The sequence below is a fragment of the Triticum urartu genome, chromosome 1A, assembly GCF_056163025.1.
Source record: "Triticum urartu cultivar PI428250 chromosome 1A, HENAU_Tu73, whole genome shotgun sequence".
Taxonomy (NCBI): Eukaryota; Viridiplantae; Streptophyta; class Magnoliopsida; order Poales; family Poaceae; genus Triticum; species Triticum urartu.
Window position 1 is genome coordinate 20,663,137 of NC_141873.1, and position 72,089 is coordinate 20,735,225.

The 72,089-nt window shown below is 44.4% G+C and overlaps 2 protein-coding genes, 1 long non-coding RNA gene and 3 pseudogenes across 3 annotated transcripts; 5 read left to right on the top strand and 1 right to left on the bottom strand.

The window, feature by feature from the left end:
* Positions 1-18,671: 18,671 nt before the first annotated feature.
* On the top strand, positions 18,672-19,289 carry LOC147988548 (uncharacterized; annotated as a pseudogene).
* Positions 19,290-19,339: 50 nt separating this feature from the next.
* On the top strand, positions 19,340-19,996 carry LOC125527329 (subtilisin-chymotrypsin inhibitor WSCI pseudogene; annotated as a pseudogene).
* A 1,763-nt stretch (positions 19,997-21,759) lies between these two features.
* On the bottom strand, positions 21,760-22,065 carry LOC147988549 (subtilisin-chymotrypsin inhibitor CI-1A-like). The gene has a single exon (XM_087544609.1). The coding sequence runs from the start codon at positions 22,048-22,050 to the stop codon at positions 21,799-21,801; it is 252 nt and encodes an 83-aa protein (XP_087400735.1). The 5' UTR covers positions 22,051-22,065; the 3' UTR covers positions 21,760-21,798.
* A 671-nt stretch (positions 22,066-22,736) lies between these two features.
* LOC125543198 (subtilisin-chymotrypsin inhibitor-2B) lies at positions 22,737-23,163 on the top strand. Its single transcript, XM_048706467.2, has one exon. The coding sequence runs from the start codon at positions 22,752-22,754 to the stop codon at positions 22,986-22,988; it is 237 nt and encodes a 78-aa protein (XP_048562424.2). The 5' UTR covers positions 22,737-22,751; the 3' UTR covers positions 22,989-23,163.
* Positions 23,164-29,116: 5,953 nt separating this feature from the next.
* LOC147988550 (subtilisin-chymotrypsin inhibitor-2A pseudogene) lies at positions 29,117-29,730 on the top strand (annotated as a pseudogene).
* A 2,322-nt stretch (positions 29,731-32,052) lies between these two features.
* On the top strand, positions 32,053-33,394 carry LOC147988551 (uncharacterized). Its single transcript, XR_015615669.1, has 3 exons — positions 32,053-32,182; positions 32,341-32,439; positions 32,929-33,394. It is a non-coding gene; the product is annotated as an uncharacterized LOC147988551 (long non-coding RNA).
* Positions 33,395-72,089: the final 38,695 nt, after the last annotated feature.

Genomic DNA, 72,089 nt, shown 5'->3' on the forward strand with positions numbered 1-72,089 from the left:
ATAAAAATGCTATGTAAGCGGGCTTATAGCCTACTGTTATACTTGCTCTTATTTCACGGGAGTGCGAGGTCGCTTGCTGACCCTTAGCCTAGGGATGCAAGGGAACAGCGTCCGCGTGTCCACAAACATCCGCGACGGCCAAAAACTTACTAATCCACATTGCTTTAATTTTCATGCGTGCTTCATTTTGCTCCTGCGGACAGATACGGACGCGCGAACATCGTCTGCTTGCATGCCTACCTTGGTGAAAATAGCATTTATACGTTGCCTCGTTTGCTAGCATCGCCCGCTCGTCTAGACTCACTTGTTTTCTTGTATTTTATGCGGCTGGCCTGTTGTTTACAGATTTTAAAAAGTTCATGAATTTCAGAAAAGTCTTTTATTTAAGGAAAATCATGAATGCTATTTTTTCGTGAATTTTAAATAGTTTATGAATTTGAAAAATATGTGCTAATATAATTAAATTCATGAACTTTGTTATATTTCCATGAATATTAATAAAATTCATGTATTTGAAAAATGTTTACGATTTTTCAAATAAAGTTTACGGCTTTGAGTGTTCCAGGATTTTAAAAAGTTCACAAATTAAGAAATAAATCATGAACTTGAAAATATGTTCCTGAATTTCAAAAATGATTACTATTTATTTTAGGTGTTCATATATTAAAAAGTGAAAACCAGAAAAATGAAAACGAATAAAAGAAGATAAAAAACAAAACTGAATAGAAAATCAGCTAAAAACAATTGTTAAGTACCATAATGAGAACCAGAGCGGGTAATGTATAGTAGCGGTGTGTGTGGTACACGATTGTCTACGTCGAGTAGATTGTATTCTGTACCCGGATCTGCCCAATCACAAAATCAAAACTGGCTCAACTATCCAACTTAGAATTATGCAATAAGCATATGTTACTTTAGAAACATATCAATGAGAATTCTGAACTCCCACTAGTAGAAAACAGGGCTTTGGTCCAGGTTGGGTCAGCCCATTAGTCCCGGTTCAGTCCAGAACCGGGACCAATGAGGGCATTGGACCCGGTTCGTGAGACCAGGGGGCCGGTCGGGCCACGTTGGCCATTGGTTCCGGTTCATCTGGACCTTTTGGTCCCGGTTGATGGGACAAACCGGGACCAATGAGCCTCGCGCCTGGCCCACCACCATTGGTCCTGGTTGGTGGCTTGAACCGGAACCAAAGGCTCCCCTTTAGTCCCGGTTCATGCCACCAACCGGGACCAATGAGGTGCCTATATATACCCCCTCGCTTAAGAGCAGAGCACACTGCTCTGTTTTTTTCTGGCCGAGGGGGAGAGGGCTTGGTGGTGTTCTAGCTCACCTCCTATGCACACAAGGTGTTCGATGGAATGCCCGAGCCACACTACTTAAGTTTTCTCCTCTCCAAACTCGACCTCCAAGCTCCATTTTCCACAATATTTGTCTAGGTTTAGCGGTCCGTCACGCCCCGTCCCCATCTTCACCGCCGTCGATCACCCGCGCCGAGCTCATCGCCGGCACCACCGTGGTGAGCCTCTTGTTCTTATCTTCTTTCGGAAAGGAAAAATATTCTTACTTGTATGTTTACATAGATACTTGTATTATTTTCTTACTTTTATTATTGCATCTTATATAGTGCGATGGTTTTGGTATCCGCCCCCGTCGGCCCTCGCCCTGTCTATGATTCGGATGTGGTATATATATTATCTTTATAACTATTGGTTCATTTATTGTTTATGAAAATTATGCCGACCAACGTGACATAGATTTTATTTATGTAGGATGTATGTGAATCGGAAATGCCAACCGACCCTATTGTCGAGAGGTTAAATTTAGTTGAAGAAGAAAACAATTTGTTGAAGGAAAAAATAAAAAAAATTGAGGAGGAGAAGATGATATTGGAGTTGCATGTTGCGGATGTTGTCGATGATCACAAGATCAAGATGGATGCAATGCGCTTGAAGATTAGAAAGATTAGAAAATATGCCATTCATACCGAGGCTTGGTATCATTATGCCGTTGGATCAATTGTTACCTTGGTTGCGATTATGATCGCGTTTGTTTTCGCATTGAAATGTTTTACATAGTTTCAATGTATGGTTTAATTAATTAGATGCTGTGGAGAGCTATATGTTGTTAGATGAGAACTATGTATGCACTTTGGTTTTAATGTGATGATGAACTTCTATTAATTTGGACACTTAATTATATATAATGCACGCAGATGAACCGACAATGGATGTACGGTGACAGACACACCTGCGAGTACATTAAGGGCGTGCATTAGTTTCTCGATGCGGCTGAGGCAAACATGCAGAATGGTTTTATGTGTTGTCCATGCACTGAATGTGGGAATACGAGGTCTTACTCTAACCGGAAAATCCTTCACTCCCACCTGCTTTACAAGGGTTTCATGTCACACTATAATATTTGGATGAGGCACGGAGAAATAGGAGTTATGATGGAAGACGGCGAAGAAGAAGAGTACGATGACAACTATGTGCCCCCTAAATACGGTGATGCTGCAACGGGGGGAGCTGGTGAAGATCAAGAGGAACCAGACGATGTGCCCAATGATGCTGCAACGAGTGAAGCTGCTGAAGATCAAGAGGAACCAGACGATGTGCCCGATGATGATGATCTCCGCCGGGTCATTGTCGATGCAAGGACGCAATGCGAAAGTCAAAAGGAGAAGCTGAAGTTCGATCGCATGTTAGAGGATCACAAAAAAGGGTTGTACCCCAATTGCGAAGATGGCAACAGAAAGCTCGGTACCGTACTGGAATTGTTGCAGTGGAAGGCAGAGAATGCTGTGGCTGACAAAGGATTTGAGAAGCTACTGAAAATATTGAAGAAGAAGCTTCCAAAGAATAACGAATTGCCCGACAGTACATACGCAGCAAAGTAGGTCGTATGCCCTCTAGGATTGGAGGTGGAGAAGATACACGCATGCCCTAATGACTGCATCCTCTACCACGGTGCATACAAGGATCTGAACGCATGCCCGGTATGCGGTGCATTGCGGTATAAGATCAGACGAGATGACCCTGGTGATGTTGACGGCGAGCCCCCCAGGAAGAGGGTTTCTGCGAAGGTGATGTGGTATGCTCCTATAATACCATGGTTGAAACATCTGTTCAGAAACGAAGAGCATACCAAGTTGATGCGATGGCACAGTGAGAACCGAAAGAAAGATGGGAAGTTGAGAGCACCCGCTGACGGGTCGCAGTGGAGAAAAATCGAGGGAAAATACTGGGATGAGTTTGCAAAGGACCCAAGAAATGTATGGTTTGCTTTAAGCGCGGATGGCATTAATCCTTTCGGGGAGCAGAGCAGCAATCACAGCACCTGGCCCGTGACTCTATGTATGTATAACCTTCCTCCTTGGATGTGCATGAAGCGGAAGTTCATTATGATGCCAGTTCTCATCCAAGGCCCTAAGCAACCTGGCAACGACATTGATGTGTACCTAAGGCCATTAGTTGAAGAACTTTTACAGCTGCGGAATGGAAACGGTGTACGTACGTGGGATGAGCACAGACAGAAGGAATTTAACCTAAAGGCGTTGCTGTTCGTGACCATCAACGATTGGCCCGCTCTCAGTAACCTTTCAGGACAGACAAACAAAGGATACCACGCATGCACGCACTATTTAGATGACACTGAAAGTATATACCTGGACAAATGCAGGTAGAATGTGTACCTGGGCCATCGTTGATTTCTTCCGACCAACCATCAATGTCGAAAGAAAGACAAGCATTTGAAAGGCGAGGCAGATCACCGGAAGAAGCCCGCCATGCGTACCGGTGATCACGTACTTGCTATGGTCAATGATTTATACGTAATCTTTGGAAAGGGTCCTGGTGGACTAGTTGTTCCGAATGACGCTGAGGGACACGCACCCATGTGGAAGAAGAAATCTATATTTTGGGACCTACCCTACTGGAAAGACCTAGAGGTCCGCTCTTCAATCGACGTGATGCACGTGACGAAGAACATTTGCGTCAACCTGCTAGGCTTCTTGGGCGTGTATGGGAAGACAAAAGATACACCTGAGGCACGGGAGGACCTGCAATGTTTGCACGAAAAATACGGCATGCCTCCGAAGCAGTATAAAGGTCCTGCCAGCCACGCTCTTATGAAAGAAGAGAAAGAAATCTTCTTTGAATGCCGGCTCAGTACGAAGGCCACGACTGGCTTCTCGTCGAATATAACGGGAATAATAAATATGCCAGAGAAAAAGTTTCAGAACCTAAAGTCTCATGACTGCCACGTGATTATGACGCAACTGCTTCCGGTTGCATTGAGGGGGCTTCTACCGGAAAACGTCTGATTAGCCATTGTGAAGCTATGTCCATTCCTCAATGCAATCTCTCAAAAGGTGATCGATCCAGAAATCGTACCAAGGCTAAGGAGTGATGTGGCGCAATGTCTTGTCAGTTTCGAGCTGGTGTTCCCACCATCCTTCTTCAATATTATGACGCACGTCCTAGTTCATCTAGTCGACGAGATTGTCATCCCGGGGCCCATATTTGTACACAATATGTGCCCCTTTGAGAGGTTCATGGGAGTCCTAAAGAAATATGTCCGTAACCGCGCTAGGCCAGAAGGAAGCATCTCCATGGGCCATCAAACAGAGGATGTTATCGGGTTTTGTGTTGACTTCATTCCTGGCCTTAAGAAGATAGGTCTCCCTAAATCGCGGTATGAGGGAAGACTGACTGGAAAAGGCACTCTTGGAAGTGACTCAATAATATGCAGGGACGGATATTCTTGGTCTCAAGCACACTACACAGTTCTACAGAACTCTACCTTGGTGACCCCGTATGTCGATGAACACAAGAACAGTCTGCACTCCAAACACCCGGAGCACTGCGACGACTGGATTACATGTGAACACATCAGGACTTTCAGCAGTTGATTGGAAACACGTCTCAGAGGTGACAACATTGTTTGTGATGAGTTGTACTTGTTGTCCAGGGGACCATCTTTGACTGTATTGACTTACAAAGGATATGAGATAAATGGGAATACATTTTACACGATCGCCCAAGATCAAAAGAGCACCAACCAAAACAGCGGTGTCCTCTTTGATGCAGCAACCGAGAGCGGAAAGGACACATATTATGGTTACATAGTGGACATATGTGAACTTGACTACGGATCTGATTTTAAGGTCCCTTTGTTTAAGTGCAAATCGGTCAATCTGTCAGGCAGCGGGGTACAGGTAGACCCACAGTATGGAATGACAACAGTGGATCTGAAAAATCTTGGGTACACTGACGAACCGCCCGCCCTAGCCAATGATGTGGCACAGGTTATCTATGTGAAGGACATGTCTACCAAACCGAGAAAAAGAAAAGATAAGGAAGCGAATACATCATACGATGAGTCAAAGCGCCACATAGTTCTTTCAGGAAAAAGGGACATCCTGGGAGTGGACGGCAAGACAGACATGTTTGAAGATTATGAAAAGTTTTATGAAATTCCTCCCTTCAGTGTCAAGGCTGACCCAAGCATCCTGATAAACGATGAAGATTATCCATGGTTACGGCGCAATAAGCAAATGACACAAGCGAAGAAAAAGTGAAGACTTTCTCCCGCAACTATTATGATGATACCATGCCAACTTTGTGACACACGAGTATGTTATGCCAACTTTTTTAGAGTTCATTTGAAAACTATGAATTTAGGTCGAATTTTCTCTATAGGTGCATCTATGTTCATTTTTAGTAAAGTTAATCACAAACTTGTGATTCACACAAATTTCAAAGAATTCAAATTTTAACTATTCAAATTTGAAAACTAATGGCACTAACAAAAAGTTATATTTTTCTAGAACTAATGGCACTAACAAAAAGTTTATAATTTTCGTAGTTCATTTGGAATTCATTTGAAATGCTTTTCAATTTCAGGGTCTTATAGCTCAAAAAATCAGTAAATGCATGAAAAATAACAAATGAAGTCAGAAAGGGTTGAAAATTGATGATGTGGCTTTGAATGGTGCATTTTGAACACAGAAAAAATTTGGAGTTCAAATAAGTTCAAGAAAATGAAATCCCTTTGTAACAGATGATCTTTTGTCCGAAACCCTGATACTTTGAAAGAGATTGTCCGTTTTGTACACGAAGTGCATCCAGTTTTTGCCGTAACCATCTCAACTTTGTTGCACATGCTATGTGGGTGAAATGATGATACCATGCCAACTTTCAACCTTTTCGGAGTTCATTTGAAATGCTTTTCAATTTCAGGGTCTTATAGCTCAAAAAAGCAAAAGGAATAAACTAAAAAGTTTTTATAAACCTCTAGTATTTTTGAAACTAAACTTATATAAAATTTATGCAACTTAAATTCAGAAAGTATTTTTTGTTCAACACATTAATAGCAAAAGGAATTTAATAGCAAAAAAATAACAAAATTTCTTTTTGATTAAAATAGATATTAAAAATAACCTAAAATTACCAAATAGAGTATAATGATAAAACACTGTAATATTAAGTAGCAGGAAAAAGAATCACTCAAAAATCTAACTTCATAGTAAAGTTATTTATAAACTAGTGATTCACATACATTTTAAAACTATAAGTATTTAGTACAAATAAAAAATAAAAAGAAAAAATGAAAACAAAAGAAGAAAACAAAAAATTCAAATTTTAAAACTAATGGCACTAACAGTAAGTTTATAATTTTTGTGACCTAAAAGAAAAAATAAATCACTAAAAACTATAAGTATTTAGTACAAATAAAAAAATAGAAAGCAAAAAAGAAAACAAAAGAAGAAAACAAAAAAAATCAAATTTTAAAACTAATGGCACTAACAGAAAGTTTATAATTTTTGTGACCTAAAAGCAAAAAGAAATCACTAAAAAACTATAAGTATTTAGTACAAATAAAAAAAGAAAAATCAAAAAAGAAAACAAAAGAAGAAAAAAAAAATCAAATTCTAAAACTAATGGCACTAACAGAAAGTTTATAATTTTTGTGACCTAAAAGCAAAAAGAAATCACTAAAAAACTATAAGTATTTAGTACAAATAAAAAATAAAAAGCAAAAAAGAAAACAAAAAAATGCCACCTACTAGGCCTCCACGGCCTAAATACGACTAGAAACCCTTCCATGGGCCAGGATTCAGGCCCGCAGAAGGCCCAGCAGGCCCAACAGGCATAGCAGTGCACAGATTAGGCCCGTAAGCCTGCAGTTGAGAGGAGCTCGAGTGGGTGGGCGCAGCAGCGCTTATGAACCACTGCGAGCCCCTCTCAACTAGCGAGGTGGGACTAAACTTATGACCGCACAGCGCCAGCACAGGCCAGGCAGCTATGGTCCCGGTTCGTGGCATTAACCGGGACGAATGTCTACCTATGGTCCTGGTTCGAGCCACCGCCCGCTCGTCGTCGCTGCCGCCGCCCGCTCCTCGAGCCCGCGCCGCCCCCGAGCCCTTGCCGCCCTCGAGCCCTTGCCGCCCTCGAGCCCGCGCCGCCCCGGAGCTCGCCGTCATCCCCGAGCCCTCCTCCCCGAGCTCACGCCGCCCCTCGAGCTCGCCGTCGTCCCCAAGCCCGCGCCTCCCCGAGCCCGTGCCGCCCCCGATCTCGCCGTCGTCCCCGAGCCCTCCTCCCCGAGGCCGTGCCGCCCCGACGCCATCCGCCGCCCTCGCCGCCGCCCTCGCCGGTCAACCTCGCTGTGAGCCTCCGCGCGCCACCCCAGTTTAACATTTTTTTTTCATTTTTTTGTTCGTATATATAATGTATATATGTATGTGGCTATATGTATGTATAGATGTTCATATATGTGTATTCTTTTTTTGTTCAGAGCATTTTTTGTTCATATATGTATTTTTTTGTTTATGTGTATTATTTTTTTGTTCATAGCATTTTTTTGTTCATATTTTTTTCATAGCATTATTTCCATGTATATATGTATGTGGCTATGTATGTATAGATGGATAGCATTTTTTTTCATGTATGTATGTCATTGTCGATATACCCCCTCCCCGTTAACTTCGACAGGAGGGGGGTCGATATAACCCTTCGCGATAACTTCGACATGAGGGGGGGGGGGGTCGATATACCCCCTCCCTGATAACTTCGACATGAGGGGGGTCGAGAACTAGTTTAGGGGGTCGAGGGTTGAGGACTAGTTTAGGGGGTCAAGTGTCGAGAACGTCGGACATTCATGAGAGAGGCGAGGAAGAAGGGGAAGAAGAGGGAGAAGAAGAGGAGAGGAAGAAGAGGAAGTCTTCTCCTCTATTCTTTCTTCTTTTCTTTTTTCTTCTTCTTCCTATATGTATTAGCTTTTTTATTTAGGTTGTTAATTAGTAGATATTAATTTTGTTCATATATGTATGGATGCATGTGATATGTATGTATGTATGTATGTATGTATCGGGTATGTCGTTGTCGATATACCCCCTACCCGATAACTTCGACATGAGGGGGTCGAGATGGGGTCTAGGGTCGCCGAGGGGTCGAGGGTCGTCGAACATGAGAGGAAGAAGAGGATAAAAAAGAAGAGGAAGAAGAAAAAAAAAGAGGAGAAGAAAGAATAGAGGAGTTCTTCTCCTCTATTCTTTCTTCTCCTCTTTTTTTTCTTCTTCTTCCTCTTTTTTTATCGGGAACGAGGGTCGTCGAGAGTCACCGAGCGGTAGAGGAAACCCTGAATAGCAAGTATCGTCGGTGTGAGATACATGTGCCCGTCGGTGTCGGACACTACATCCACGTCCCACAAGTGACGCGGGCGTCGAAGCCCACGTCACTTGTGGAACGTGGATGTAGTGTCCGACACCGACGGCCACATGTATCTCACACCCACGATACTTGCTATTTAGGGTTTCCTCTACCGTTCGGCGACCCTCGACGACCCTCGTTTCCGATAAAAAAAGAGGAAGAAGAAGAAAAAAAAGAGGAGGAGAAAGATTTCTTCTTCTCTTTTTTTCTTCTTCTTCTTCCTCTTTATTTTATCGGGAACGAGGGTCGTCGAGGGTCAGGGTCGCCGAGCGGTAGAGGAAACCCTAAATAGCAATTATCGTCGATGTGAGATACATGTGGTCGTCGGTGTCGGACACTACATCCATGTCCCACAAGTGACGCGGGCTTCGACGCCCACGTCACTTGTGGGATGTGGATGTGGTGTCCGACACCGATGGCCACATGTATCTCACACCCACGATACTTGCTATTTAGGGTTTCCTCTACCGCTCGGTGACCCTCGACGACCCTCGTTCCCGATAAAAAAAAGAGGAAGAAGAAGGAAAAACGAGGAGAAGAAAGAATAGAGGAGTTATTACTCCTCTATTCTTTCTTCTCCTCTTTTTTTTCTTCTTCCTCTTCTTTTTTTATCCTTGAAGCGTTGTTGAGGCCACCCCAAACCCTAGAGAAGCAGCGTCAAGGCCACCCCAAACCCTAGAGAAGCAGCGTCGAGGCCACTAATTAATAGTTAAGCTTCTGCTGACTAGCTAATTGATGCATTCATTGTTTTGGTATGTACACATATTAATTAAGTCTTTGTTCTTTTTTTCTAGCCCTCCGGATCGAGCACAACTTCGGTAAAGAGACGAGGCTCGAAGAAAAAGTTGAGCTCGGATGAAAAGTTTGAGATCATAGCAATCGCGCCCGACGGCCAACCGATTGAACCCCTCCGGACAAAAAGTGCATTTGTTGCTCAGTGCGGGGTTTTGGTTAGGGACAAGATCCCGATCAGCATCCAGCAATGGTTAAAGCCGGCTACAGAAGACCCTGAGGTGTCTTATGTCAATGATATGCAGAAAAATGATCTTTGGACTGAGCTGAAGTCAAATTTCACCCTACCGCCAGAGGATGATCCGGAGAAGCCAGTTAAAGAGCAATTAATCAAGTCTTTTGCTCTTAAGAGGATGGCAGAACTATTCAGGAGGTGGAAGAAAGAGCTGAATAAGTTTGTCGAAAATAAAGAGACACCAGAATTCAAGGGAAGATATGAGAAGATCAAAGATCACTGGCTCGCACTTGTGGCCCACAAGACATCGGAAAAGAGTAAGAAGATGTCAGCGACAAACAAGCAAAATGCTGCGAAGAAGAAGCGTCACCATCGCATGGGGTCAGGTGGCTACCTCGTAGCCCGGCCTAAGTGGGCCAAGACTGAGAATGATCTGGTTGATAAAGGGATTGAACTAGAGACAATTAACTGGCCAGACCGTTGCCGGACTTGGTTCTTCGGGGCTGGCAGAACCTTAGACCCTGTATCAGGGAAGTGCATTTGGACGAACGATCAAATGGACATACCAGTCAAGAAGCTTCAGCAGTATATCAAAGCAGCGCAGCAAAGGACGTTCTTTTCAGACAGAGAGAACGACGAGCTTACAATGGCCCTCGAGAATCCTGAGCACCCTGGACGGACACGAGGCACGCCAGGCTCCATTCTGTGGAAGGTTGGGTTTCCGGACGTAGGCGGTTACAAATGCCAGGAGAGGAGGAAAAAAGTGGGGCGGACCCAAATGCAGGCGCTGCAAGCAAGGGTACAAGCGATAGAGGAACGAGAAGCAAGTCGCAGCAAACGAACCGCCGAAGCCTCCCCCGAAGCTACCCCGCCATCTCAGCGGAGAAGCAGCGTGGCTTCCACCGAGCTGCTTCAGCTGGAGCATGCCTTGACGGCTCCTGCCAGCTATCCCGTGGATGCTATCACGGAGTCTCAAAATTGCCACCTTATGACACAATGGATGAATTTGAAGGTTAAGGCGGCTGTTGGCTCTGTTTATCCTACTGAACCCGGCGCAACTTTTCACTGCCGGCCGATTCCAGAAGGATATGCTAGGGTGATGGTGGATGAAATAACGGAGGGATTTGAGGACCTCTAGCTTGACCACCCTACCGGTGAAGGGGAGACTAGGCTGGGTTCTGCTCTGAAGACTCCATGCCTATGGCGGAAGGAGCTCATCAACCTTCCGAACTAGACGCCTCCGCCTCCTCCTCCTCCTCCGGCAAGTCAGGGCACTCCGCCTCCTCCACCGCCTCCTCCTCCGGCGAGTCAGGGCACTCCACCTCCTCCACCGCCTCCTCCTCCGGCGAGTGACGATCAGGGCACTCGGCCGGCTCCTTCTTCGGCGCGTGGCGGCACTCCGCCTCCTTCTCCGCCTGCGCCGGCGCGCCCGAGCAGCCAGCCTCCTCCTTCTCCGCCTCGTCAGCAAGGGCGGAAGAGACCTGCCGCCGCTCCGGCTGCTCCGGCGCGTCGTAGTCCTTCTCCTCCGCCTCATAAGCAAGTAAAGAAGACAACCGCTCCGTCTGCTCTGCCGGCGTCTAGCAGTACATTCAGAGGCGGGAGGACATACAGATTTGGTCCTTCTCTGAAGACTCCAGAGAAGTTACCATACGAGAGGATCCTGGAGGAGAACGCCGAGATCGCGCGAGAAGAAGTGAGGAACTTCTTTGAAGGGGTGAAAGCAAAGAAACATCCACCTCCGGAGGAGAAGGTAGATCCGGTGAAAGCGAAGCGCACTCTGGCTGCCCTGACAAAACCACCCAAGTCTCCGCCGAAAGGAAACTATGAGCGCATTATTGGAAAGGAATTTGCCGAAGCAGAGCGGACGGGAAGTACTGTCAGTGATCAAAGGCTGAAAGAACGACGAGCTGGGAAACAAATTGCCCAGCTCAGCGAACAAGCGAAGCAATCGTGCCCCCCGCTCAAGGTGCCTAGCGACATCGTCGCTAATGATCCGAGGATGGTGCCCGGTTATAGCAATCTTGGCGATTACCTGCCCGACGATGTACATTATGATTTCATGGAGGTGCAGATACAAAGATACGAGTACGGGAAGCCTCTCGTCAAAGATGAAAGATCTCTATCAACGATGATGCGAAGATTGCATGATTGGTACTTGAAAATCTGCAGAGAGTCTGGGGGAGGAGTACTTTGTATGTGAGAGTTAAAAAGGAGCATGACCTCGTTGGAATTGAACTGTTGCATGTTCCATTTGAGTTCTTTCAGTTTTTCAATCAATTGGCCCTCGATAAAGCAACGGTCACCTGTTACTATCTGTAAGTAGTACTACTTTTGTCATTAAGTCTCTCTATATAGCTCAGCTCTTTCATTGCATGTATTTATAATCATCCTCACCATATTATGCAGATTGAAGATCACCGAATTGAAGAAAAGACAAGTCGGTGATATTGGGTTCATTAACACATATCTCATAGATGCAACTGAGGTTAAATTTCATGCCACAGATACCGAGGCCAACTTGCTACGATCGTTGGTAATAAATGAAAACAAAGATATAATACTCTTTCCTTACAACTTCAAGTGAGTGTTACTGTCTTGTGCGTATTCGGTTTCCCTTATATATTAGTCAAGGTTATAGTAATGTAATTGATGAGTTATGCATGCGTGTGCAGTTTCCACTATATTCTTTTAGAGATTAAGCTTGAGCAGGGACTAGTAACCGTCTTAGACTCAAGACGAAAAGATCCCCAGGACTATGCGGACATGACTCAAATGCTCGAGAAGTAAGTTAAATCGATCATTATCCACCATATCAGCAACTTTGTTCATTTCCTGATATATCAAGTAATTGTTTTCTTTGTCTGGCGGGGTTTGGAAAAAATTCACCAAAAAAGCTCCAGGACTCCCGAAGAAGCTGCAATTTAGACACCCGAAAGTAAGTACTATAGTAGCATGTTCCGCGCATCTCCTATTGATTCAAGCGCTAGTTTCATCAATACCATTTGGTATTCTTGCTTATCAGTTTGATTGACCTCTATTTATTGTAAAGTGGTTGTGGCAGGAACAAGGGAATGATTTCTGTGGATACTACGTTTGCGAGTCCATCCGCCACACGACCTGTGAGCGGGGCTACACTGACGAACAATATGAAGTACGTAAATAACAACATTCACAATTTTATTTTATTATCATCATTTGTGTTGAGTTTCATTCATTCATATATATATGTATTGACCCCCTTCTTCAAATTAGATGTTTCGGAAGCGGGATGAACTCCTAGCACCAGCTCGCATGCGAGCAATTCAAGAGGAATTGGCGGCATTCTTTCTTGACCACGTGATCGTTGAAGACGGAGAATACTATGTGGACCATGAGTCCGTATGGTTATATTTGTAAGAGATAATTATTGTATATATGTAGCCGGTAGTGTCGGATAGATATACGAGAACTTGTTGTTCGACCAATGTCTCGGAGAAGGAGAGGTGGTCGATATCACTTCTCTCTGTATGCATATATGTTCATGACGATCTTCTGTTTCCTTCGTTTGCTTACTAGCTAGCTAGCGTGTCTAGTCCTCTCTATACGTATGTATAGTACGTAGCGTCGACACAATATATGAAACACCTAAATTAACCCCCAACCCCCCCCCTTTCAAAAAAAAAACAAAAACCCCAGCCACAGAAATGCTGATGCGTGGATGCCTATTGGTCCCGGTTGGTGGCACCAACCGGGACCAAAGGCCCTCCTGCCTGGGCTCCGCGCACAGGCCACGTGGAGGCCCATCTGTCCCGGTTCTGGATTGAACCAGGACTAAAGGGACAGCGCATTAGTACCGACCCTTTAGTCCCGATTCAGGAACCGGGACAAAAGGCCCTTACGAGCCGGGACAACAGCCCCTTTTTCTACCAGTGTCCTTTGTCATTTTCAACATTTATTTATGTAAATTCTTTTTTACATTATTTACTTTTGCTCGCACTCCACTCAAAATCATTACAACCTTCCGCATTCATTTTACTTGGCATCTGCAACTAACTTGCAGCCACATTCTCACAAGTCTATGTAAGGGACAAAGTCAAATTCTTGTGCTCCATGTGGGATCGATACGCTTACTTCCAAAAGGCTACAACTAAACCCTATGGACTTATAGGCATGTTGGGATACGCTAAATGCATCGACTGCAATATAAAATTTTCCTACGTGCAGATCAAGTAGGAACATGCTAAGGGAGATAGTTCACCGATCATTACCACTAGACGTGCAGTGCCATAGAGCGGAAGAAACATTGGGGCAATGCCCCTCTGGATTCGTCTCATCTTCGTCAGCCGTCTCCCTTAAACAACCAGTAGCCAGATCCCACAAATAGGTTTGCCGGACCAGCACAAGTGTGTCGGCTCTAACATTATCCGCGCGTGCAAGAGGAACACCGTGTGGCGAACTGCTAGTTCTGATCACACGGCCGCTGGCGGGTTGACATGGCTAGTTGCAACACATGCAAAGCCCTAACAAGAAACACCGAAGCGATCAACCTCCTTAATGTGTGATGGACCTCCATGATATATAGGCATCCATTGCAGGCTCAATGCATGGGCCCATCGCGGATCTTAAAGCCCAAAAGTCTACACAGTAATGATCCAATATCAGCTCAGATCTCATCCGACCAGTCAAGTCAAAACCGACCTCGTAGGTTCCTTCCCTTAAGCGTGTGGTCCCTTAGGTTCAAGTCGGCTATGTCATGGTCGGATCACATCCGATCTTCTCGGTTGGTAGTGGCCTCTAGCAAAGAGTGCCAAGCACCGTTCATATAGTGAAACCAGTTTGGTGAACATGTACATCACACTTTTGTTCCTCTGTTCACCGAATTACAAAGTCTTCATGCTTCAGTTCTTCACTTTAATTTCTTCAAAGGGCTAACCAAATTCTTCAATGTAAACATACATTTTTAGGGGTTGTCTACGATAGTTAAATCAAATCTTCACATACTTTTCTCGTGTGTACACTCATAAACACATTAGTCCTTTAACCCATTTATCTTTAATACTCCAAAACCACCAAGGAGACACTACATGCACTTACACTTCCAAACGCCCAAACATCATCGCAACATGCTGGTGTTGTATGGAGTTGAAGCCACATGGATATCATGAACCCATCTATAGCAAGAAGTTTAAGTAGGTTCCTCTCTGGTGCGCGGGCAATTGAGCTTTGCGTTCATTGCATTTTGTGGATGGTACCATCACAATCCCGTTGTTCTCGTGCCCACGTCGTATGTCAGCTTTTGGTCGCCGATGTAGTGCACCCCCCCCCCCCCCTCCGGTACTACGCATGCGTGTATGTTGACCTGAATGAGATATAACCAAGGAAATACTACCCAACGCAAAGTAGCTGGCTGAATTGTCAAGAAAACACAATGATGCAAGAGGTGCATCGACATCTATGCCTCCAAGCTTCCAAGCTCTGTGGGCAAGGGTCGCGACAAGAATTTAAATTTTGCACCAAATTGCTTTTGTTTTTACAAAGCAAATCCTCCATGTGCATTGCATGTTCATAAATAATTAAATTTCAAAAACAATTTCATGACTTATGAAATTAAAAGAACAATGTTCCTACCGAGATAGTAAGTCATTTGCATCATGCCCTACTTACTGGCTAATTAGTTAGAAAAAGCCTTTCATGATTTGTAGCCGAGATTGTAGGTCAACCTCCAACAACGAGGACCTCCACATTTATGTATGCATCTCCTTGGTCTCCAAATCAAGAATTACGTATTCATGTCTATGATGTTCCTGTACCAGCACCACGGTGCCGCTCTTGTTGCTGGAGCCCCCAAACATAACTTGCACATCAGGGTCGTCGCCGGCAGGGCTGCATGGGAACAATGACCGTAGTCCCTCCCAGGGGCGGAGCAAGGAATTGGACATAAGGGGGGCGAGAGTCGAAACAAAAAATTTCGAAACCACTATACTACCTCTGTAAACAATTGTGATCTAAGATGTCTTATAGTTGTTTACAGAGGGTGTAGCTTTTAACAATTACCTATTAGATTGTATCGTATATAATACTTGTAACACGTCAAAAAAGAGAACATGATACTCGTAAAATTTGTAGGGGAGATAGATTGATCATACAACAAAGAAATCTAAGTAGGAAATTAGAGGGATATAGCAATTAGTAGCAATTTTAATTTATTTTGTTTTTCCAAAGAAACATCGATTTAGTAAACTAATCCATAGGAAAAGTACTACCAGATTTATTAGGTTAATTATGCTGCTAGGTTGTAATCCATTGGAGAAGTACTAGGAGTAGAGGAAGTGTATGTTTGTGTACCTTTAGACTTGAGCCCTAGATCACGCACAAATAACGGACTCAATGGCCTGGCTCCTTGGCAGAATTAACAGTATGGCAAAACACCGCGGAAGCAACCTCCTTCTCTTCATGATCTGTATAGATTCTTAGGGCCCGGCGGCTGGCAAACGGGGGCAGCGCCCGGCGGCTGGACTGCAGGAGCAACAAGACGACGAGCGGCGGCAGGAGCCCTAGCTGGTGGATCGATCTTGAAGATTAGATTTTTTTTTTAGAAGAATCTTGAAGATTAGATTAACGACACAAATATCATACTTGTAGGCTTTCAGGTCAAAGTGGGCAGATGGGCTACTACTTGGGCTTCGGTTAGTAGGCCACGCAAGTATTAACTTTGGGCTTAATTACTAATTAAGCAGCTATTATCTACGGCCATTAGCACATACAGCATACATTTCTAAAAAAAAAGCACATACTGTATACTACTACAGCACGTGCGACATTGAGGGTCCCTCAAAAAAAACGTGAGACATTGAGGGGGGCCGATCGTTGGGGGGTGTCTAGCCCCTGGTCCCTCCTCTATGCCTTCTAGTACCCAGCCACCACGACCTGTTGAGACTTTAGGGAGTTGTAACCACACATATATCCTAAAATTGTTTATAGCCAACAGTTTCAATAGGTTCCTGCCCGGCGACGTCGCCAAGTGGAGCTGGTTTGCCATGCAACTCGTAGCTGGGAGCTTGACGGGGTCGTTGTGTTTACTGGTCGACCAGCATGTGTAGTCTCGGTTGCTCGCAGAAGTGATAACACCCCAGCTACTAGAGGAGGATGTGGCAGTGTATACGTTGATGCTTGATCCGTAGAAAACGATGAAGATCAGCAGGAAGGAGCAGTCGATGCCATCAGCCGCGGTGAGCAAGACATATTTGTGAACATTGCAGATCCTAATCTGAGGTGGTTTTGAGAGGAAGGTAAGATGGCCCGTCATCGGGTCGTACACGCACAGGCCGGAGGAGCCATCTGACTCGCGGCGAAGGACGACGAGACCACCGCGGGACGTCACCGGATAGTACCGGTCAACGAGATTAGCGCCACGACGCGATATGAAGGGCGACAGGTGGTCATGGCAGAAGGACACCGCGGTAGTCGTAATTGGGTGGACCAGAGTGAGGCACCAGTTGTTGTTATAGGTGGAGAGGTCGGCGGGGATGGAGGGGGCCGCCTGCTGGGTGGCCCCGCGGATGAATGACGGGCTTAGAATGTCATGGCGGAGGTGCTTGCAGACCGCGGTGCATCGGATGAGCGTGATAAAGTCAGTCCACACCATGATCTCAAGGAGAAGATCAGCCGGGAGGGCTGTCCCCATCTCCGGAGCTGGTGTCGCCACACATATGTTGTTTTGTCGGCAGCGTTTCTGTGGTGCTATTGTCGACGGTGCTTGTTTGAGAGTATCTCCAACAGCCGCGCTAAACAAGCGCCGCGCCGCAAATTTTGTCATTTTAGCGCGCGCGCAACAGGTAGACAAGCTCCAGCAGGCGTGCAATAAGCGCGCGCGGCATATGGAGTTGGGCGCGTGGTCCGAATCGCCAACTCGCGCTGTGTATTTGGGGCGCCCACTTCCGCGCGCGGCACACACGAGCGCTCGCGCGCACTCTTTCCTCCCCGCCACCTTCGCCCCGCGCGCACTGGCGCCGGCGAACTTGACCCGATAGACGCACGCGCGGGCATCCCGCTCACCCCATCCTACAGCCGCGACCCCTCCACCGCCGTCGCCGCCGCCGCTGCCTTCCCATGAAGATGCCGTTGAAGATCTTGCCAACACTGTCCGAGCTTCACGTGATGCGGTGCGCGACAATGAGGAGGAGGAGGAAGAATCATCTTCGGAGGAGGAAGAATCGTCTTCCGAAGATGAGGACGAAAACGAGGACGAGGTTTGATGTGTCTTTCGTTTGTGTCATGAACTTGGTTTGCATTTTGAACTTGGTTGGATGAACTTGTGGGCATGATTTTGAACTTGTGGGCATGAACTTTTATTCATCAACTTGTTTGTGTGAAATTTATATGTCATGTTCATTGCATTTTGAATGTTTGAAATCCATTTTGTGTCCAAAATATAATATATGCAATACCCCGACGAGTCGCGCGCGTTGCATTTTTTACGCGCTGCTGAAACGGTGCGTGCGTTGTGCATTTTAGCGCGGTTGTTGAATCTAGTGCTGCTGGCCGCGCAAAAGTAGGCGAAGGACGCGTGGCAAAGTAGTTTTTAGTGCGTAGCGTGTTAGACGGCTGTTGGAGATGCTCTGAGTTGGAGGAAGGCCCGCATGTCTCATCCCCGGCACGGGAGTTAATATTGACACGGACCAATCGAAATTTCTACTTCTTCGAGCATGGCAGTTAATATTGGCATGAATGTCTCAACCCCGGCACGGGAGTTAATATTGACACGCACCTACCTCGTGTATCACATGCTCCCTAGGTGCATGCATGTGCCGGTATGCGAGCATCTTCTCTGCAGATATCATTTCTACTTCTTCCATACCCGTACTATCATAATTTCTTTTTTCTGCCCAAACTATTATTCATTTTTACTCTATATTCAAGGCTATGTACTTTCATAAATCATACTTATCTCTGCAGATAGAACAATAGCTTTATATAGCCAGAATAGATACCTAGACAAAAGGTATTTTCATCGGATGAGGGGCGACCATGGGGCCGACCGCGGGGGTCACCGCGGGACGGCGCACCGGCCGTCGACGCCCTCTCATCGCGGCGGCAATCGTTTCTGGGCCCTCGCTGGCTCGGACTCCGATGATGAGGAGGCCCGGGACGGCGGCGGATCCGGGGCGGCGGTGTACTCCCCAACGCCAAGTGACTACGTTTGCGAATCGCTCCGGGTTGGCTACTCGGAGGAGGAGGTGGCTGGTTTCATCGACGGGATCGTTCCGGTGAGCCATCGTGCTTGGGATGGGCTGGGCAAAGCGGATGCGGTGGAGGTTCTCCGGCGAGTGGTGCATCGCCGGACGGCTTCGACGGCGATTCGTCCTTGGAAGGGACCATTACCCAAGGTCATCTTCAGAGCTACCGCATGAATCCGTACGTGGTCCTTACTCACTCATATGGATTTCAGGGAGCCTTTGGTTACTGGGTGCAACCAGTGGAAGATGGTAGTACGGGTTATATTCAATCAATTCGGATGGCGGCCGCATAATAGGATAGGAGTCTCAGGAGCTTATCCTTTACATTGCCTTACCAGTTGCGTTTTTAAGCATGTACTTTTCTTTTCTTTGTTTCGCTCCGCTTGCGAGCTGTAATACTTTTACGACTATGTGCTACTTCGAGACCTTTTTAATAAGATGGTTGCATGCATCATTATGATGCAAAGGATGGGGGTACGCCTTCATTTCCAAAAAAAAGATACCTAGACAAAACACGCTCGATATATTTTTATGTGCTTCTGCATCTTATACGTCAATATGCCTCACAATTCCATTTCCATGTTATAATTAATACAATAACAATATGTCTATCTTGGGTTGTAATTTGATTATATGAGCTCTGACGTGCTATGCACGTATAACTTAGTACTTGTGTAAGTTATATGCCGATATCAACCAATCCACGATCAATTAACAAGCTCGAGGTTTATTTAGCTACAGCGTGAGTATCCCATCTAGCCTTTGTCCATCAATCTTTACCTAGTTAGCATTGGTAAATTTTGCTTAATTAGAAACACAGCTTGCTATTGCTTGCTCAGTGTATTGTTTTGTAGCGTGCCAGATTGACGATGAGCTTCACGGACGACACCACCCCTAGAGGCCTCTTCATTGAGTCAGAAGTCATGGCCGCAGGTGGTGGGGAAGTCCATCAAGGAGGTCGGGCAGATCATTCTCAAGGACAAGCATGACGATGATATCGTCGTCCTCCCAGCAGGGGCACCGGTCGCCCTGGACTTGAGGCCCAAACGTGTGCGCATCTTTGTCGACACCGTCGCCAAAACACCCTTCACTGGCTAGGCAGCTTTGCACTTTTGCAGGCCCAAAGGAATGTGTGCCTGCACCATGCATGTTCGTGAATACATTTTTATCAATGAATGAATAAATGCAGGCATGTCGAGCAGTAGCATGGCATGGATCTCTACTTATGTGTATGTTTTTGCATTGTACTTTTGGTTTGATGAGAGAATGCTATATCCGAGTATTTGATTAACTCAATGTCGTCCTCAAAATTAGAGTGGCATGCGCAGATGCAGTCCATTTGGTGTCCTGTTCAACCGGATTCACGCATGTGGCTGAAAAACATATCTTAATGACTTCAGCTATAAAATGTCACCAAAACGCTTCTAGAGTTCTTACATGGACTGTGACCATGTCCGCTGTTGTTTTGTTTTGTTCTCTCTTTTTTTTCCTTTCTTTATCTTGTTTCCTTTCTCTTTCTGTTGTTTTTTCTTTTCCTATACTCCTACTTTTAGTTTCACTCTTTAAACATTTTTTGGTATGGTATTGTTTTTTACTTTCTTTTTTCGTAACTACTTAAACCCTATTTTCAAAGTACACAATTGTATATCCAGAAATGTGTCAACAACTTAATTTGTTTTAATACGTGAACTTTTTTCAAATACAAAGACGAGCAGGGGAAAGAAGGCTTGGCCAACATCCTCTCCATGAAGATTGTCATCCTGGATCCTATCCAACCGACACGCCACGATACCATCATCATTAGAGACAACATCGACTAGAAATGGGCCCCTCCTCTGCAATGGTAGGGATCACTTTAGAACCATTGGCCATTGTGTTCGCCTCGTCTGGCATCATGGACAAAAAGGAAATAATTTTCAGCCATGTTATGGATTCTGATACCTAGCCAATCCAGTTAAAACAGTGTATGTCATAAACTATATGGTTTGGTGACGGTTGTTGTTTTTGCAGATTGAAGGAAGCATACTTGATCTCTTTTTCAATTTGAAGAGTTCTACCTAGTTGGAAGCCCACTGGAACTCCTCAATAAATTTAGCGATGATATGTTCAGGAACTCAGAAAATTATGGAAAACATAACTGGCAGCATATAAAGGACTTTGCAGGATTTTGGAGCATCAATATTTTTTTGCCACGTTTTCCACGAATGTCATCCGATGATGAAACTTTGCAAGCAACCAAACATTTTTCAATGTTTGACACAAAAAGAGCCGCGTCCCTTTGTTGCGTGCCTATCACATTAAAGTTACAGATAGTTTAAAGTTCACATGAAAGTGATAAAACATAATTATTTGTGCAGCAGATAAAGAGGTTATGGTTCTTTGAGTACCGATGTTAATACTAGGATTTCTTCTAGTGTCATATATTTATGAGTTTGCTCTTGCTTGAGATTTAGGGTGACACATAACTTTCAGTTACCGTAAGCAGTGACCAATTTGTGCTTAGATCCAAATAATATATTATCCTTCTTGTTGTTGTCGTCTTTTTGGATGTTTGCTCTATGGGAATATGATAAATGACCAGCTAACCGATGTGAACAAACCTAAGGTTTAATGTGCCAACTCACAACTTTAAATTCCTGTCAAAAAGAAAAACTCGCAACGTGAAGTACTAGCACCGCCGAGCGTCAGGGCACATTCCCTGCCTAGTAAGAGTAAATCTAGATGAAACAGAGAGCGCAATTATCCATGACATGCCCAACATGTCATGGATGAATACGCTGAAGGCTGAACTTGGGCATGATTCGCTCATGCCCAGCATGCATTTATTCCTTCATTTAAATGATTATCAAAGAGAAAAGTACATCCCTGTTACATAATAATGAATGATTCATGCCCGATAAGCTAGCTAACCAACCGTAGGTGTGTCGGCAACAGCGACGAAGATTTGGACACGGTCGGGCCTTAAGTCCTGGGTCACCCACGCATCGACTGGCAGGACCTCTATCTCAGCATCAGGCTTATCCTTGAGGATGATCTCCTTGGCCTTCCCAACGGACATCCCGACGACCTCTGGCCACGACGTCTTCACACTGCCGGCTCCGGTGCCCCCTCCTGCAGGCTCTGAAAACTTCACAGTGCTTCCTTCCATGGAACTCATGTTCTTCAATGAACTCTTGGATCAGGAAAAATAAAGCATAAACCACGAGGGAAAATAGGTGAACAAAAAAAATTGACCAGGCACCCACTCACCAGAAGAACTGATTGAATGTTCTAGACATGTAAGGAGAAGTTGATGATATAGCATCAACTTATTGTGTGGCATTTATTCTAGTTACTCAACGAAGTTGAGGAGGACTACAGCACCAGAAAACGGCTATGGTTCATTGAGCTCCTAGCTACAAGTCGATGGACCTGTGAATCACGTGGTATGCTGTCGTCTTCCTTAGCATCCGTACGTGTTATCCATCACGAAATCCAGTCCGGCCAATCAGCATCTTATCTCGTGTATCACGCGCCTTCCCCTGGGTACATGCATGCATGTGAGGGCATGCATCTTCTCTGCACATAACACAGTGCCGCTTATATCGATCTCCCCTATAAGTAGACATCCATGCTGTGTTTATGCAGCATCAAGATACCAACCAAGTTGAGAAGATTAAGTAATAGGCTTGAGGTCCATTCAGCCGGTGAGTCGGATCATAGATATACACATATCCATGTTGCTTTTGTCGATCAATCTTTAGCTACCTAGCATATTTTGCTATCAATCAATCGGTTTCAGTTTTGGTGCTACTTTCTCTCTAAGACTGACCTGTTTCTCGCTTTTGGAAAATTGATTTGTAGGCTGGTCCATCAACGATGAGCTCCACAGATGTCCCAGCTAGCACCGACGGCCTCGCCGGTGAGTCGTGGCAGAAGTCATGGCCAGAGGTGGTGGGCAAGTCCATAAAGGAGGCCAGAGAGATCATACTCAAAGACAAGCCCGACGCCGACATCGTCGTGCTGCCAGCCGGGTCGCCGGTGACCCGGGACTTGAGGCCCAACCGCGTGCGCATCTTCGTCGATACCGTCGCCGACACACCCTTCACTGGCTAGCTCTAGTTTTGCAAGCGCAAAGAAATGTATGCGTGCCCCATCGATGCATGCGCATGAATAAGTTTTTAGTAGTTGATGAATAAATGCTGGCATGTCGAGCATCAGCATGGCATGGATTTGTGTAACTTTTCGTTTCGTCTACCTTTTATTGAGAGAGAATCGTTTCATCTACTTATGTGTACGTTGTTTGTGCCTTGGACTAGTTCCTGTTTGAAAGAGTACTAGGTTTGTATCTGAGTACTCATTATCCACAAAATTAGAGAATGGCATGCGCTACCTAGTCCTTCCACGTGGCAGTCCATTTGGTATCCTCTTTGAAACAACTTTGTTGCTGTACGAACCATGCATGCATTCATGTTCCATTTGATTCTTCCAAACATGCAGAGCACCATTTATACATGGATGACAGTCAGCTCCAAATTTGTCATCATCATCATCATCATCATCATCATCATCATCATCGTCATCATCATCATCAGTGAGTTCTAGTTGCCCGCAGAATTTTATCACTGATACCGTTTAGATCGAATATCAGTTTTTACTGTTTGTCTCATGCGACTGGATCTTCATCGCTATAAAGTTGCTAGTGGTGAACTATCTGGTTTTAGACACTTAGTCACCAGGTGATAAAACATCGATCCCACACCTCCAATGAAGCCGCACATTACCCGCAAAAAAAAAAAAATGAAGCCGCACATAATATTACTTCCACGTTCTACGGTCATATCAATCTCCTATTTCCTGGTTGCACTGGACAACTCATCTCTGGACTTGCATAGCAACTCCTAAAAATTGAAGTACTTAATGGGGCCTCGTACATCACTAAACGGATTTCACAAAGATATATATTGTCACTAGATACACATTCTTGATATGAAATATTTAAAACACACACATATCACGTGCTTATCTCGCCTCTTCTCGAGACCTTCCTTTGTTGCAAGAAAACACACAATTTGAAGATCCCGTTGGTAGCAAGTTGAAGATGGATCCGCTCAAAGACAAGTTTATTTCTAATAGTCCGAAGTGTCCAATATACATCCCTGAAGCCCCACCCAATATATCACACGAGTACAACCAGAGCTGGCCAGGATAATCTCTCAGAAGTTATGGAAGTTAGCACGTCATCAACTGCAACTCACCACTTTCCAAAGGTATCTCCAAAGGAACTGGGTGGGACACAATAGAAGAAAATGTGGTTAACGTCTCTGTCAACATAACACAAGGGGTGATCTCCGAGGCCGCTGCACTTCCTTGACGTCGGATGTCAGATGTCCCCTAAAAAGGAGGCATGTATGGTATAATACAAGTTCGCCCCTGCAAAAAAACACATGTTCAGTAAAAGTGTATTAATCATTTGGGTTGTGTTGTGTCCATTTGAGTGCGGACAAGAATGTCTATGAAACACAAATCAAAAGCAAAAAACCATGGCATGTCTAAAGAGAGTTCTTACAAGAACTATTTGGGTGTGAAAATTCATCCTAAGGCCCAGTCTGGAACTAGTGATTTTATTCCAGCAATGCTTGATCTACGTTATACTGCCTCCATAGACATTGGGGCAGTTTAAATTAAATTGTCCCAAAGTCTTATATTTAGGAATGGAGGAAGTATAATTTACGTGTTTAACGTGCAGTCCTACAAGGGGGTAGGATTGGACGACTTAGGGGAGGAAGGGGCCCACCCCCCTAATATTCGGGGAGGGGGTAATAATTATTTGTAAGCATTACGTAGAGTTTTCGTCAAACATACCTAGATGTAGGATTTTTTTTAATTTTATTATTCACCAGCTCCCCTCGGCCAATCTAGAATGGAGGTAATACAAAACAAGTCCTTCCAGCAGCTCCCCCCCCCCCCCCCCACCCACCCACCAATCAGGAGCATCCATTCGATATCCAACAGCCCATGTTTTTTTTTTGCAACTTAGGAGCTGCTTTTATGGTAGTCATCCCCGCTTATCTGTATTTTGAGTTACTCCCTTGTCTGGTTTTATTATGCCCCATTGTAATTATTGTCAAACTTTGACCATAAAATAAACTAGTAAAATATAAACTATATGTGAAAAAACTATATTGTGTGAATTCTCTTTTGAATGCAAATGCAATTCTATACCTTTTGTATTATATAAACTAGTCTGGGCTAGATATAGTTCTTCTTCACGTTTTTCTGTTATCCAATACTGTTTCAATAATGTAATTTTGAAATGAAAGAGTCAACTATATGTACAAATAAGCAATAAAATTTATATTATGGTGTATTAAAGGAGCATATTAATTTTATACTTAAATATTGGTTAAATTAGTTAAGAATTGAATTAATTCAAAATATAAGACCTTTTATATGTGAAATGATGTCCATTTTTATATATTAGAAGATTCCTTTGCAATGAGGTTTGCAACTGCAATGTATTTCTGACAAACAATATCAACATTTTTGGACAAATATATATTTACTTCAAATTGTCGAAGAGAAATGCAGAAAATCCGAATATGTTTCTGTAGTTCAAAAATTTCTTTCCAAAATAATAGAAGTAATGTCCAACCTTTGATAAACATCAAGGGTAGGCACAATTTCATACAATTATTGTGGTACTCATGGCTATTTGCTTGAATTTCCCATAAAGAATGGTTGGCGGCAATAATTTTGTAATTACTTAGCATATTTGTATATAACTATTCAATTTTTGAACCATAAGACTGTACACCAAGTAAAGGCTTCTAGGAAATTACTCCCACCGTCCATATTATGTATCGCTCTAACGGATGTATCTAGGCATATTTTAGTGTTAGATACATCTGTTTGTGCGACGCTTAACATGCGACGGAGGGACTATTAGATAAGAAAGTTTTAGTTATATATTATTCGTGGAATATACATTTACAAAAGGCGCTCATGATGATTTAGTCCCCTAACAACAGAGTATATCGTAATACTACAAAGAGTTTAACCATTAATTTTAAATTTAAATGGACGTGGTTGTGAAAAATGCCCCTATTTGAAATACCAATAAAATCACAGGTTAAATTATGTTAATATTTAATTTTTTCATCCATGCAAATCTATCTATTATATAATTAAAATAAGAGTCAAACAAGACACCACGTTCATCCACATAGATTAAATTATCTTGATCATTAATTTTAAGATATGAACGGTCGAGATTTAAATACACGACGTTACATACAAATATTGTCTAGAAACATATATTATTTTTTTGCATAGGGGAAATCTGTCACGTAGATTTACTAGGATGGAAAAGTGCAATCATAGCCACGTACATGGGATAGGCACGTACAAGTCTCAATTTTGTTAAGCTCGGATGGAAGCGTTGTACATGGAGAAAAGGATAGGTAGTCAATTCCGATTTGAATTCAGCTAGAAGAGAAAACGAGAAAGCTTGCTAGGGGTAAACGTAGGCCAATCTGTCATCACCTGCCGGCCCAATTCATGCTCCATACGGAAGGGAGGGAGATTCGGACAACCATATGACCAGCATAAACGGCCAGCATATTTTCCATTGTTGAACGGGCCAACATATATGAACAAGGTTTTGCTCATAAAAAAAAGCGCAAGGACATAATAAAGATTTAAAGGCTGAAAAAATGTCACCCAATTGATAGGTAGATATTACCCGATGAACAACAACAACAACAACAACAACAACAACAACAACAACAACAACAATAATAATAGACAAAAAAAGGTTAATAGTGAAAGTAAATTTTATGTATTAAATTTAAAATTTATAAGTAGCTAAATTTGAATTGTATTATAATATTCAAAAATCTTATTGGATACATGCCGGCATAGTTCATAATCCAAAGGATCGGACAAGCCTATGACCAACAGAGGTGGGCCAACAAATAAAAATGAGACCAAAATAAATATTGGAAGTCTGAAAAAACAAAATCTAGACAGATAAAAAACAAAAGATTGGTAAGAAGTATAAACGAAGGCAAGAATTGTTATGACTATTCATGAAATTGATGACTTTGAAAAACACATTGGTGATTGAGGGTGATTCGCAAGAAATGTAAGGCTCGCAAATAAAAGAGTTAGTGTGAGAAAATATTTTAGCAAACATGCCATATAAAAGTCGTCACAAGTTTGTAATAACACATGTTGGTAGTGCATATACATTGTACGAGTTCTCCTAAAATTATGTAAAGACTATCAGAATTAAAAATTTGACGGTCCAAGTGAAAGAGAGGGCGTTCTTTCAAACATTGAATAATAATAGTAGTATTGCCTTACGTCTGTGGTCAATCGACTTGGATAATTTAAGTTAAATGAGTCACGATTAAAGCACCTAGAAGCATGGTGTTCCACCAGTTGGTACACCATAAATGTGTAAGTAAAGGAGCAAAATACATTAAGATGGTAGAAAAAGAACACAAGATTTTTCTGTGATTCGTCGATGTTTGGGTTTATTCTTAATGATCAGATCATAAAACCAATTGCTTCAATTATTAATAATAAGGGACGAGATGAAATAAAAGAAGCGAAAATGAAATTAGTATGAGTGGCACGTGAAAATCCTTATGAAAAACTTAGCACACTTTTTAAAGAGTTTTCTTAGAAAAAACAAGTTCCATCATGTGTTTTCTACACATTTTGCCGAATAGCATATTTACAAACATGTAGCAAAATCTAGCCGCGCAAATGCGCGGGTGACCATGCTAGTTTATTTACACTTTCCTAGTTATTACCTTAGAATTAGGTGATTTCACATATTAAATTAATTAGCTTGGTCTTTATTATGCATTGTTTTGTTCATTTTTAAAGGGAGCATGCACGTGTGTGCTTTCTGGGACTCGGGACGTTGACTCATTTTATCCCAGAATTTGAATGCTTGAATAGTTTTCATTTCATTGTATGTGTCCTTTTCTTTTAGGCTTGAAGGAAGCACGTGTATTTTTATTTGTTGGAGCTTGGAGGTGGTCCGTGAGGACTCTTTTTTTAACACATCATTGAGGACTCTTACATGTACGTGGTCCTTTAATCTTTATATATGTACGTGTCTTTTTTTTCCAGGGGGACATGTGTTTTTCTATAAATCCGGACCATAACACTTTTTATCCTGGGGCTTGAACTCCATGGACTCTTGCCTGTACGTTGCTGTACTTATTTTTTTCCCACCAAAGCAACGTAAATTGTAGTTATCATGTCAGGTTGTCCTTATTTTTCATCACATAGGAACGTAACTCATGTGGTTGAGATAAATCATTATATAGATTGAATGGTTAAGATATTTATAATAATGTGGATTAACATGGGGATTTGTATGGTGCCTTTAATTAGTAATATAAGATAATACGATGTGACTAAGTTATATAAATGAGCAACATTTGATACAAAATACTAGTAGGGCTAATAAACCTTGACGAGGGAGTATGCAAGTAGCCGACACGATCTACACCGAGCAACACGTCCATCCACCCTTGAATCACGCGGTACGTTGTTGTCTTGTTTAGGCTGGTCATGGTGGGGAGTAACTTATACTCGTGTCATGCATATGACACTAGTCTAAGTTACTATATTCATAATGCAAAGTAACATAGTAGTAGTATCATAGATGGCTTCATTTATTAGCGTGTATACTCATCTTGTCTTGGTAAGCATTATGTTACAGTAACAACACCTCTCATTAAGTACTTGCCACATAAGCAAAATTTTCTTGGAGTGCGCTACATTACTACCTAAGTTACTCCCACTATGACTATGACTAGCCTTAGCAGCCTAACGTGTTGTCCACTACGAAATCAAGTGTGGCCAATTTAGTAGCAACCTCGTGTACCACGCACGCTGCATGCATGCATGTGCGACAGCATCTTCTCTGCATATGCGGCTAGTTAGCACAAGCAAACAATTTTTCGTGCTCCACGTCTGCATGTGTGAGAGCATCTTATCTTCTCTCCTGCTTGTGTCATGCATGTGAGAGCATCCTATCTCATCTTCTCTCGTGATAGATCTTCCCTATAAATAGGGCAAGTGTTATGCAAATAGTCATATCAGTGTTGGGCATATCTTCCATATTTCCACTTCTATATGCTTTCTGGCAATAAGTTTCTCTGTATGCATCATCCTCATACAGAGGCCGGGGTTATCCTTCTTTTCGAAAAATGATATATGACTAGCATTAGCATTATTTTGATCCGTAGTCTGAACCAAAAAAGAAAGACGACTTGATGAACTGTTTGGGACAACTGTTACTGTGATTTGTAGTCTGAACTGAACTATTTTGATCAATTGTTTGCAGCTCACCGAATCGAGGATGAGCTGCGCCGTCCCAGAAGCCCCCGCCGGAGAGGAGAAGAAGACTTCATGGTCGGAGGTAATGGGAAAGTCCATTGAGGAGGCCAAGGCGATCATCCTTAAGGACATGCCTGACGCTGGCATCGATGTCCTTCCTGCTGGCTCGGTGATGACCCTCGACTTCAGGACCAACCGTGTCCGCATCATCGTCAACACTGTCACGACCACCCCTTCCTTTGGTTAGCAAGCTTTGCTAGCAAGAGATAAAATGGATGCACTTATGCATGCTGATGAATAAGTAGTTTCAGTAATCATGAATGAATAAATACACGCTGACCAATGGCGTGTATCGATGTACTTATGGTTCAATGGACTCCAGTTATTTTTAGTTTATGAGATGTCGGCTCGTTGTTCATGTGTTTACTAAAATGCTCATGAAATATGCAGACTGTGAGCATGTTGCTGGATCATTTCAACAACTTAGATCTAATGGTGTCATTAGAATGAAATATACTAATCACACCTTAATCAACTTAGAGAAGAACTCGAGCCCCATGAGATATCTTAAATGGATTCTGCTGTGCTTTGGACAAACTTCCGAGATGAGAATTAGTTTTAGAGTGACCCCGTGCCTACCAACATTATTGTTGATGAGGCTTAACATTTTGCTCAAACCCTTTGCCGACATATAAGAAACATGATATACACATCTTTTTTTTCTTTGAGAAATGCATGACATAAGTGTGCCCATATATTAAGATAGGAAGTAAGAATCATATACAAATAACCACCACATAAACGGCAGCCCAACCTTCCCATTGTTTCATGGCAACACCAAGTAACTACTCACTTAAGACTATCTTTCCTCACCTTCCACGGCTCAAGGCAATGCTGGTGAATTTGATCGACTACTGATGGATGAAGCAGAGAGGTGTTCTTGAACAGCCTTGTGCTTCTCTCAAGCACATGCATCATAGCGAGCAGGGGATCAACCAGTTGACCCCTGTTCTGAGCTTGGGAGGGATGCCCCTGCTGAAGAGCAGACCACCAGGTGAGTACGTCGCCGGTAGCACTGGACATCTGGTTCGGCAGGAAGATCCATCTCAGGATGTGAGACCAGACCTCACGCGCAAGCACACGAAGCATCATTAGGTGCTCGGTCATTTCCTTAGGTACACATCTCTCTTTTTTGGATATTTTCTTGGTAGTGAATTAGTGATTAAAACTTTTTAGAGGAAAGGTATTTCTGTCCAGAATTGGTGATTAAAATTGAGCTGTGAACTTGGGATTGCTCGGAAATTACATGCATGGCATTGAGATATGCACAAATTTAATTAGGCTTGTCTTAATCTACTTGATTGAACTTCACAGTTTGGCACATACACATACATAAGTGACCCATCAAGCACACGATTTTTTTTAAAAGAAGGATTACCCCCAGTCTCTGCATCAAAATGATGCATGCATCCATATTATTATACAAAGTAGCCATCAAATACATAGTTCGATACAATTTGGCAAAACGAGTTAAAATAAAATAAAATTTTCCACAACTCCGATTAAGCACACTTTAAGCACCGATTAAGCACACATGACTTGCATACTTATTTATTTCTCCTTATTCATTTATTCATGAGCCAGCATCTATATGTATACACGGTTGTCCTTAATAACCTTGTTTTTCATGTTCCTCGTTCTGGTTTACCCCATAAGCCATTTCAATTCTACCCTCTCAAATGGATTGCATGACCATGCCACAGGGTGGAGTTTCCTAAATACAACTGAACATATGGAGTATATGGTGTGCATGTTTAAACAGACTGATGTACATATATGGCATCAGTGTTGAGGAAATCGTTAACTAGTAGCTGCTTGGTTGGCTGTCGAGTAGGGGACTCATAGGCTAATCGGCAAGTTAATAAATTGATCGAATGATTTATCGGTTTATCGGCTACTCGGTGTTCCTATGGGTAGCGATTAATCGGCAAGTTAACTGGTTAATCAGGCGAATTCTTACACACGGTACGGCATCATATATATGTAAACTAATTGAACGCAAGCACACTTACATACAAACCTTAACCATATACGCGCTCTCTGACTTATTCCATTATCCATTAACATACCATGCATCAACTTCTTATTGTATATGATCTGAGCTTTTTTACGGTGATTGGGGAGTTACGATTTATAATTTCATGTAACTCCACCTTTGATTATTTCTAGCCATTGGATCTGAGAAAATTATTTTAAGATTTATTTTTTTCTAAAAGGGTATAATAGTACTTGAGTCGCTCGTCCTTTTCTGTTCCTCACGGCATGTTCAGAGGCCGTCCCCACGCACGAATGAATCGGTTTCTCCGCATAGCCGCCGCACATCCCGCTCGTAGACGGGTAGCTCGGTGCGCCGTTTGGATCATCCCCACGCGGCGACCCCGATCCAGAAGAGAAGCGGCAGTCCGCGACCTTGTTGTCACTCCTACCGCCAAGGTTCCGGCCGGTCGTGGCGGGCCCTACGACGTGTCGCATCCAATCCGCGTGCCGGCCGGCCCTGTACGCAGTACGCCGTCATCGGGAACTTCGTCGCCAAGGCGTGGAACGGCTCCGGCCTCTTCCCTGACCCCTGCGGCCAGACCGCCATCCAGGTTCGTCTCCCCCACAGCCCCTTTTCTTTACCTCGTCTTCAGCTCTTGATTGATCTATGTTGGCTTCAACTCTGAGTAATGGAGGATTGGGAAACACCAAAATTTGTTCTTTTTTCAGGAATTAATCAATCCCCAGTTCAGTTCCTGCTCTACATTTTCATGTTATGGGATTCAGTATAAATCGTTGCTCACAAGGATTGCTTGCACGTCTAACTAATGGAACTGCTGCTCTACACCGTACGTCGGATACCCTACTGCCTTAGTCAGCGCCGCCGGCGACCTTCCCGCACACTAAAGGTAGGTGCATACATGTTGTGTAGGAGATGATAGCAGCAAACTTTCAGCTACAAGGGGTTTCGTGGTAGGGAACTATTGCGGTTGTGGTCCTATTATCAAGTTGTAATCCCAGGTGAATAGTATTTTATTCTCTGTAACTAAGCATGTTTTTGTGGTAGGATGATGGAAACAGTCCCGATTGTGTGGGCATATGCATATGATTCGTGTACACAACAGTCTGAACTGGCCTTGCCATCGATCTAATCTACAACTGTTAGGTACTGCTATTTTTGTGGTAGTATTATTTTCTGCGAGTATTCCATTCTCTGTAACAAATTCTGCTAGTGATTACAGTTTACTTGCCATGAAGCCTGACCAGTGCATCTATATCCTTCATATAATAGCTTATTTAATCATGCTTTCTACAAATTTTAGTGCTCAAAGATAATAAGACTGGACCATGAAAGTGGGTAGAGAGCAAATGAAATCTTGCCATCAGAATGTGATACTTCAGTACAAACGTCCTTTAATGCTGTTTGCTGTTCTTAGGGAATGGGGATCTATGTTTCGTTCAAAATATCTACTCCTATTGATTTTTATTGAGTGGAACTTAGTAGAGTTGGACTTCACGGATTTACAAGGTTGCAAGTGTCTTTTTATTCTAGCAAAGTTGCTGCCTCATTTATTTAGGAAGATGTTACTAATACTTCTGACCAAAAGTAGGACTAATGTTCTGTGATTGTGGGCGTCCATGATGGACGTTGCAGTGCAGGGACTTGTTTCAACGGCGGCATTTTGAGGTCATGTATATATGAAGATTGGAAATAGTGTTGGTGATGTGGAAACTGATCTGAATGGGATGTCTTTGGGATCATACCAGGTTTCCCTGCTACTATCTCTACAGAGATGGGCGAGCAACGCCACAGTTTCTTGTTCTTGCAGATGCATTCTTGGATCATTTCTTCTGACTATAGCGAATGCCTAATCTTACGGTTATATGAGCAGCATTGTTTTGATGAACTAGGCCGTGTGGTTTTCCATCCATGTAGCTTGATTGTATTCTTCAAATGTGGCAGAGTAACGAGTTGCATTTTTTTGTGGGTTTGTGTGTGTGTGTGTGTATTGGGGGTTGTATTGCTCGCCTTGTGGTTTACAGAAATTTAGACGGGCGCATGACCTTGTTGGGCATTGTATTGCTGGGGCTCCTGAAGATTGATAAAGTTGGGGTTGCTAGATTGCACGCCTATTTTTGTCATTGCCTTGTTATATATTTTGCTGGTGCGTAATACAATGAGATCACAATTATGCTAAGCAAAGAATAATGTTTGGTGGGTAAGTACAGTTCTGTCATAAGATTTGATCCCTGTTCTTCGAAAGAAAAACATTCCAAAATTGTAAAGTAAATGTCATTAAGGATACCCTTCGTCTCGACATGAGTGAAAACACATGGAAGTACCAATCTTAGTCATTCGGGCCCACAAGTAATGATCTTAGTCGGCTGGACCCACAAGTACCGGTCTTACTCGTTTGGGCTCACTAGTATCGATCTTAGTCATTTAGGCCCACACGTACTGATCTTAGTTGTTCGGGTCAACAAATGCCGATCTGAGTCATTCGGGTCGACAAGTATAGATCTTAGTCGATCAAACCTACAAGAATTGACCTTAGTCCTTCTAGACCCACAAGCATCGATCTTAGTCGCATGGACGACCCGTAGTGATAGTGTTGTGTCAAGACACACTGAAGTGCTAGTCGAGGGACCCGATGATCCACTCCGCTAGTTGTGTCGAGACTACTTGTTAAGGTAGTTGTGGGTCCGGATGACCGGTAATGCTAGTTGTCGGTCCAGACAACCCATGCCAGTAGTTCTGGGTTCGACGACCCTTAGACTGGCCACAGTGGGAGTAACATCACTAGTAACATCACACTTTTCAAGATGATTTTGCTTATGTGGCACATATTTAATAATGAGAGAGGTGATGGTGGTAACTTAGCTAGTTACTGTAACATCACACATACCAAGACAATATGAGTCTATAGGCTAATAAATGAACCATAACATAACAACACACATATGTTACTACCCATTGTGGATGTAGTAACATAGTCTAGTAAAATGTGATGTTACTAGTCTAAGTTACTCCTCATTGTAACTAGTCTTAGTGCTAGTTATGGGATGAAATGACCAATAGTGCTAGTTGTGGGTTTGGACGACCCATTGTGGTGCTTGTGAACCCGGACGACCCATACTTGAAGTTCTAAGTTCAAACGACCCGTAGTGGTGATTGTATACCCGGACGACCCATACTTGTCGTTCTGGGTTCAAACGACACATATCTAGTCGTGGGATCGAACTACCCATAGTGCTAGTTGTGTGCCCACAAGTATCACTATGGGTTGGGCCACCAATACTACCTCGTGCCCTTTTACGTCGTCCGGACCACCAATGCCACTACTAGTTACTCTAGATCGTCCGGGCTAACAAATACCACTACGAATCACTCTGGGTCATGGGGCCCACACATACCACTACGAATCATTGGGAGTCGTCCTAGCTCACAAGTACCGATCATAGTCGTCTGAGGTCAAAAGTATCGTCCTTACTTCTCCGGGCACACAAGTACCGTTCTGAGTCGTTGAGGCTCGGAAGTACCACTATGAGGCGTTCGGGCACACAAGTATGGATCTTACTCATTCAAGCTCATAAGTACGGATCTTACTCGTTCGAGCTTACAAGTATCGATCTTAGTCGTTCGGGCCCATCTTAGGGTGCAGGGGGTGCAACAGGGAGTAGCATCTCCCCCTTGTCTATTTTGGGGTGGGGGTGGTGCAGGTTCGCCGAAGAATTTCAAGGGGTTAGTAGATTTAGAGGGATGGCCGGGGCGGCTGCTGCACGGCAGTGCGGAGAAGTTGACGGGAGGGCGCGGCGGCGAAAAGAACACCCCGCAATCAGGCACTTGTCTTCAGTTGTTCAACGTTCACTAGTTCAGGCTTAGGGGATGTACCTCGAAGCATGCCTTGCTTTCTTCAAGTATGAAACTCTGTTCTCATGTATGTTGATAGCATTAGTCTGAACAAACACCACTTCAATTCGAGCATCATCACAGAGATTTGATCCCTGTAAACATGCCGTAATGCAATTTGTTTCACCCGATAAACATCATTGGTTCCTAGATTTCTGTCCGGACTCTGAAATTTATTGTACATGACATATGTTCGCAAGAAATGAAAGTAAACTACATGAAATGGATTGACCATAATCTGACAGCGTCCATGACATACAATACGAACTGTGAAACTCCCTTGAGTGACATTATAACGTACATTATTATTCCCGTAAGTTGCCACTGGATCAAAAGCGTTCTCCAAGTATTTGAAACAAGAAGTTCAGCCTCTATACAAACTAGGAACTGATCGATAGTTATCAGCAAAAATATGGACCGGAGATTGCAGAATCGATGGAAGAAGCAGCTGCTGGTTCCTGCTTGCCTGTAATTTACTCATCCTTGAAAAACAGAGCATGGTTAGTAAAGCAATTTGAAAAAAGGAGAGTCTTGTTTCAAGAAGATTAACAACATGCACTCATCTTTTTTTGCTGCTAGCACATTTGGAAGATTGCAACAACGTGGCCTTCAAAGTTGCTGACGACGTTGCTCCCCTACGTTGTGACTTTGCTAAGATAATGTCAAGCTTTGAAATGCTCCTTTTTGGGCCAACTTATTTTTAATGTAAAGACGAATCAAATAAGCCATGTAAATTTAAGCGGATGGAGTACATTGATTAGGATACATTAGTTATCCTTGAAGAAAGATGTCTACGAAAGTATGGATACTTACAAAAAGACATTCATCAAAACTGGTATTTGGCACTATAAGTGAAAGACATTTAATACTTCGGTAGAACTCGACATGTGGCTATGATACAATTTTTTTTGGGAGGTTGTGGCTATGAAAGATTATTGGAAATAAGGTATGGGTTATGACATAAAAAAAGAGTTCACTTTCACTAGTTTTTTGACCCGAACCCGTAGGAATTTCTTCCCCAGAGCATAATTTGTAAAAAAATTTAGAAGTATACAGTTATGTACAAGAAACGAAAAAGCTAGACCTAGAAAGTACAAAAACAATAAGAAAGTACAAAAATCAACTGAGGCCTGCTATCTGAAAGATTCAGCCCAATCTGAGAGTGTAGCATATGATTATATTTTGGCTCTCTGGACCAACCATTGAAGCTCATCTTTGAATCTGCTTCTGCAAGCATATAGACTGGGAGCGATATCTCTGAAAATGAACTCACTGCGAGTGTTCCATATGGCCCAAGAAATCAAAATGATTCTGTCCAAGTGTCCATGGCAAATGAAATATGAAGCATGGTGTTCAAGTTACTAATAAGCTGATCCTGAATCCCTTCTGACAGAGGAGACCATTTGGGGCAAACACATTTCCAGCAAATTTGTGCAAAATCACAGCGAAAAAATAGACGATCTCTGGTTTCTAGGACATACTCATCACACATGACACATCTGTAGTCCTGAATGAAGAAATTTTTCCTTCGAAGGAGCTCTGTGGTGTTCAGCATGTTGTTAATCAACAACCAGAAAAAGAATTTATGTTTCAGTTGAGTGCAGGCTTTCCAAAGACAGGCAATAGCAGGAATGGTTGTAGTCTTCCGAATGAGAATTTTATAGGCCTTGGCAACTGTGGAAGTCATGGCAGCAGAGGGGTATTGCTAACTGTCAGCTTGATCAAATAACACCAAACACAGGATTCAGAGTTTCAGGGTAACAATACGAACCATGTTCTGCAATAGCTACATTAGGTGTGGTCACTGCTCAACTACTAACTGAATCTTTATTTGAAGGTGGTGAAAGGAGTAGTTGGTCGACGTTGAACGTGCAGGCAGGGAGGGAGGGAAGAGATGAGAGCAGGGGCGAGATACCTTGCTCCGTTGGTCCACCACTACGCCATGCCCAGCCGGGGGTTCGCCTCCAGGAACTCGCGCCGGCGTCGGCAGGGCCGTGGGGGAGCGGCCACTACGACCAAGCCAAGGTCCTCGCGCCGGCGTCTTCGGCCAGCTCCTAACCCAGGTCCTCGCGCCCGCGGCTCCCTCTCGCGACCACTACAACCAAGCACAGTCGGGGGTTGCCTCCAGGACCTGGCCCCGCCGCCATCGCCCAGGTCCTCGCGCCGGCGCTGCGGGAGGTAGCCGGGCAATTTTTGGACGATAGTATTCCAGGGCTGCCGCGGGGCGAGGTTCCGGTTGCGGTGCCCATGAGTGTCTACTCGTGAGATGAGACGAGTGGATCGGGAGACGACATTGCCATGGGGAATTTTCTTGACGGATCTACCCTCGAAGTAACTAACTGGCCCCATCAAAATTTTGTAACGGTCCCGCTGTTATATGTAATTTCTCGTAATTTTAGTTTTGTAACTCCTCGTAACTTCTATTTTCCTACCGTCAGATTAGGCTGGATGGACGGCTCGTAAAATCGCCAATCACTGTAACAATTATAATCTCAATCTTGCTATATCCAAGAAGAGATGATCAAGCTGCTGTACATGTACGCGAGCAGCAGGCTAGCTCTCAAGCTTGCTAGCCGACCCTGGGGACCTGGGCAATGGTGTTGAGTCTGTCGACAAAGAGGCGAACACGGTAGATCCGATATTCCATGGTCACAATTGTCCCCACTGGCAGAACTATGATCCACGCCTCTGGCTTGTCCTGCAAAATCACCTTCTTGGCCTCCTCCACCGACTTCCCCACCAACTCTGGCCACTCCGTCTTCTGGTTGTGGTCACCAGTACCAGTGTTCCCTCCCTCCGGCTTCTTTTCCACGGAACTCATCCTTGTGATGCTTGCTTCCTTTGATCTAAACAAATAACCGAAATTGTAACACAAAATCACCTGCAGAAAACTATTCTAAAAGAGAAGATCAATCATGCTCATCCTAACCTGTGGGACTGATGATTAGATCGCCTGTGTGACTGAGATGTTGAACTGTCATGTCCTCAGCTTAATGTGTATTTATAGGCAATCAGGCTCGACTCCTTATAATGTGCAGTTGTGCACACAAAGTAAGCTAACGGTGTACTCCCTGCTAGCTCCACATGGATGGTGGTAGCTTGAACGAAGATAGCCCATTTGGCTTCATTTAGAGTATTACGTGCCTACAAATCATCAGATCAAGTGATGCTTATCCATCTCGAGCAGAAAAGGGTGAATGAAATCTTGCACGGAGCATCATGGTAGGTTGTCATATCTTGGTCCTGGATTACACGTACACTGCAAACAAAACAAGAATCATCACATGCCCGGCCTTTTTTGGTAGGAGAACACAACACTGCATACAACTCAACCAAACGGATAGATAACTTTTCTTAGCATAAGAAATCAAATTTATTGTTATTAGCCTCTGCATCATAACATTCAAGGCAAGCTAAGAAGTTTGTACTCCACCAAAAAGTAATTTGCACTCCACAAACATTTTTTTATTTCTTTCCCTTAAAGTTTGCATTACAACTTCCTTTCACATCAGTGTGCACCAAGATATGTTCTATCTTCATATCTGATAAATTATATTTTTATGTTTGAAATATCAAGTGGAGGTACCTTGTGTACTATCTTCCAAAAATATTTATCTACAATACTTTTTTTGCGTCAGTTATCTACAATATTTCAATTTGTTTCTACATGCAACATACTACATTATAATGTTAATAGCATAGTTACACAATTTTTTGAAATCATTTTCTATATTATCTAGCTATTAAATTAATACCTAGCTATATTTGGGTAGAATTAATATTTAAGCTACATGTATCTTCATAAGGACTCTAGGTTCGAAAAAAGAATAGTATTTATGTAAATTTGTAGCTTGTATCAGAAATTTATGTAAAAAATGTTGGGGAACGTAGCATGCAATTTCAAAATATTTCCTACGATCACGCAAGATCTATCTAGGAGATGCATAGCAACGAGAGGGGGAGAGTGTGTCCACGTACCCTCGTAGACCGAAAGCGGAAGCGTTAGGTTAACGCGGTTGATGTAGTCGAACGTCTTCACGATCTAGTACCGAACGTACGGCACCTCCGAATTCTGCACACGTTCAACTCGATGACGTCCCTCGAACTCGTGATCCAGGGTCGAGGGAGAGTTCCGTCAGCACGACGGCGTGGTGACGGTGATGGTGATGTGATCCGTGCAGGGCTTCGCCTAAGCACTACGATGATATGACATGAGGAGTAAACTGTGGATGGGGGCACCGCACATGGCTAAGAGAACAATTGATGTGCCTTTGGCGTGCCCCCTGCCCCCGTATATAAAGGAGGGGAGGATGAGGTTGCCGGCCAGGAGGGGCGCGCCATGGGGGGAGTCCTACTAGGACTCCACTCCTTTCTTACCGGAGGGGAAAAGGAAGGAGACAGGGAGGGGGAGAGGGAAAGGGGGCGCCGCCCCTTCCCCTAGTCCAATTCGGACTGCCATGGGGGGCACCCCTTGCGGCCCTCCTCTCACTCCACTAAGGCCCATGTATGCCCAATACTTTCCTGGGGGGTTCCGGTAACCCCTTGGTGCTCCGATAAATTACCCGAACCACTCGAAACAATTATGATATCCGAATACTACCTTCCAATATATGAATCTTTACCTCTCGACCATTTTGAGACTCCTCGTCATGTCTGTGATCTCATTCGGGACTACGAACAAACGTCGGTCACCAAAACACATAACTCATAGTAGAAATCGTCATCGAACGTTAAGCGTGCGGACCCTATGGTTTCGAGCACTATGTAGACATGACCGAGACACATCTCTGGTCAATAACCAATAACGGAACCTGGATGCTCATATTGGTTCCTACATATTCTATGAAGATCTTTATCGGTCAAACCGCAATAACAATATACGTTATTCCCTTTGGCATCGGTATGGTACTTGCCCGAGATTCGATCGTCGGTATCCTCATACCTAGTTCAATCTCGTTACCGGCAAGTCTCTTTACTCGTTCCGTAATGCATCATCCCATAACTAACTCATTAGTCACACTGCTTGTAAGGCTTATAGTGATGTGCATTACCAAGAGGGCCCAGAGATACCTCTCCGATACTCGGAGTGACAAATCCTAATCTTGATCTATGCCAACCCAACAAACACCTTCGGAGACACCTGTAGAGCATCTTTATAATCACCCAGTTACGTTGTGACGTTTGATAGCACACAAGGTGTTCCTCTGGTATTCGGGAGTTGCATAATCTCATAGTCAGAGGAATATGTATAAGTCATGAAGAAAGCAATAGCAATAAAACTTAACGATCATTATGCTAAGCTAACAGATGGGTATTGAATGATGTGATCCCATTCATCAAATGAAAACACATGTCTATGGTCAGGAAACTTAACCATCTTTGATTAATGAGCTAGTCAAGTAAAGGCATACTAGGGACACTCTGTTTTGTCTCACTAGTAGAAAATATGGCATTGGTCATAGTTCAATATACACATTAGTCCCGGTTGCATTACGAACCGGGACTAATGTGAGCATTAGTTCCGGTTCGAGCGGCTAAAGGCATTAGTCCCGGTTCAGATGAGACCTTTAGTCCTGGTTTGAGACATGAACCGGGACCAAAGGGTGCGATGCCCTTTAGTCCCGTTTCATATCTCAAACCAGGACTGAAGATCTAATATTTAGTCCGGGTTTGAGATACGAACCGGGATTAAAGGGTGCGAGGCCCTTTAGTCCCAGTTCCTTTCTCAAACCGGGACTAAAGGGGTTCGTGTCTCAAACTCTACCCCCCCCCCCCCCCCCCCGCCCCCACCCCCCGATGTATCACCATTTCAGTTTTGAAAAAAAAATTTGATAGAAACTTCAAAAAATAAAATCCTTCGAGATGTAGTTATATTACTACATCTACTAGTTAGGAAAATTAAAAAACTTAAACTTGGACATGTTTTGCAAAAAGGTGTTATGAAAAAGTAAAATGGTTATAACTTTTGCATACGATGTCGGAAAAAACGTCTAATATATCAAAATATTCAGTACAAAAATCCGCATCCGATTTTGATCGTCGTAGGCCTGTTTGCAAATTTTTAGAATCCTCAAATTCTAAAAGGAAAAAAAGTTATGCTCAAATTTCAGGTGTCGGGTTGGGGGCGTCCTGGTTCGATTCCTCGCACTGGCAAGGTGAGCTCTCCGACGGGTGTTGTTGCCGGCCCTCCCGTGCGTGGTGGCGGATCCATGCACTGGACTCTCAATCCGATTGGGCGTGGGCTGTCTTTTTTTCTATGTAAGGTGTTTTGGCTCGTGGGGGAGATTTCTTTTAATGACGGATGGACCCCATAGGCCAACCGCTAATCCATGTCACGTTGCACTGGCGAATGGGTCCCGCTGTTTGTTTTTGTGCCAAAAAGTGGTCAAACTTTGTTTTTAGTGCTTTCAGAAGCAATTACTCAAAATCGTTCTTCCAGGATCCTGATCCAGCAGAACATAGCAATCATCTTCTTCTTCTTTGGCTATCGTCCTTTGAACAGCAGCCAACACGATCTTCTTCGATCATCATCAAGAACACACCACGTTGCCTTCCTACCAAGAAGAAAAATATGTACGAGAACTTTGCAGCAAGAAAAATATGAACGAGAACTTTGCAGCAAGAACACACCACGTTGCCTTCCTTCTCTGCATCCTTCATCATCTCCTTCTTCCGAGAAGACAAGCACCCATCCTGGAGATCTCCGCTGCAGAGGAATTTGCGCAGCCACCGCGCGTCACCCGCTGCCTGATGTACGTCCTCCTCGCTGAAGAGCCGGTTGACGCAGAAGTAGAGGAAGTATTAAGACCTGAGGCCGAAGTAGGCCGTGAAGCCCGTTGCGGTGTTGGAGAGGACCGGCGGCGGCGGCGGCGCACGAAACCCTAGTGCGTACAAGTGTGCCAGGGAGAGGAGCGGCTCACGCTCAAAGAAGAGGTCGGTTCGGTGGAGCAGTAGGGGCGGTGGCAGAGTGGGATATGGGGCGGCAGCGGTGGGTTGGGAGATGGGGCGGCGGCGGGGCGGGAGATGGGCCGGCGGCGGTGGAGCGGGGGAGGAGGGAAAGAGAGAGAGGCCCCAGCGAGAGAGGTGGATCAAGAGGAGCGTGCGTCGAGGGGATCGAGAGGAGCGTAGGTTTTTTTAGTGCGTGGAGAGGATGAAAAAAACCAGCGAAAAAAAACCGGATGAAAATGGTGGGACGAAAATAAACCCGAAACGGAGATTACCAACTGAGACATTAAAAGTAGAGATCTAGATCCAGGGGGTGCTATCCTATGTAGGAAACGGATGTGACGAAACCTTTGCCGCAGAACGGACAAGGGATGAGGAGAAGCTCCTGTTGCTGCGCGGAGGATGATGCAGATCCAGAGCCAGAGGCGGACATGGCTGGAGATTTGGGGGTGGCGGCGATAGTAACTTCGTCTCAGGGGAGAAATTTGGGACGAAGAGGTGACGGGTTCCTTATGCACTGGGGGCAGGTGGCGTAAGGTTTTTTTTTTGAGACAGGCAGGTGGCGTTAGCTGGGGCCGTCGGAGGTGGCGGAACAGGCCGGCCCAGAAAACTAGCTGATCCGTTCACGAGACTGACGTCTTTCTTTGCGTCGAATTCAGAAACTTTATTAACGTAAGATCATAGTGTTACAGTCAGCCCGCAGGCAAGAAACTAAAAATTCAGGGCTTGCATCAAGCCAACTCTCGGCGCCATCCAATGTGCTAGCTAAACGAGCACACTGATGCGCCAGCATATTCGCTTCCCTACTAACATGAGTAACCGAAAGTGAAGCAAAGGTAGCATCAATTTCCTCTAATTCATTCAAGATAGGCGTTGCAACTGATCTTGTGTTGCTGCGCGATTTTCATAGATCGACTAGCTCCAGGCAGTCAATCTCCATGATCACATGTGAGAAACCACGAAGTTGCGCAAAAATCATCCCGTCTCGAAGAGCAAGCAACTCTGCAATGAAGGGGTACGTAATGCCAAACAAAGGTTTGCACCAGGCACCAAGGAACGCAATATGTGATCTAGTCACGCCTCCCGCTCCTCCCTTCATATCCTCAACATTAAATGCGCCGTCAGTGTTTATAGTGACCCAACCAGCTTCAGGTGGCCTCCAACACTGACCCGCCCTCATTTTCCTTCCCAAAGAAGGAAGTTCCAGGATCGCCAAGGTTTCGTGAATCCACTTCAACGCTTGAACAGGGTTGTACCCTTCATGATCATGAGTCCAATTGTTCTGTGACGACCAAATGTTGTGCATAATGGTAATTATCTTGCATCTTTCCTCATCAATGAACATAGGATCAAGTAGAATATCACGTGCCCACGTGTCATGGTGCAAGCATGGGAGAAAGAGCTGGAACCTGTCCTTAGCGGCAGCCCAGAACACCTTTGCATGAGTGCAATGGATTAGTGCATGAAACATGTCCTCGTCCATCGCTTTGCAAACATCGCACAGACCCAACTGCTTGATATGACGATAGCGCAAGGTAGCCGAGTCAGGGAGTATCCCTCGGAGAACTCTCCACCAAAATACCCGAACTTTGGGAACGACTCGTAGTCGCCATAAAGCAGTCCACAACTGTTTGTTAGCTGATGAAGTTCCTGTAATCGCCCCTTCCTCTAAAGAGCCAAGCTCGTTGCGAGTCATAAGAGAACGATACGCTGATTTAATAGTGTAGATGCCCGACTTCTCCAAAGCCCAGGCCAAAGTATCTTCACCACCCGCCAGATTGAGTGGTATATTTAGAATGGCTACCGCATCCAGGTGCAAGAAATTCTGGCGGACAAGTTGTTCATTCCAACTCCCCGTATATTCATCAATGAGATCTGAGACCCTTGTTAACGGCGCAGTGCCGATGCGCCCCGAGGGTTTCAGTGTGGTCGTATGCATAATCCAACAATCTGTCCATGTTGAGATGGTTGAGCCATCGCCTACTCGACGAATGAGACCAACCAGTAATGCATCTCGACCTGCAACAATTGCCTTCCAGGTTGCCGAAGCTCTAGCCGGAATTGTCGCATTAAGAAATTCCGTGTGAGGGTAATATTTGCCCTTCAGTACCCTAGCACACAAAGAATCCGGTCTGGTGAGAAGGCGCTAGCCGTGTTTCCCAAGCATCGCTAGGTTGAAAACCTGCATGTTGCGGAAACCCATGCCGCCCTTCACTTTCGGCACTTCCACCTTTTCCCAAGAGAGCCAATGGAGGGAACGTTTGTCGATCGAGCTGCCCACCAGTACTCAGCCATACAGGAAGTGATCGACTTGCAAACTTTCTTAGTCAGGAGGAAACAACTCATACTGAAGGTGGGAATCGACTGGACGACTGTCTTGAGAAGAACCTCCCTAGCCGCAGAGGCCATGTTTCGCTCTGATCAGCCATGCATTTTATCGCGACACCTGTCCACCATGTGATCAAAAGTCGCACTGGTGATTTTGCCAATCGCCGTCAGGAGGCCCAGGTAACGTTCAGAGAAAGCTTCCACGAAAATGCCAAGAGATTGCTTCAAACTCTGTCATAGGGGCTGTCCCGTGTTGGCACTGAAATAAATCGAACTTTTCTCCCGGTTCACTGCATGTCCAGAACACTAGGGGTAAATCCGGAGAATCACATTGAACCTCTCTGTGCTTTGAGATTTTGCACTGAGGAAAATCAAGCTGTCGTCGGCAAATAGTAGATGGTTAACCCACGATGCATGAACGCTCACCCGGATGCCTCTATCAACATACGCGCCACCAAAATTATTCAGGAGTGATGTAAGGCCATGAGCACATACTAAGAACAAGTATGGTGACATGGGGCATCCCTGACGGTGAAGGAAATATGCCCTAGAGGCAATAATAAAGTTATTATTTATTTCCTTATATCATGATAAATGTTTATTATTCATGCTAGAATTGTATTAACCGGAAACATAATACATGTGTGAATACATAGACAAACAGAGTGTCACTAGTATACCTCTACTTGACTATCTCGTTAATCAAAGATGGTTATGTTTCCTAACCATGGACAAAGAGTTGTTATTTGATTAACGGGATCACATCATTAGGTGAATGATCTGATTGACATGACCCATTCCATTAGCTTAGCACCCGATCGTTTAGTATGTTGCTATTGCTTTCTTCATGACTTATACATGTTCCTATGACTATGAGATTATGCAACTCCCGTTTACCGGAGGAACACTTTGTGTGCTACCAAACGTCACAACGTAAATGGGTGATTATAAAGGTGCTCTACAGGTGTCTCCAAAGGTACATGTTGGGTTGGCGTATTTCGAGATTAGGATTTGTCACTCCGATTGTCGGAGAGGTATCTCTGGGCCCTCTCGGTAATACACATCACATAAGCCTTGCAAGCATTACAACTAATGAGTTAGTTGCAAGATGATGTATTACGAAACGAGTAAAGAGACTTGCCGGTAACGAGATGGAACTAGGTATTGAGATACCGACGATCGAATCTCGGGCAAGTAACATACCGATGACAAAGGGAACAACGTATGTTGTTATGCGGTCTGACCGATAAAGATCTTCGTAGAATATGTGGGAGCCAATATGAGCATCCAGGTTCCGCTATTGGTTATTGACCGGAGACGTGTCTCGGTCATGTCTACATTATTCTCGAACCCGTAGGGTCCGCACGCTTAAGGTTTTGATGAAAGTTATATTATGAGTTTATGCATTTTGATGTACCGAAGTTTGTTCGGAGTCCCGAATGTGATCACGGACATGACGAGGAGTCTCGAAATGGTCGAGACATAAAGATTGATATATTGGAAGCCTATATTTGAATATCGGAAGTGTTCCGGGTGAAATCGGGATTTTACCAGAGTTCCGGGAGGTTACCGGAACCCCCCGGGAGGTATATGGGCCTTAGTGGGCCTTAGTGGAAGATAGGAGAGGTGGCCAGGGCTGGGCCGCGCGCCCCTCCCCCCCTAGTCCGAATAGGACAAGGAGAGGGGGGCGGCGCCCCCCCCCCTTCCTTCTCTCTCTCCTCTTTCCCACTTCACGAATCCTATTCCAACTAGGAAAGGGGGGAGGTGGGAGTAGGACTCCTCCTGGCGCGCCCTTCTCCTGGCCTGCCGCACCCCCCCCCCCCTTGATCCTTTATATACGGAGGCAGGGGGCACCCCAGAGACACAAGTTGATCCACGTGATCATATTCTTAGCCGTGTGCGGTGCCCCCTTCCACCATAATCCTCGATAATATTGTAGCGGTGCTTAGGCGAAGCCCTGCGACGGTAGTACATCAAGATTGTCACCACGCCGTCGTGCTGACGGAACTCTTCCCTGACACTTTGCTGGATCGGAGTCCGGGGATCGTCATCGAGCTGAACGTGTGCTAAAACTCGGAGGTGCCGTAGTTTCGGTGCTTGATCGGTCGGGCCGTGAAGACGTACGACTACATCAACCGCGTTGTGCTAACGCTTCCGTTGTCGGTCTACAAGGGTACGTAGATCACACTCTCCCCTCTCGTTGCTATGCATCACCATGATCTTGCGTGTGCTTAGGAAATTTTTTGAAATTACTACGTTCCCCAACAGTGGCATCCGAGCCTAGGTTTTATATGTTGATGTTATATGCACGAGTAGAACACAAGTGAGTTATGGGCGATATAAGTCATACTGCTTACCAGCATGTCATACTTTGGTTCGGCGGTATTGTTGGACGAAGCGGCCCGGACCGACATTACGCGTACGCTTACGCGAGACCGGTTCTCTCGACGTGCTTTGCACATAGGTGGCTTGCGGGTGACAGTTTCTCCAACTTTAGTTGAACCGAGTGTGGCTACGCCCGGTCCTTGCGAAGGTTAAAACAGCACCAACTTGACAAACTATCGTTGTGGTTTTGATGCGTAGGTAAGATTGGTTCTTGCTTAAGCCCATAGCAGCCACGTAAAACTTGCAAACAACAAAGTAGAGGACGTCTAACTTGTTTTTGCAGGGCATGTTGTGATGTGATATGGTCAAGACATGATGCTAAATGTTATTGTATGAGATGATCATGTTTTGTAACCGAGTTATCGGCAACTGGCAGGAGCCATATGGTTGTCGCTTTATTGTATGCAATGCAATCGCGCTGTAATGCTTTACTTTATCACTAAGCGGTAGCGATAGTCGTAGAAGCATAAGATTGGCGAGACGACAACGATGCTACGATGGAGATCAAGGTGTCGCGCCGGTGATGATGGTGATCACGACGGTGCTTCGAAGATGGAGATCACAAGCACAAGATGATGATGGCCATATCATATCACTTATATTGATTGCATGTGATGTTTATCTTTCATGCATCTTATCTTGCTTTGATTGACGGTAGCATTATAAGATGATCTCTCACTAATTATCAAGAAGTGTTCTCCCTGAGTATGCACCGTTGCGAAAGTTCTTCGTGCTGAGACACCACGTGATGATCGGGTGTGATAGGCTCTACGTTCAAATACAACGGGTGCAAAACAGTTGCACACGCGGAATACTCAGGTTATACTTGACGAGCCAAGCATATACAGATATGGCCTCGGAACAAGGAGACCGAAAGGTCGAGCGTGAATCATATAGTAGATATGATCAACATAGTGATGTTCACCAATGAAACTACTCCATCTCACGTGATGATCGGACCTGGTTTAGTTGATTTGGATCACGTAAGCACTTAGAGGATTAGAGGGATGTCTATCTAAGTGGGAGTTCTTTAAGTAAATTAATTGAACCTAAATTTATCATGAAACTTAGTACCTGATAGTATCTTGCTTGTTTATGCTTGATTGTAGATAAATGGCTCGTGCTGTTGTTCCGTTGAATTTTAATGCGTTCCTTGAGAAAGCAAAGTTGAAAGATGATGGTAGCAATTACACGGACTGGGTTCGTAACTTGAGGATTATCCTCATTGCTGCACAGAAGAATTACGTCCTGGAAGCACCGCTGGGTGCCAGGCCTGCTGCTGGAGCAACACCAGATGTTATGGATGTCTGGCAGAGCAAAGCTGATGACTACTCGATAGTTCAGTGTGCCATGCTTTACGGCTTAGAATCGGGACTTCAACGACGATTTGAACGTCATGGAGCATATGAGATGTTCCAGGAGTTGAAGTTAATATTTCAAGAAAATGCCCGGATTGAGAGATATGAAGTCTCCAATAAGTTCTATAGCTGCAAGATGGAGGAGAACAGTTCTGTCAGTGAGCATATACTCAAAATGTCTGGGTATAATAATCACTTGATTCAGATGGGAGTTAATCTTCCAGATGATTGCGTCATTGACAGAATTCTCCAATCACTGCCACCAAGCTACAAGAGCTTCGTGATGAACTATAATATGCAAGGGATGAATAAGACTATTCCCGAGCTCTTCGCAATGCTGAAAGCCGCGGAGGTAGAAATCAAAAAGGAGCATCAAGTGTTGATGGTCAACAAGAACACTAGTTTCAAGAAAAAGGGCAAAGGGAAGAAGAAGGGGAACTTAAAGAAGAACAGCAAGCAAGTTGCTGCTCAAGAGAAGAAACCCAAGTCTGGACCTAAGCCTGAAACTGAGTGCTTCTACTGCAAGCAGACTGGTCACTGAAAGCGAAACTGCCCCAAGTATTTGGCGGATAAGAAGGATGGCAAGGTGAACAAAGGTATATGTGATATACATGTTATTGATGTGTACCTTACTAGAGCTCGCAGTAGCACCTGGGTATTTGATACTGGATATGTTGCTAATATTTGCAACTCAAAACAGGGACTACGGAATAAGCAAACACTGGCAAAGGACGAGGTGACGATGCGCGTGGGAAACGGTTCCAAAGTAGATGTGATCGCGGTCGGCACGCTACCTCTACATCTACCTTCGGGATTAGTATTAGACCTAAATAATTGTTATTTGGTGCCAGCGTTAAGCATGAACATTATATCTGGATCTTGTTTAATGCGAGATGGTTATTCATTTAAATCTGAGAATAATGGTTGTTCTATTTATATGAGTAATATATTTTATGGTCATGCACCCTTAAAGAGTGGTCTATTCTTATTGAATCTCGATAGTAGTGACACACATATTCATAGTGTTGAAGCCAAAGGATGCAGAGTTGATAATGATAGTGCAACTTATTTGTGGCACTGCCGTTTAGGTCATATCGGTATAAAGCGCATGAAGAAACTCCATACTGATGGGCTTTTGGAACCACTTGATTATGAATCACTTGGTACTTGCGAACCGTGCCTTATGGGTAAGATGACAAAAACACCGTTCTCCGGTACTATGGAGAGAGTAACAGATTTGTTGGAAATCATACATACAGATGTATGTGGTCCGATGAATGTTGAGGCTCGTGGCGGATATCGTTATTTTCTCACCTTCAGAGATGACTTAAGCAGATATGGGTATATCTACTTAATGAAACACAAGTCTGAAACATTTGAAAAGTTCAAAGAATTTCAGAGTGAAGTTGAAAATCATCGTAACAAGAAAATAAAATTCCTATGATCTGATCGTGGAGGAGAATATTTGAGTTACGAGTTTGGTGTACATTTGAAAAATTGTGGAATAGTTTCGCAACTCACGCCACCCGGAACACCATAGCGTAATGGTGTGTCCGAACGTCGTAATCATACTTTACTAGATATGGTGCGATCTATGATGTCTCTTACTAATTTACCGCTATCGTTTTGGGGATACGCTCTAGAGACGGCCGCATTCACATTAAATAGGGCACCATCAAAATCCGTTGAGACGATGCCTTATGAACTGTGGTTTGGCAAGAAACCAAAGTTGTCGTTTCTGAAAGTTTGGGGCTGCAATGCTTATGTGAAAAAGCTTCAACCTGATAAGCTCGAATCCAAATCGGAGAAATGTGTCTTCATAGGATATCCAAAGGAAACTATTGGATACACCTTCTATCACAGATCCGAAGGCAAGACTTTTGTTTCTAAATTCGGAAACTTTCTGGAGAAGGAGTTTCTCTCGAAAGAAGTGAGTGGGAGGAAAGTAGAACTTGACGAGGTAACTGTACCTACTCCCTTATTGGAAAGTAGTACATCACAGAAACCTGTTTCTGTGACACCTACACCAGTTAGTGAGGAAGCTAATGATGATGATCATGAAACTTCAGAACAAGATACTACTGAACCTCGTAGATCAACCAGAGTGAGATCCGCGCCAGAGTGGTACGGTAATCCTGTTCTGGAAGTCATGCTACTAGATCATGATGAACCTACGAACTATGAAGAAGCGATGGTGAGCCCAGATTCCGCAAAATGGCTTGAAGCCATGAAATCTGAGATGGGATCCATGTATGATAACAAAGTATGGACTTTGGTTGACTTGCCCGATGATCGGCAAGCAATTGAGAATAAATGGATCTTCAAGAAGAAGACTGACGCTGACGGTAATATTACTGTCTACAAAGCTCGACTTGTCGCAAAAGGTTTTCGACAAGTTCAAGGGATTGACTACGATGAGACCTTCTCACCCGTAGCGATGCTTAAGTCTGTCCGAATCATGTTAGCAATTGCCGCATTTTATGATTATGAAATTTGGCAGATGGATGTCAAAACTGCATTCCTGAATGGATTTCTGGAAGAAGAGTTGTATATGATGCAACCAGAAGGTTTTGTCGATCCAAAAGGAGCTAACAAAGTGTGCAAGCTCCAGCGATCCATTTATGGACTGGTGCAAGCCTCTTGGAGTTGGAATAAACGCTTTGATAGTGTGATCAAAGCATTTGGTTTTATACAGACTTTTGGAGAAGCTTGTATTTACAAGAAAGTGAGTGGGAGCTCTGTAGCATTTCTGATATTATATGTGGATGCCATATTACTAATTGGAAATGATATAGAATTTCTGGATAGCATAAAGGGATACTTGAATAAGAGTTTTTCAATGAAAGACCTCGATGAAGCTGCTTACATATTAGGCATTAAGATCTATAGAGATAGATCAAGACGCTTAATTGGACTTTCACAAAGCACATACCATGACAAAGTATTGAAGAAGTTCAAGATGGATAAAGCAAAGAAAGGGTTCTTGCCTGTGTTACAAGGTGTGAAGTTGAGTAAGACTCAATGCCCGACCACTGCAGAAGATAGAGAGAAAATGAAAGATGTTCCCTATGCTTCAGCCATAGGCTCTATCATGTATGCAATGCTGTGTACCAGACCTGATATGTGCCTTGTTATAAGTCTAGCAGGGAGGTACCAAAGTGATCCAGGAGTGGATCACTGGACAGCGGTCAAGAACATCCTGAAATACCTGAAAAGGACTAAGGACATGTTTCTCATATATGGAGGTGACAAAGAGCTCATCGTAAAAGGTTACGTTGATGCGAGCTTTGACACTGATCCAGACGATTCTAAATAGCAAACCGGATACGTGTTTACATTAAACGGTGGAGCTGTCAGTTGGTGCAGTTCTAAACAAAGCGTTGTGGCGGGATCTACATGTGAGGCGGAGTACATAGCTGCTTCGGAAGCAGCAAATGAAGGAGTCTGGATGAAGGAGTTCATATCCGATCTAGGTGTCATACCTAGTGCATCGGGTCCAATGAAAATCTTTTGTGACAATACTGGTGCGATTGCCTTGGCAAAGGAATCTAGATTTCACAAGAGAACCAAGCACATCAAGAGACGCTTCAATTCCATCCGGGATCTAGTCCAGGTGGGAGACATAGAGATTTGCAAGATACATACGGATCTGAATGTTGCAGACCCGTTGACTAAGCATCTTCCATGAGCAAAACATGATCAACACCAAGGCTCCATGGGTGTTAGAATCATTACTGTATAATCTAGATTACTGACTCTAGTGCAAGTGGGAGACTGAAGGAAATATGCCCTAGAGGCAATAATAAAGTTTTTATTTATTTCCTTATATCATGATAAATGTTTATTATTCATGCTAGAATTGTATTAACCAGAAACATAATACATGTGTGAATACATAGACAAACAGAGTGTCACTAGTATGCCTCTACTTGACTAGCTCGTTAATCAAAGATGGTTATGTTTCCTAACCATGGACAAAGAGTTGTTATTTGATTAACGGGATCACATCATTAGGTGAATGATCAGATTGACATGACCCATTCCATTAGCTTAGCACCCGATCGTTTAGTATGTTGCTATTGCTTTCTTCATGACTTATACATGTTCCTATGACTATGAGATTATGCAACTCCCGTTTACCGGAGGAACACTTTGTGTGCTACCAAACGTCACAACATAAATGGGTGATTATAAAGGTGCTCTACAGGTGTCTCCAAAGGTACATGTTGGGTTGGCATATTTCGAGATTAGGATTTGTCACTCCGATTGTCGGAGAGGTATCTCTGGGCCCTCTCGGTAATACACATCACATAAGCCTTGCAAGCATTACAACTAATGAGTTAGTTGCAAGATGATGTATTACGAAACGAGTAAAGAGACCTGTCAGTAACGAGATGGAACTAGGTATTGAGATACCGACGATCGAATCTCGGGCAAGTAACATACCGATGACAAAGGGAACAACGTATGTTGTTATGCGGTCTGACCGATAAAGATCTTCGTAGAATATGTGGGAGCCAATATGAGCATCCAGGTTCCGCTATTGGTTATTGACTGGAGACGTGTCTCGGTCATGTCTACATTGTTCTCGAACCCGTAGGGTCCGCACGCTTAAGGTTTTGATGACAGTTATATTATGAGTTTATGCATTTTGATGTACCGAAGTTTGTTCGGAGTCCCGGATGTGATCACGGACATGATGAGGAGTCTAGAAAAGGTTGAGACATAAAGATTGATATATTGGAAGCCTATATTTGGATATCGGAAGTGTTCCGGGTGAAATCGGGATTTTACCGGAGTACCGGGAGGTTACCGGAACCCCCTGGAGGTATATGGGCCTTAGTGGAAGAGAGGAGAGGTGGCCAGGGCTGGGCCGCGCGCCCCTCCCCCCCCCTAGTCCGAATAGGACAAGGAGAGGGGGGCGGCGCCCCCCTTCCTTCTCTCTCTCCTCTTTCCCACTTCACGAATCCTATTCCAACTAGGAAAGGGGGGGGAATCCTACTCCCGGTGGGAGTAGGACTCCTCCTGGCGCGCCCTTCTCCTGGCCGGCCGCACCCCCCCCTTGATCCTTTATATACGGAGGCAGGGGGCACCCCAGAGACACAAGTTGATCCACGTGATCATATTCTTAGCCATGTGCAGTGCCCCCTTCCACCATAATCCTCGATAATATTGTAGCGGTGCTTAGGCGAAGCCCTGCGACGGTAGTACATCAAGATCGTCACCACGCCGTCGTGCTGATGGAACTCTTCCCCGACACTTTGCTGGATCGAAGTCCGGGGATCGTCATCGAGCTGAACGTGTGCTAAAACTCGGAGGTGCCGTAGTTTCGGTGCTTGATCGGTCGGGCCATGAAGACGTACGACTACATCAACCGCGTTGTGCTAACGCTTCCGCTGTCGGTCTACAAGGGTACGTAGATCACACTCTCCCCTCTCGTTGCTATGCATCACCATGATCTTGCGTGTGCGTAGGAATTTTTTTGAAATTACTACGTTCCCCAACAGACGGAGCCCCCTTGAAGGGGTGAAGTAAGGGAGAAGATCTCCATTAACCTTGATCGTGGACCGGACCGAAGTCACACATTTCATAATCAAGTGAATAAAGTTATCACCAAAGCCCAGCCTGAAGAGCATCGCCTCGAGATAATGTCATTCCACTCTATCATATGCTTTGAGCACGTCAATCTTCACCGCGCAACATGCGTTTTTGCCCTTCTTTCGCCTCTTGATAGCATGAATACTTTCGTACGCCACCAGTACGTTATCTATGATTAACCGTCCCGGGACGAAGGCGCTTTGCTCCTCTCCAATCACCTCATCCAAAATCCCCCGAACTCTATTTGCAATTGCTTTCACTGCAATCTTATAAAGAACAGGGCATAGTGCAATCGACCTGAACTGAGAAATTTTTTGTGGATGTCGTACCTTGGGAATCAATGTGATGGAGGTGTCGTTCAGTCCCAAAGGTAATTCTCCTCCATTCAGGAACTCTAGCACGGCCTTTGTGATATCCTCGCCAAGGATCTCCCAATGCCGTTGGTAAAACCCCGCTGTGAGACCATCGACCCCCGGGGCCTTAGATGGCGCCATGTCAAACAGGGCCTTTTTCACTTCTGCCACCACATATGGTTTGTTAATGTGATCGTTCATTTGCTCGGTGACGCTTAGGTTGCACGCAGTTCAATAGTTCATCCATGGGATGGAAACCTTGTGTCTGATATAGAGCATGATAAAAGTTGCTAATTTCCTCCTTCACCTCCTCAGGATCTTGCAGAATTTGGCCTTGTGAGTTTTCCAGAGAAGTGATACGGTTAATCCTCTTGCGATGGGTGGCTTGAGCTTGAAAGTATCCGGTATTGCGGTCTCCCACCCGTAACCAGAGCACTCACGACCTTTGTGTTGGAAATATGCCCTGGAGGCAATAATAAATTAGTTATTACTATATTTCCTTGTTCATGATAATCGTTTATTATCCATGCTAGAATTGTATTGATAGGAAACTCAGATACATGTGTGGATACATAGACAACACCATGTCCCTAGTAAGCCTCTAGTTGACTAGCTCGTTGATCAATAGATGGTTACGATTTCCTGACCATGGACATTGGATGTCGTTGATAACGGGATCACATCATTAGGAGAATGATGTGATGGACAAGACCCAATCCTAAGCCTAGCACAAAGATCGTGTAGTTCGTATGCTAAAGCTTTTCTAATGTCAAGTATCATTTCCTTAGACCATGAGATTGTGCAACTCCCAGATACCGTAGGAGTGCTTTGGGTATGCCAAACGTCACAACGTAACTGGGTGGCTATAAAGGTACACTACAGGTATCTCCAAAAGTGTTTGTTGGGTTGGCACGAATCGAGTCTGGGATTTGTCACTCCGTGTAAACGGAGAGGTATCTCTGGGCCCACTCGGTAGGACATCATCATAATGTGCACAATGTGATCAAGGAGTTGATCATGGGATGATGTGTTACAGAACGAGTAAAGAGACTTGCCGGTAACGAGATTGAACAAGGTATCGGGATACCGACGATCGAATCTCGGGCAAGTATCGTACCGCTAGACAAAGGGAATTGTATACGAGATTGATCAAATCCTCGACATGGTGGTTCATCCGATGAGATCATCGTGGAACATGTGGGAACCAACATGGGTATCCAGATCCCGCTGTTGGTTATTGACCGGAGAACGTCTCGGTCATGTCTGCATGGTTCCCGAACCCGTAGGGTCTACACACTTAAGGTTCGATGACGCTAGGGTTATAAAGGGAGTTTGTATGTGGTTGCCGAATGTTGTTCGGAGTCCCGGATGAGATCCTGGACGTCACGAGGAGTTCCGGAATGGTCCGGAGGTAAAGATTTATATATGGGAAGTCCTGTTTTGGTCACCGGAAAAGTTTCGGGTTTTATCGGTAACGTACCGGGACCACCGGGAGGGTCCCGGGGGTCCACCAAGTGGGGCCACCAGCCCCGGAGGCTTGCATGGGCCAAGAGTGGGAAGGGACCAGCCCCTGAGTGGGCTGGTGCACCTCCCACAAGGCCCAAGGCGCAGCTAGGAGGAGAAGGGGGAAACCCTAGGCGCAGATGGGCCTAAGGCCCACCCTAGGGCGCGCCCCCCTCTCCCCCTCTTGGCCGCCCCCCCTCCATCCCATCTAGGGCTGCCGCCCCCTAGGGGTGGGAACCCTAGAGGGGGCGCACCCTCCTCCCCTTCTCCTATAAATAGTGGGGGTTTTGGGCTGCCCAAGACACACGATTTGATCTCTCCCTGGCGCAGCCCTACCTCTCTCCTCCTCGTCTCTTGCGGTGCTTGGCGAAGCCCTGCTAGAGTACCACGCTCCTCCACCACCACCACGCCGTTGTGCTGCTGCTGGATGGAGTCTTCCTCAACCTCTCCCTCTCTCCTTGCTGGATCAAGGCATGGGAGACGTCACCGGGCTGTACGTGTGTTGAACGCTGAGGTGCCGTCCGTTCGGCACTAGGATCTCCGGTGATTTGGATCACGACGAGTACGACTCCTTCAACCCATTCTCTTGAACGCTTCCGCATAGCGATCTACAAGGGTATGTAGATGCACTCTCCTTCCCCTTGTTGCTAGTTTCTCCATAGATAGATCTTGGTGACACGTAGGAAAATTTTGAATTTCTGCTACGTTCTACAACAGTGGCATCATGAGCTAGGTCTATTGCGTAGATTCTATGCACGAGTAGAACACAAAGTAGTTGTGGGCGTTGATTTTGTTCAATATGCTTACCGTTACTAGTCCAATGTTGATTCGGCGGCATTGTGGGATGAAGCGGCCCGGACCGACCTTACACGTACTCTTACGTGAGACTGGTTCCACCGACTGACATGCACTAGTTGCATAAGGTGGATAGCGGGTGTCTGTCTCTCCCACTTTAGTCGGATCGGATTCGATAAAAAGGGTCCTTATGAAGGGTAAATAGCAATTGGCATATCACGTTGTGGTTTTTGCGTAGGTAAGAAACGTTCTTGCTAGAAACCCATAGCAGCCACGTAAAACATGCAAACAACAATTAGAGGACGTCTAACTTGTTTTTACAGGGTATGCTATGTGATGTGATATGGCCAAGAAGAATGTGATGAATGATATGTGATGTATGAGATTGATCATGTTCTTGTAATAGGAATCACGACTTGCATGTCGATGAGTATGACAACCGGCAGGAGCCATAGGAGTTGTCTTTATTTATTGTATGACCTGCGTGTCATTGAACAACGCCATGTAATTACTTTACTTTATTGCTAATCGGTAGCCATAGTAGTAGAAGTAATAAGTTTGCGAGACAACTTCATGGAGACACGATGATGTAGATCATGATGATGGAGATCATGGTGTCATGCCGGTGACAAGATGATCATGGAACCCCAAGATGGAGATCAAAGGAGCTATATGATATTGGCCATATCATGTCACTATTATTTGATTGCATGTGATGTTTATCATGTTTATGCATCTTATTTGCTTAGAACAACGGTAGTAAATAAGATGATCCCTCATTAAAATTTCAAGAAAGTGTTCCCCCTAACTATGCACCGTTGCGACAGTTCGTTGTTTCGAAGCACCACGTGATGATCGGGTGTGATAGATTCTAACGTTCACATACAACGGGTGTAAGACAGATTTACACACGCGAAACACTTAGGTTGACTTGACGAGCCTAGCATGTACAGACATGGCCTCGGAACACAAGAGACCGAAAGGTCGAGCATGAGTCGTATGGTAGATACGATCAACATGAAGATGTTCACCGATGATGACTAGTCCGTCTCACGTGATGATCGGACACGGCCTAGTTGACTCGGATCATGTAATCACTTAGATGACTAGAGGGATGTCTATCTAAGTGGGAGTTCATAAGATGAACTTAATTATCCTGGACATAGTCAAAAGGTCTTCGCAAAATTATGTCGTAGCTCGCGCTTCAGTTCTACTGTTTAGATATGTTCCTAGAGAAAATTTAGTTGAAAGTTGATAGTAGCAATTATGCGGACTAGGTCCGTAAACTGAGGATTGTCCTCATTGCTTCATAGAAGGCTTATGTCCTTAATGCACCGCTCAGTGTGCTGAACCTCGAACGTCGGCTGTGGATGTTGCGAACATCTGACATACACATTTTGATAACTACGTGATAGTTCAGTTAAACGGTTTAGAGTTGAGGCACCGAAGACGTTTTGAAATGTCGCGAAACATATGAGATGTTTCGAGGGCTGAAATTGGGATTTCAGGCTCGTGCCCACGTCAAGAGGTATAAGACCTCCGACGATTTTCTTAGCCTACAAACTAAGGAGAAAAGCTCAATTGTTGAGCTTATGCTCAGATTGTCTGAGTACAACAATCATTTGAATCGAGTGGGAGTTGATCTTCCAGATGAGATATTGATGTTTCTCCGAAGTCATTACCACCAAGCTGCTAGAGCTTCGTGATGATCTATAATGTATCGGGGACATATATGATGATCCTTGAGATATTCGCGATGTTTGACACCACAAAAGTAGAAATCAAGAAGGAGCATCAATTGTTGATGGTTGGTGAAACCACTAGTTTCAAGAAGGGCAAGGGCAAAAAGGGATGCTTCATGAAACGGCAAATCAGTTGCTGCTCTAGTGAAGAAACCCAAGGTTGAACCCAAACCCGAGACTAAGTGCTTCTGTAATAAGGGGAACAGCCACTGGAGCAGAATTACCCTAGATACTTGGTAGATGAGAAGGCTGGCAAAGTCGATAGAAGTATATTGGATATACATTGTGTTAATGTGTACTTTACTAGTACTCCTAGTAGCACCATGGTATTAGATACCGGTTCGGTTGCTAAATATTAGTAAACTCGAAATAAAAAGCTGCGGAGTAAACGGAGACTAGTTAAAGGTGAGCTGGCGATATGTGTTGGAAGTTTTTTTCCAAGCTTGATGTGATCAAGCATCGCACGCTCCCTCTACCATCGAGATTGGTGCTTGCGTTGAGCATAGACATGATTGGATTATGTCTGTCACAATACGATTATTCATTTAAGGAGAATAATGGTTACTCTGTTTATTTGAATAATACCTTCAATGGTCTTGCACCTAAAATGAATGGTTTGTTGAATCTCGATCGTAGTGATACACATGTTCATGCCAAAATATATAAGATAGTAATGATAGTACCACCTACTTGTGGCACTGCCACGTAAGTCATATCGGTATAAAACGCATGAAGAAACTCCATGTTGATGGATCTTTGGGCTCACTCGTTTTGAAAAGTTTGAGACATGCGAACCATGTCTATTGTTGTATATGCATGAAGAAACTCCATGCAAATGGACCGTTTGGACTCACTTGATTTTGAATCACTTGAGACATGCAAATCATACCACATGGGCAAGATGACTGAAAGCCTCGTTTTCGGTAAAATGGAACTAGAAAGCAACTTGTTGGAAGTAATACATTTTGATGTGTGCAGTCCAATGAGTGTTGAGGCATGTAGTGGATATCGTTATGTTCTTACTTCACAGATGATTTGAGTAGATGTTGAGTATATTTACTTGATGAATCATGAGTCTGAATTATTGAAAGGTTCAAGTAATTTCAGGGTGAAGTTGAAAGATCGTCGTGACAAGAGGATAGAAGATCTATGATATGATCACAGAGATGAATATCTGAATTACGAGTTTGGCACAGAATTAAGACATTGTGGAAATTGTTTCACAACTAATACAGCCTGGAACACCATAGTGTGATGGTGTGTCCGAACATCATAACTGCACCCTATTGGATATGATGCATACCATGATGTCTCTTATCGAATTAGCACGATAGTTTATGGGTTAGGCATTAGAGACAACCGCATTCACTTTAAATAGGGCACCACGTAATTCCGATGAGATGACACTGTATGAACTATGGTTTAGAGAAACCTAAGCTGTCATTTCTTAAAAGTTTGGGGCTGCGATGCTTATGTGAAAAAGTTTCAGGATGATAAGCTCGAACCCAAAGCGGATAAATGCATCTTCATAGGACACCCAAAACAGTTGGGTATACCTCCTGTCTCAGATCCGAAAGCAATAAGGGATTGTTTCTAGAATCGGGTCCTTTCTCGAGGAAAAGTTTCTCTCGAAAGAATTGAGTGGGAGGATGGTGGAGACTTGATGAGGTTATTGAACCGTCTCTTCAACTAGTGTGTGGCAGGGCACAGGGAGTTGTTCCTGTGGCACCTACACCAATTGAAGTGGAAGCTTATGATAGTGATCATGAAACTTCAGATCAAGTCACTAACAAACCTCGTGGGATGACAAGGATGCGTACTACTTCAGAGTGGTACGTAATCCTGTCTTGGAAGTCATGTTGCTAGACAACAATGAACCTACGAGCTATGAAGAAGCGATGGTGGGCCTGGATTCCAAAATGGCTCGAGGCCATATAATCCGAGAGAGGATCCATATATGAAAACAAAGTGTAGACTTTGGAAGAACTACTTGATGGTCGTAAGGCTGTTAGGTACATATGGAATTTAAAAGGAAGATGGACAATGATGGTAAGTATCACCATTAAGAAAGCTCGACTTGTCGTTAAGATGTTTTCCGACAAGTTCAAGGAGTTGACTACGATGAGACTTTCTCACTCGTAGCGATGCTAAGAGTCTGTTGGAATTATATTAGCGATTACTGCATTATTTATGAAATCTTGCAAATAGGATGTCAAAACATTGTTTCCTCGACGATTTTCTTGAGGAAAGGTTGTATGTGATACAACCGGAAGGTTTTGTCAATCCTGAAAGATGCTAATAAGTATGCAAAGCTCTAGCTATCCTTCTAAGGACTAGAGTAAGCATCTCGGAGTTGGAATGTATGCTTTGATGAGATGATCAAAGATTTTGGGTTTATACAAAGTTTATGAGAAACTTGTATTTCGAAAGAAGTGAGTGGGAGCACTATAGAATTTCTGATGAGTATATGTTGTTGACATATTATGGATCAGAAATGATGTACAATTTCTGGAAAGCATATAGGGTTATTTGGAAAGTGTTTTTCAATGGAAAGCCTGGATTAAGCTACTTGAACATTGAGCATCAAGATCTATAAGGATAGATCAAAACGCTTAATGGTACTTTAAAATGAGCACATACCTTGACATGATCTTGAAGGTGTTCAAGATGGATCAGTCAAACAAGGAGTACTTGCCTGAGTTGTAAGGTATGAAGCTAAGACTTAAAGTTCGACCACGGCAGAAGAAAGAGAAAGGACGAATGTCGTCTCCTATGCTTTTGTCATAGGCTCTATACGGTATGCCATGCTGAGTACCGCACCTGATGTGTGCCTTGCCACATGTCTGGCAAGAGGGTACAAAAGTGATCCAGGAGTGGATTACTAGACATCGGTCAAAATTGTCCTTGGAGTAATAAGGACATGTTTCTCAATTATGGAGGTGATAAAGAGTTCGGCGTAGAGGGTTACATCGATGCAAGCTTTAACACCTATCTGAATGACTCTGAGTAGCAAACCGGATACGTATAGTGGAGCAACCATTTTGTAACACCCCGGATGTAACTTTCCATATTTGTATCCAACTCTTGCCGTTTCCGGTGTTAAGTTATATTTATTTCTCGGGTTCGGGTCTTTGTCTTCGTGTGTTGTTTTCTTTTTCGTGCATCTCTTATCATGTCATCTCATGCATTGCATTTGCATACATGTTCATCTCATGCATTCGAGCATTTTCCCTGTTGTCCGTTTTGCATTCCGGCGCTTCGTTCTCCCCCGGTGGCCATTTCTAGCTTTCTTTCGTGTGTGGGGATTAAAAATTTCCGGATTGGACCGAGACTTGCCATGCGGCCTTGGTTTACTACCGGTAGACCGCCTGTCAAGTTTCGTGTCATTTGGACTTCGTTTGATACTCCTACGGTTAACCGAGGGACCGAAAAGGCCTCGTGTGTGTTGCAGCCCAACACCCCTCCAATTTGGCCCAAAACCCTCCAAACTCTGCTCCATGTCCTAGAGCGTTCGATCACGATCGCGTGGGCGAAAACCGCACCTCATTTGGACTCTCCTAGCTCCACTTATGCCTATTTATACCTCCTCCATTCGGATCTCCTCTTCCCCCGTTCAAAACCCTAAAAAAAACATCTCCTCGCCAGATCCGCCGCCGACGGACATGTCCGGAGCGGACCGGACAACGTCCGCCGCGCAGCCCGTCCAACCGCCGCCTGCCACGTGGGCGAGGCCCACATCGCCGCCGCCGAGGCCCGGGAGCCCGAGGTCGGCCCCCGCGAGCCCGCCTCTCCGCGCCGCCTCCTCCTCTCGGGTGCCGCCGCCTCCCCGCCCTCCGGCGACCGGCGCCGTCGCCGCCACCGACCGGCCGCCGCTGCTCCGGACCCCGCCGCCGAGAGCCCGGCCACCGCTCGCCGCCTCTCCGCCTCGCCTCCATCGCCGCCGCGCCGCCCCGGGCCGGATCCGGCCGGGCCGCGCCTCCTCACCGCTCCCTCATCGCCGTTCCGAGCTCGCCGGAGCCGGCCGCCTCGCCGACGAACCTCAGGAGCCGTGCCTGCTACAGTGCCGCGAGATCCAGATCTGGAATTCGAAACCCTAGGGTTGACTTTCCCTTCCCCCCTCTTGAATTTTTATGCCTACTTTGACTGCTTGTATCTCCGCAACCGTAGCTCCATTTTGGGCGTATAATATATCAAAATCTTCGTCTCGACATGTACATCATTTAATTCCATTGCATCATTTGCATTTGAGGTCATCTTGTTGCCCAAAATGCTGTTAGAAGGAGGCTTCGTGAGTTAAATTGCAGATCCGTTAGTTCATCATGCACTTTTGTCATTTTTGCCATGTTTAATCCGTGCATGATATGCCTGTGCCCCTTTGGGATGATTTGTTAAGCATTTTGTATTCTTTCCAGAGGTGCCACCCATGCATTTTTAGGATGTGCGTGTTGTCTTGTGCAAGCTTGCGAAGAGAGGTACCTGAGATTGCTGGTTTCAGGGACTTAGAGTTTTCACTAAGTCTGGGATATTTTAGTTCATGATGCTATATGTCCAGCTTGTTTCCTAGTGATCCGTGCCTCTTTTGAGGATGATCAGTAAGGGAGTTTTGATATTTATGTTATGCTCTATCCATCCATGTCTTTGTTTGCATATGTGGTGTGCTCTAGGTTGACTCAATCGAGCTCAACTTTTGCTTCGTTGTTAATCTGGGCAGATCGTCAACTTGTTTGCGATTTTGCCGATGCTACCGTTAGTGTTCCATGCATGCTATGTCTTTGTTCTTGCCATGTGTAGCTATCATATTGTGCCTTCTTGCTGGTTATATGCTTGCCTTGCCATGACTTGCACCGTAGTGAGTGCATCGAGCTCGTTTACATGCCTTCGTGAGTTATAATTTCAGCATGTCTCAGTTTTCTCTAAGTCTGAAAACTGATTGTGTTCGAGCTATGTTCGTGAGCTCGGTAGAGTATTTTGTGAACCCTTTTGACCCCAGGTCACTTTGGGTCTTTTGTTAAGCTTGTTGAGTAGCTCCATGCCATGTTCTTACTTGTCATGTTCCGGTCATTTATCATGTTGTTTTGCTGCTCCGAAGAGGGCTTCATGATCTGAAATTTCAGGCTAGTGTTAATTTCACTAAGTCTGGAATCTGTTTTGTATATTCATTTTTGCCATGCCTGTTTGAACCTCTTAATGGATGAATTTGCCTATGGCTCAGTGCTAGTGTTTTGTTAAACATCTTGTGTACATCACTTCCATGTATTTTGTTTTCATGTTTGGTGGCTGTAGCATGTTAATTTCGTTGCATTTAGATGCCTACTTGCTGTAAATCGCAGACCGGTGTCATATCTTAAAACGCTTGCCATTTCCAAACCGTAACTCCGATTCCAATGATCTTTATATCGTTTTCAAGCGATTTCATCCCCTCTATCCAGTGGCACCCTTGGAATTCCAAGTTGAGGCCAGGTTCATGCATTTCCTGTCATATCTTGCATTTTGCATCCCGCATCGCATCCCGCATAGCATGTCATCATTTCATCATATTGCTTGGTCTTGCACGTGGTTGATTGTATCCTTGTTGCTTGTTTGTCTTGTTTGGGTAGAGCCGGGAGACGAGTTCGCTACCGAGGAGCCCGTTGAGTTTGCTTGTGAGGATCCAGTCAACTTTGACAACTGTGCAGGCAAGATGATCATACCCTCGAAATCACTACTATCTTTGCTATGCTAGTTTGCTCGCTCTTTTGCTTTGCCACTGCTACGATGCCTACCACTTGCTTGTCAGCCTCCCAATTGCATGATTGAACCTCTAACCTACCATTGTCCTAGCAAACCATTGATTGGCTATGTTACCGCTTTGCTCAGCCCCTCTTATAGCGTTGCTAGTTGCAGGTGAAGATTGGAGCCGTTCCTATTGGAACATCTTTTATTTGCTTGTTGGGATATCATTATATTGCTACGTTATCTTAATGCATCTATATACTTGGTAAAGGGTGGAAGGCTCGGCCTCTCGCCTAGTGTTTTGTTCCACTCTTGCCGCCCTACTTTCCGTCATATCGGTGTTATGTTCCCGGATTTTGCGTTCCTTACGCGGTTGGGTTATAATGGGAACCCCTTGATATTTCGCCTTGATTAAAGCTTTTCCAGCAATGCCCAACCTTGGTTTTACCATTTGCCACCTAGCCTTTTCTTTCCCTTGGGTTCTGCAGACTCAAGGGTCATCTTATTTTAACCCCCCCCCCGGGCCAGTGCTCCTCTGAGTGTTGGTCCGAACTGGGCAGCCTGCGGGGCCACCTCGGGGAAACTTGAGGGTTGGTTTTACTCGTAGCTTGACCTATCTGAGTGTGCCCTGAGAAAGAGATATGTGCAGCTCCTATCGGGATTTGTCGGCACATTCGGGCGGTGTTGCTGGTCTTGTTTTAGCCTGTCGAATTGTCTTGTTGTACCGGGTTACCGAGTCTGATCGGTGTGTCTCGGGTGGAGGTCTATTCCTTCGTTGACCGTGAGAGCTTGTCATGGGCTAAGTTGGGACTCCCCTGCAGGGATTGAACTTTCGAAAGCCGTGCCCGCGGTTATGGGCAGATGGGAATTTGTTAATGTCCGGTTGTAGATAACTTGAACCTTAATTAATTAAAATGAATCAACTGAGTGTGTTGCCGTGACGGCCTCTTCTCGGCGGAGTCCGGGAAGTGGACACGGTGTTGGAGTAACGCTTGCGCAGGTTGTTCCTTTAGTTTCTCGCTCGTGCTTCGCCTTCTCTTCTCGCCCTCATTTGCGTATAAGTTAGCCACCATATATGCTAGTCGCTTGCTGCAGCTCCACCTACACTTGCCTTATCCTTCCTATAAGCTTAAATAGTCTTGATCGCGTGGGTGTGAGATTGCTGAGTCCCCGTGGCTCACAGATACTACAACTCCAGATGCAGGTCCAGGTGATTCCTCTCCAGGTGACGAGTACGAGCTCAAGTGGGAGTTCGATGAGGACTCTCAGCGTTATTATGTTTCCTTTCCCGACGATCAGTAGTGGTGCCTAGTTGGGGTTATCGATTCAGGGCCTTGTCGCATGTTGGGGGTCTTTTCTATTTTGGCGCCGTAGTCGGGCCATGAGTGATTTGTATGATGAATGTTATTTATGTACTCTGATGTGACGTGGCGAGTGTAAGCCAACTATGTTATCTCCCCCGTTTTATTATGTATTACATGGGATGTTGTAATGATTGCCTGACTTGCGACATTGCTTTCAATGCGGTTATGTCTCTAAGTCGTGCCTCGACACGTGGGAGCTATAGCCGCATCGAGGGCGTTACACATTTGGAATAGCTTCAAGTGGAGTGTGGAAGCAGCATTTATAATATGACCTAGAGATTTGCAAAGTACATACGGATCTGATTGTTGCAGACCCGTTGACTAAAACCTCTCTCACAAGCAAAACATGATCAAACCCCAGAACTCATTAAGCCTTAATCACATGATGATGTGAACTAGTTTAGTGACACTAGTAAACTCTTTGGATGTTGGTCACATGGCGATGTGACCTGTGAGTGTTAATCACATGGCGATGTGAACTAGATTATTGACTCTAGTGCAAGTGGGAGACTGTTGGAAATATGCCCTAGAGGCAATAATAAATTAGTTATTACTATATTTCCTTGTTCATGATAATCGTTTATTATCCATGCTAGAATTGTATTGATAGGAAACTCAGATACATGTGTGGATACATAGACAACACCATGTCCCTAGTAAGCCTCTAGTTGACTAGCTCGTTGATCAATAGATGGTTATGGTTTCCTGACCATGGACATTGGATGTCGTTGATAACAGGATCACATCATTAGGAGAATGATGTGATGGACAAGACCCAATCCTAAGCCTAGCACAAAGATCGTGTAGTTCGTATGCTAAAGCTTTTCTAATGTCAAGTATCATTTCCTTAGACCATGAGATTGTGCAACTCCCGAATACCGTAGGAGTGCTTTGGGTGTGCCAAACGTCACAACGTAACTAGGTGGCTATAAAGGTACACTACAGGTATCTCCGAAAGTGTCTGTTGGGTTGGCACGAATCGAGACTGGGATTTGTCACTCCATGTAAACGGAAGGTATCTCTGGGCCCACTCGGTAGGACATCATCATAATGTGCACAATGTGATCAAGGAGTTGATGTGTTACGGAACGAGTAAAGAGACTTGCCGGTAACGAGATTGAACAAGGTATCGGGATACCGACGATCGAATCTCGGGCAAGTATCGTACCGCTAGACAAAGGGAATTGTATACGGGATTGATTGAATCCTCGACATCGTGGTTCATCCGATGAGATCATCGTGGAACATGTGGGAACCAACATGGGTATCCAGATCCCGCTGTTGGTTATTGACCGGAGAACGTCTCGGTCATGTCTGCATGGTTCCCGAACCCGTAGGGTCTACACACTTAAGGTTCGATGACGCTAGGGTTATAAAGGAAGTTTGTATGTGGTTACCGAATGTTGTTCGGAGTCCCGGATGAGATCCCGGACGTCATGAGGAGTTCCGGAATGGTCCGGAGGTAAAGATTTATATATGGGAAGTCTTGTTTTGGTCACCGGAAAAGTTTCGGGTTTTATCGGTAACGTACCGAGACCACCGGGAGGGTCTCGGGGGTCCACCAAGTGGGGCCACCAGCCCCGGAGGCTTGCATGGGCCAAGAGTGGGAAGGGACCAGCCCCTGAGTGGGCTGGTGCGCCTCCCACAAGGCCCAAGGCGCAGCTAGGAGGAGAAGGGGGAAACCCTAGGCGCAGATGGGCCTAAGGCCCACCCTAGGGCGCGCCCCCCTCTCCCCCTCTTGGCCGCCCCCCCTCCATCCCATCTAGGGTTGCCGCCCCCCTAGGGGTGGGAACCCTAGAGGGGGCGCACCCTCCTCCCCTTCTCCTATAAATAGTGGGGGTTTTGGGCTGCCCAAGACACACGATTTGATCTCTCCCTGGCGCAGCCCTACCTCTCTCCTCCTCGTCTCTAGCGGTGCTTGGCGAAGCCCTGCTGGAGTACCACGCTCCTCCACCACCACCACGCCGTTGTGCTGTTGCTGGATGGAGTCTTCCTCAACCTCTCCCTCTCTCTTTGTTGGATCAAGGCATGGGAGACGTCACCGGGCTGTACATGTGTTGAACGCGGAGGTGCCGTCCGTTCGGCACTAGGATCTCCGGTGATTTGGATCACGACGAGTACGACTCCTTCAACCCGTTCTCTTGAACGTTTCCGCATAGCGATCTACAAGGGTATGTAGATGCACTCTCCTTCCCCTCGTTGCTGGTTTCTCCGTAGATAGATCTTGGTGACACGTAGGAAAATTTTGAATTTCTGCTACGTTCTCCAACACTTTGCTTAAGCCAGATCTCCTTCTCGCAGTTGCGATGCTACCGCGAGCTCTTCCTCCATAGGCCCTCGGCCCATCGAGACCTCCGTAGCCGGTCTAGGCGCTTCTGAAGTTTGCGAACCTTCTTTGAGAGATTTCCAAATTCTCGCTCGCCCCAAGCTTCGTTTTTCTCGAGGCCAACTATTATTCAAACTTGTTCTGAGTTCGGCGACGATGAAGCAATGGTCTGACTCCACACTGCTTAAATGCTTGACGGAGGTGAACTGAAACAAATTCAGAAACCCCGCATTGGCAAGTACTAGATCCAACCTGGCTTTCACATTTGCGAGCCCAGGTTGTCTGTTATCCCATGTGTAGGGAATACCTCTCCATCCCAAGTCTTGTAAGGAACAATCGTCAACCGCGTCCCGGAACGCCCTCATCTGGTATTCCGGCCGCGCATTAACACTAAAATGCTCGCCTGCTTGCATCGTTTTATTAAAATCACCCATGCAGATCCATGCATCATGCGGGACAGCAAAAAGCGTGCGGAGAAACCGCCAGCTGTGATGTTACTCTGTTTTCCACTCGTGGCGCTTCTTAGAAACCAGTGAAACACCGAGTTTTATTATCCTGTTTGACAGATATATCAATGTGAGATTGGCTGAAATTATTCAGACTAACATCAACATCTTTAGACCAAAAAAGTCCGATGCCTCCACTAAGTCCGTCGCTGTCGACGGCATAACAACCAGAGAAGCCTAAAGTAAATTTCAGATTTTCCACTCTGATTAACGTGTGTCCGGAGGCGATAAGTGCCGCTGCCGGTTGTAGCTCCGGTGCCTCTGCTCGTAATTAGATTCCACTCTGATTAAATCAGGCGACACTGGCGACAGGTGATCCTCCGTACAATACTATAAACTCCAACTAGGCAAGGTTAGCACGTACTCTTTTCTAATCAATCTAAACTCTCATCTTAATTCTTATATGTGTCAGAAATTGCTCATCCGATTCTGTTATTTTGAGTGCATGATCTACTATGCTAATTTATTTTTAAATTCTTTTGATTATGCAATCTATGACGCTGTCATGAAGAGAAAAGCCCTCCTAAACACCATAAATATTGATTCGACTTTTAAGCATGCTGCTTAAAATGCTCAATCTACTGACATTGTTAAAGTGGCTAATGTGCTAGATCCAATTGAAGATAACTTGGTTCGAAATTTCATGATAATTTACACTTAATGGAGTTAGCTAGCAGCTAGGTTATCTTCTGATGAAATTGTTAATAATTTTAATATTTTTGGTGATTATAGGGGCAGATTTAAACTAATAGAAATGTAATCACTTATTTTAATAGCGTTGAAGTGACATATTATTCTAGTATCATGAAATTATTTTTTTGCACAGGACGATTTTCTTTAACTATCTTGGCTTGCCCCCCCCCCCCCCCTATACCCAAATTCTGGCTCCGCCCCTGGTCGTTCCCTTGCTGAAGGCACCACTTTGGAGCTCATTGTTCGTCTTACATGGCTTCTCCTCTTCGCGGTGGCCCGCCCACGGTTGAGGGTCCGACATCTTCGTAGTAGTGCTTATTGTGTTCCGGTGGATGGCTCCTTTTCGGCAGAAGACGGGTCAGCAGGGTCAGGCATGATACTTCGGAACTGGGATGTGAGTGTTATTTTCTCGGCACACCGTCACTTATTTCATTGCAACGATGCTCTTGAGGCGGAGCTACATGCGATAATGGAGGGGATGGCACTGACTGTCGAGCATACTACTCTTATGGTGGTTGTTCAATCGGATTTGACGACGACACTATCTGTTCTAACTTCTAATGAGTTGGACCGATCGGCATATGGGCATCTCATCTTAGAGATTAAGGTTCTCATGGTAGCAAGAGAGTTTATTCCTATGAAAATTTCTAGGGACCAGAATAGAGTAGCAGATCCTCTGGCAAATCATGGTAGAATTGATCATAGTACGGCTTGTTGGCTTCGCAGAGGCCATCCATGTATAGCTGAACTTTTGTCGGCTGATTGTAACTCTACAATTTTGGAATAAAACTCCCATTTTACTCGCAAAAAAAAAGTAGTGCTTATTGTGTTCATCTGATATTGGCTAGGATTTTGTTGGGGTAGTGTTGCTGTTATCAGCATCCTTGTATCCAGCCTTCGGTGGGTGTGGTGTGGTGTGTGTGCTTGTATCGACATGATTCGGTTGTTCGATGATGCTTTATCTATAAAGCGGGGGAAACCCTCTTTTGTAAAAAAGCATCATATGTAGATATCTATGCTATACTGCAATTGACAGTTTATACATGACAATGGAGCCCACACAAAGGAATAGAAGACAAGAAAATAAAGACCGTACCTTGAATTTTCTTAGCTTCTTGCAGTGCACCGCGGGCATGTCAGCAGACAAAAGCATCGGCCGAGCTCACCAAGGAAATCAATTAGCCCAGGGTACGGCTGTGCGTTTTCTCGTTTCCGGCCGGTTGAAAAGCTAGCTTTTCTTGGATCCAGCTGCCTGCCTTCAAAGCCAAATCGTATGCTCGTGTGTCCCAGCGGATAAAGCCAAGCATCTATGTGCCTATTTGCGAGCTATAATACTTTTATAATTTTGTGATACTTTGTGGATTTTTTAATAAAATAGCTGCATGCATCATTATGATGCAGAGGCCGAGGATACGCCTCTATTTTCAAAAAAAAAATTGCTGACCGACAGCCGCACATGTAGTCTTTATTAAAGGCTGGCCAATCCGACGTCCACGACATGCAGCCGCGCTAGTTTACTATGGGGAAGGACAGCATACACTCCCGCATGGGAGGTCCGTCAAGTCAAGACTGCACTTCCGCCTCAAGGCCGTCTTATATGAAACTTCAACGTTGAGGATTCCATGGCTCAGCACAGCCCGTCCTCCATCAACTGTCGATAGTAGCTCCCTCATCCTCCTCCATAGCCCCCTTTCCCACACACCCGTTCCTCTAGAGAACAACGGAGGTGCAACATGGGATGTGCCATGAATATTGAAATGCTTCAGTAGGAGATTCATAGGTTGGACAAGAAGGGGATTAGCGAATACCTAGATTGAATTGTAATTTTTGTTCAGATGTGTTGCAGCGTTGATGGAGCTTGAGGATGGCATGCAGATGAGATGCGGTGAGAGTTTGGAGGTGCGGGCGGAGGGATTTACCTGTTGGAGGACGACCTAAGGTAGTACATCCAATGGTTAAAGACTGTTAGCACGTACTTAGATCTGATGGTGACTTGGCTATTGTTTTCAAGAAATCAGGTGGGACAATAGGCTAGGACTCCTGAGGCATCAGGCGGCTACAGATAGTTGATAACGAGATCGGATGGACAATATGATTAGTTTTCTAGGATTAACGTGGACGCTTCATTATGCTTCCAATTAGTAAATATAAGATTGTTTTTGAAATTCAAACAGTTTTTAAATCAAATGAACATTTTTTCAAATTGGAGGTGAACACTTTTTGAATTCAAAATTTGTTCATCAAATTAAAAAAAAGGTTTATTTTTTTCAAATTATGAACTTTTTTAAATTCTTGATTTTATTATTTCATGAACATTTTTTAAAATCTTTGAAATCATGAACATTTTCCAAATCCATGAACTATTTTTTCAAATGATGAACATTTTCTAAATTTGCAAACAGTTTTTTACAAATTCATGAACATATTTCAAATCTTGACATTTTTTAAATATTTCAGAAACATTATTTTAAATTGCCTACGTTATTGGAATATTTTTAACAATTCCTAAAAACTCATGAACATTTTCTAATACATGAACATTGTTTTGAAATCATGAAATTGTTTTGAATCCCTGAGCACTTATCACTTGCCAAATTTGTTTTGAATTCATGAAGAAAAAAATCACAATTCACAACTTTTTTTAAATCCTGAGTTATTTTAATAAAGGAAGAAACATAAAACATAAAAAATAAAACATAAACAAAGAAAAAAGAAAGGGTCTTCCCACCTTGCACATGGGCTGGCCCATGAGCGTGCGCGGGGGAGTGGGTCGGGGTACGTGCTTCCCTGTTTTCAGGCACATAGGTCGCCATATAGGAGCTCCCTGTTGCTACTTGTCATGTGAGCTTCGATGGGCTGATGTGGCCTGGGCTATGTGCAATTTATTTTTTGCTCCAATGCTGGGCAGGCCACGCCCAGGTTGGACTTGTTGTAGCTTCGTGTGCACATACAATAAATGTCCATATAGTACTAAGCAATTTGTATCTAATATGACTATTTTTTTCAATTCAACGTGTTCCAAATTGCGATTACTCCAATGAATACAAAACCAAATTCTATCACATTGGAAATACCATTTATATATAAACGGCATGTCCTAATTGACTCATATTATATCAAAACTTGCTTAGTTTCATCATCTCAACCTAGCATTATCAAATTTGTAATTATTTTTTCCATGACATCACAATTTTGCATGTTCTTCTGAGTTTATTTGTGAAAACATAATGGTTAATGTTTATTAGTTGTCGCATGTGTATGTCTAAACTAGCATCTATTTATGAGAAGAGAGAGTAA

Coding starts and splice junctions, on each gene's coding strand:
- LOC147988549 (XM_087544609.1), bottom strand. CDS start 22,050: ATGAGTTCCATGGAAGGAAGCACTGTGAAGTTTTCAGAGCCTGCAGGA.
- LOC125543198 (XM_048706467.2), top strand. CDS start 22,752: ATGAGCTCCACAGATGTCCCAGCTAGCACCGACGGCCTCGCCGGTGAG.